General features: G+C 41.2%; 1 long non-coding RNA gene across 1 annotated transcript; it reads right to left on the bottom strand.

The window, feature by feature from the left end:
• Positions 1 to 12,209: 12,209 nt before the first annotated feature.
• On the bottom strand, positions 12,210 to 45,921 carry LOC308610877. The gene is made up of 3 exons (XR_014014683.1): positions 45,688 to 45,921; positions 27,577 to 27,641; positions 12,210 to 12,283 (listed from the first exon to the last, which is right to left on the bottom strand). It is a non-coding gene; the product is annotated as an uncharacterized lncRNA (long non-coding RNA).
• Between the last annotated feature and the right edge of the window lie 26,168 nt (positions 45,922 to 72,089).

The raw sequence follows: 72,089 nt of genomic DNA, 5'->3' as shown, positions 1-72,089 counted from the left end.
TGAACTTCTTCAGACCCACGGTTTTATTTCCTTCTCACTCACTGTGTACTGTCCACACTGGCTTTGGGGTCTAGGAAGGAAATTTTGACACAGGCTACCACACAGATGACACGCGAAGACATTAAGCTAAGTGGATAAGTCAGATACAAATGGACAAATGTTACATGATTCCACTTCTGTGAGGTCCCCAGATGGGTCAAATTCATAGAGACAGAAAGTGGAGTGGTGGGTGTCAGGGGCTGGGAGGGGGGTGGGGAGTCAGTGTTTAATGGGGACAGAGTTTCACTTGGACAGGATGAAAACATTCTGGAGATGGATGGTCGGGATGGTTGCACAACAATGAGAATTCTTGTTTTCCTTCCTTAAGATTTTTGTTTTACTTATTTTTGGCTGCGTTGGGTCTTCGTTGCTGGGCGCAGGCTTTCTCTAGTCGCGGCGAGCGGGGGCTACTCTTCGGTGCAGTGTGCAGGCTTCTCATTGAGGTGGCTTCTTTTTGCGGCAGAGCATGGGGCCTAGGCGCGTGGGCTCAGTAGTTGTGGCTCGCGGGCTGAGGAGTTATGGCTTGCAGGCTCAGTAGTTGTGGCGCACGGGCGTTAGGTGCTCCGCGGTATGTGGGATCTTCCCGGACCAGGGCTCGAACCTGTGTCCCCTGCATCGGCAGGCGGATTCTTGACCACTGTGCCACCAGGGAAACCCAAGAAAAAAAGCAAGACTCAGACCCCAAGGGGAGGAGTGGAAGTACGAGTTGGGAGGTTCAGAAGAAGCTTCCAGTGACACTGCATGACCCTGAGTTGGCTATTTTCTTCTCTGCATCTCGGCTACCATATACTTCCTACCCTCATAGAAAAATAACCTGTCTGGAATTGGAAATTTTTCCATTTAGTCTTTTTGTGCATGTGACATTTTTATTCAGAAAAATAATCTGTGTTGAACTGGAGTTTTTTCCATTTAGTATTTTGTACATGTGACGTTTTTATTCAGGTAGTGAAATCTCTGGGTCAACAGTGATACCACATTCTCAAGATTTTGATAAGTAGACTAGAACTTCTTAACAGGAATCAAGGGGCAGGCTTTGGACAATCCATGGACTTTGTGACATCCAAAGGTGCCCTTTTTGTGTGTGTGTGTGTGTGTGTGTGTGTATGTGTTTGTAGACACCCTTTGAAGGGTGCGTGAGCACCTGTAGTTTTCTATGATTTTAGCTTCTCCAAATGGCTCTTGGACTCAAAGGTGCCTGAGGGAAGCGGACGTGTACTCCCCCAGTACAGAATTCTGAACGCAGTGTCAGTAAACATTCAGCCAAAGAGCTTTGCCAAATTGCGTGTTTTAACGTAACTTTTTAATCCACTGAGTCGATGTACCTGGGATCTTTTTTTACATACTTAACTCACTCTTTATTTATTTTTTTTGGGGGGGGTACGCGGGCCTCTCACGGTTGTGGCCTCTCCCGTTGCGGAGCACAGGCTCCGGACGCGCAGGCTCAGCGGCCATGGCTCATGGGCCCAGCCACTCCGCGGCTTGTGGGATCTTCCCGAACCGGGGTACCAACCCGTGTCCCCTGCATCGGCAGGTGGACTCTCAACCACTGCACCACCACGGAAGCCATTATCTCACTCTTATAAGGCTGAAACGTTGCTGCTTCCCCTAAGTTTCCTTGTCCCTCTCCCCACTCTCCCACCAGGCCGTGGAAGAGGAATGGGAGGGAGAGGGAGAGTCCAGCAGGGAGAGGACCGTACACCTGCTGGGAAGCGGTAAAGAGGGGTCCAGGGTGGGAGGGAGGGAGACACAAGAGGGAGGGGATATGGGAACAGGTGTATATGTATAACTGATTCGTTTTGTTATAAAGCAGAAACTAATACGCCATTGTGAATCAATTGTACTCCAATAAACTTGTAAAAAAAATTAGAACTACCATATGACACAGCATTTTCATTCCTGGATATATATCGAAAAAAATAAAACCAAAAAACATTAATTTGAAAAGATATATGCACCCTAATGTTCATGGCAGCATTATTTACAATTGACAACATATGGAAGCAAGCTAAGTGTTTATTATGAGATGAATGGATAAGGAAGATGTGAAATATATATATATATAATGGAATACTACTTAGCTAAAAAAAAATTTTGTTTGAATTGAAATTGTATCAAGTATCTTTTCCGACCACAATGCTATGAGACTAGACACCAATTACAGGAAAAGAGCTGTAAAAAAATACAAACACATGGAGGCTAAAGAATACACTACTCAATAACGAAGTGATCACTGAAGAAATCAAAGAGGAAATTAAAAAATACCTAGAAACAAATGACAATGGAGACACGACGACCCAAAACCTATGGGATGCAGCAAAAGCAGTTCTAAGAGGGAAGTTTATGGCAATACAATCCCACCTTAAGAAACAGGAAACATCTCGAATAAACAACCTAACCTTGCACCTAAAGCAATTAGAGAAAGAAGAACAAAAACATCCCAAAGTTAGCAGAAGGAAAGAAATCATAAAAATCAGATCAGAAATAAATGAAAAAGAAATGAAGGAAACGATAGCAAAGATCAATAAAACTAAAAGCTGGTTCTTTGAGAAGATAAACAAAATTGATAAACCATTAGCCAGACTCATCAAGAAAAAAAGGGAGAAGACTCAAATCAATAGAACTAGAAATGAAAAAGGAGAAGTAACAACTGACACTGCAGAAATACAAAAGATCAGGAGAGATTACTACAAGCAACTCTATGCCAATAAAATGGACAACCTGGAAGAAATGGACAAATTCTTAGAAATGCACAACCTGCCAAGACTGAATCAGGAAGAAATAGAAAATATGAACAGACCAATCACAAGCACTGAAATTGAAACTGTGATAAAAAATCTTCCAACAAACAAAAGCCCAGGACCAGATGGCTTCACAGGCGAATTCTATCAAGCATTTAGAGAAGAGCTAACACCTATCCTTCTCAAACTCTTCCAAAATATAGCAGAGGGAGGAACACTCCCAAACTCATTCTACGAGGCCACCATCACCTTGATACCAAAACCAGACAAGGATGTCACAAAGAAAGAAAACTACAGGCCAATATCACTGATGAACATAGATGCAAAAATCCTCAACAAAATACTAGCAAACAGAATCCAACAGCACATTAAAAGGATCATACACCATGATCAAGTGGGGTTTATTCCAGGAATGCAAGGATTCTTCAATATATGCAAATCAATCAACGTGATACACCATATTAACAAATTGAAGGAGAAAAACCATATGATCATCTCAATAGATGCAGAGAAAGCTTTCGACAAAATTCAACACCCATTTATGATAAAAACCCTGCATAAAGTAGGCATAGAGGGAACTTTCCTCAACATAATAAAGGCCATATATGACAAACCCACAGCCAGCATCGTCCTCAATGGTGAAAAACTGAAACCATTTCCACTAAGATCAGGAACAAGACAAGGTTGCCCACTCTCACCACTCTTATTCAACAAAGTTTTGGAAGTTTTAGCCACAGCAATCAGAGAAGAAAAGGAAATAAAAGGAATCCAGATCGGAAAAGAAGAAGTAAAGCTGTCACTGTTTGCAGATGACATGATACTATACATAGAGAATCCTAAAGATGCTACCAGAAAACTACTAGAGCTAATCAATGAATTTGGTAAAGTTGCAGGATACAAAATTAATGCAAAGAAATCTCTGGCATTCCTATATACTAATGATGAAAAATCTGAAAGTGAAATCAAGGAAACACTCCCATTTACCATTGCAACAAAAAGAATAAAATATCTAGGAATAAACCTACCTAAGGAGACAAAAGACCTGTATGCAGAAAATTATAAGACATTGATGAAAGAAATTAAAGATGATACAAATAGATGGAGAGATGTACCATGTTCTTGGATTGGAAGAATCAACGTTGTGAAAATGACTCTACTACCCAAAGCAATCTACAGATTCAATGCAATCCCTATCAAACTACCACTGGCATTTTTCACAGAACTAGAACAAAAAATTTCACAATTTGTATGGAAACACAAAAGACCCCGAATAGCCAAAGCAATCTTGAGAATGAAAAATGGAGCTGGAGGAATCAGGCTCCCTGACTTCAGACTATACTACAAAGCTACAGTAATCAAGACAGCATGGTACTGGCACAAAAACAGAAAGATCAATGGAACAGGATAGAAAGCCCAGAGATAAACCCATGCACATATGGTCACCTTATCTTTGATAAAGGAGGCAGGAATGTACAGTGGAGAAAGGACAGTCTCTTCAATAAGTGGTGCTGGGAAAACTGGATAGGGACATGTAAAAGTATGAGATTTGATCACTCCCTAACACCATACACAAAAATAAGCTCAAAATGGATTAAAGACCTAAGGCCAGAAACTATCAAACTCTTAGAGGAAAACATAGGCAGAACACTCTATGACATAAATCACAGCAAGATCCTTTTTGACCCACCTCCTAGAGAAATGGAAATCAAAACAAAAATAAACAAATGGGACCTAATGAAACTTCAAAGCTTTTGCACAGCAAAGGAAACCATAAACAAGACCAAAAGACGACCCTCAGAATGGGAGAAAATATTTGCAAATGAAGCAACTGACAAAGGATTAATCTCCCAAATGTATAAGCAGCTCATGCAGCTCAATAATAAAAAAACAAATAACCCAATCCAAAAATGGGCAGAAGACCTAAATAGACATTTCTCCACAGAAGATATACAGACTGCCAACAAACACATGAAAGGATGCTCAACATCTTTACTCAGTAGAGAAATGCAAATCAAAACTACAATGAGATATCATCTCACACCAGTCAGAATGGCCATCATCAAAAAATCTAGAAACAATAAATGCTGGAGAGGGTGTGGAAAAAAGGGAACACTCTTGCACTGCTGGTGGGAATGTGAATTGGTACAGCCACTATGGAGAACGGTATGGAGGTTCGTTAAAAAACTACAAATAGAACTACCATATGACCCAGCAATCCCACTACTGGGCATATACCCTGAGAAAACCATAATTCAAAAAGAGACATGTACCAAAATGTTCATAGCAGCCCTATTTACAATAGCCCGGAGATGGAAACAACCTAAGTGTCCATCATCGGATGAATGGGTAAAGAAGATGTGGCACATATATACAATGGAATATTACTCAGCCATAAAAAGAAACGAAATTGAGCTATTTGTAATGAGGTGGATGGACCTAGAGCCTGTCATACAGAGCGAAGTAAGTCAGAAAGAGAAAGACAAATACTGTATGCAGACACATATATATGGAATTTAAGAAAAAAAAATGTCATGAAGAACATAGGGGTAAGACAGGAATAAAGACACAGACCTACTAGAGAATGGACTTGAAGATATGGGGAGGCGGAAGGGTAAGCTGTGACAAAGTGAAAGAGCGGCATGGACATATATACACTACCAAACGTAAGGTAGATAGCTAGTGGGAAGCAGCCGCATAGCACAGGGAGATCAGCTCGGTGCTTTGTGACCGCCTGGAGGGGTGGGATAGGGAGGGTGGGAGGGAGACGCAAAAGGGAGGGGATATGGGAACATATGTATATGTATAACTGATTAAATTTGTTATAAAGCAAAAAAAAAAATAAAGATGAAGAAAAAAAAATAAAATTTTGCCATTTATGACAAAAAAAAAGAGGGGTCCGGATACCTTGAGGGGGGTTTTGGAGGACGGGCAGAGGTTGGGTCAGTGGCAGGAGATACCATTTACCCCTGATCTCTGGGACAAGTGCACGCATAGGTCTGACAGTTACTTGTGTTTTCCTTCAAACTGGTTTCCTTCAAACTCCGATGATGACATCAGAGGCTTCCGACCTTCCCGATTGGATGGACCAGACTCCTTGGTGCTTGGCAGCAGTAGTAGACAACAGAATCTTGCCAGAGCTTCTCTCCACTGACAGTTGCCCCGCAGCTTGGAGAAGGGACGACCACTTGTGTTTAGCCCAAGTCCAGAAAAAGAGTTGGGACAAAGCAGAGTCTAGGCTTCGAGGAAGGGAAGAGTCTGGGAGACATCAGGGACAATCGTCAACCGACTTCCCAGGCTGAGGAGCTGAATTCCCAGTCCAGCTCTTCAGGGTACCCCATGGAGTTGACTGTCTATGAAGAAAGCCCAGGACCATCAGGTGAGGGAACTGGCATGAGAAGGAATTTCAGAGATTTGACCAGTAAGGAGGAAAGGGTACAGAGGTCGGGAAGGAGCACCTGCATAAGGTGCCTATGAAAGAAAGGAGACATTCAGAGAGCCAGGGATTGAGGGAGGAGAGCACAGGAGCTGGGGACACGGAACACCTGGGGAGCAAGAAACAGGGTTAGGAGATGAGATCCAAGGATGAGAGAAGAGGAGAGAGGAAACAAGGGGAGGGTTCTTTTTTTTTATTCCTGGTGGGAGAAATTATCTACCATGAGAAAGAGTTTCGAGAACGGGAAGCTGGACAAATGACAAAAAGAGTCAGGGGAGGGATAGGTAGATATGGACAGAGAAAGATGGAAAGATGACTTGGGGCAAGGTCAGCGGTCTGTGAGACTGGAAAGCACGGGGGTGCTTCGGGGGGGGAGGCGGAGTCGGGGTGGGGTTGGGTGGTCACCAGTGGCTGGATTCCCAAGACGAGAGCGTCATACTGCAGTCTCTTCTCCTTCGTCAGCTCCCTGGGCTGGTTGCAGCCCCCCGCCTCAGCACCCCGGCTGTAAGAGGAAGAGGTCAGTGGCGTTCAGAGCGGAGGTGGAGGGCAACACGGCCGCTGAGGCCCAGGACACCTGGGTCGTGGAGTCGCTGAGTGGGCTCAAGATGAAGCTCAAGCGACAGCGGGTGTCTTCAGTGCTGCCTGAGCACCACGAGGCCGACACCTGGGTCGTGGAGTCGTTCAGTGGGCTCAAGATGAAGCTCAAGCGACAACGGGTGTCTTCAGTGCTGCCTGAGCACCACGAGGCCGACACCTGGGTCGTGGAGTCGTTCAGTGAGCTCAAGATGAAGCTCAAGCGACAGCGGGTGTCTTCAGTGCTGCCTGAGCACCACGAGGTCTTCAAGTAGATGCTTGGTAAGGACCCACCGCCCTGCCCAGCAACCTCCAATCCTATACTTGAAAAACAAACAAACCAAAACTTCCCATGACTACACTTTCCCAGTGGAAAAGAATTCCCTGCTACTTGGTGCGCTCTCCGTCCCTGGCGGACTGTCTACGGATAAAGGATATGGGGGGCACATAAAAGATACAGGATGAGGTTAGACTTAGAAATGATACAAGACTAGGTTAGATTTAGAAATGATACAGGATTAGGTTCCCTTGGTTTCAACTGTACCCGAGACTCTAGCTCTTACTGGCCTTTTGAATCTTACTGGCATGTTCGGGGTGGAGGGAGGAGGGGCTGACAAGCCATCTTCACCCCCTGACATGACTGTCAATTGAGACATTGGCTGAGAGTATCTTGATGCCCTCTGCAGGTACGTGAATGCATGATGAAGGGGCATCACTCCCTGTCACTCGGCCCCCCCAGAAGGGGAGTCACCCCCTTTCCTCCCACAGTGAATGGTCTTCCCTCCCCTCTTTCCGTCAGCTTCACCCTGGGCCACATCTTGGCATTTCCCCAGGGGGGCGCGGTTCACCCTCTTGGCTCTGGAATGCTCCCACGACAGCCCTGTTCCCACTGGCAACATCTGCCCTTTTTTCACAGAGGATCCCGTCGTTAAGAAATTCCTCGCCTGGGACAAAAACCTGGAAGTATCTGACAAGGTAAGTCACCCACTGAGATGGATTCCTGCTCCAGCGCCTGTTCTAGGTGGGCGCGCTGGGTGCTTTCTACACCCACGTTTCCACTCCCCTCCTAACCTCATGCCTTGTCAACACTTCCCTCCAGGGGCCTCGAGGTCCCCTCTGGGATCTGAGCCCCAGGAGTGCCCCTTTGGTGGTTGCTGCCTAAGTCCCCTCTCCTCTCAGATCCTGGGGACTCGCCTTGGCTCCGGTTCATCGAACACCGTCCTGTGCCCGCGGCCCTAAGTCCACGCCCTCAATCCCACAGCCTCCCATCCTTGGAGCGCCGCCAACTCTGACCTTCTGTCCTCTCCCCTTCCCCAAATAATCAGGCTCACCCCACACGGGGGTCTCTCCTCCAAGTGGCACCACCCATTCCTCGTCCCCTGCTCCCTTCTCCCTCCCACTCTTTCTCCTCTTCCAGGATGTGACCTCTCTCCTACGTTTTTTCCCCTCTTTCCATCAGTATCTCCTGTCGATGGTGATAGCGTATGTCAGCCGGGCCGGCCTCTTCTCCTGGCAATTCCAGATAATCCATTTCTTCATAGCTCTGTGAGTACCTTGCTCCATCCCCGCCATCAATATTCAACACCCTGGGAGGGCAGAGGGAGAGATGTGGGGCTCTGACCTTTCATCTATTTTTTTAAACCCCTTTGTACTGACTCTAGGTGTGAAAATGACAGGATTACGGTACCGTGGTTTCTTTTTCAAACCATGTTCTGTTTTTTATAGCATTCATTGTCAAAACAAACTACCCTAATGTCAATTAAAACACTGAAAGAAACAAAGCAAAACGCGAAACTTTCCTAAGAGGAGAGGAAGAAAGAACTGACACCATCCTGCCCCCGAGTAACAGACTTGAGACATTTCCGGTTCGAATTCTCCGGTCTCAGGTCTTCCGACATCAGCACCAAGTGTGATTATCTTCCGTTTCTGCATTCCCACGACAAATGCCACAATCGGGGCCCGTATCACATAGCGCGGATTTGGTGTCAAATGCTCCCCACTGATGTTTCTTCCAAGTCTCCCAAGCCAGTTGGCTCTATTTGCCTGAACATCCTTCCAAAACACAGGTCTGACCGCTTCACACAATTTCATTGGCTAATGACATGCCAAATCAAGGCCAGAGTTCTGCGTTGGGATTTAACTCTCTCTGCAATCTCCAGCACACCGTCCTGATACTTTACTCCTGTGTTTCACTGCTCCTTCCAAATACCCTGCCCTCTAAGTTTCTATTGAGCTTTCTATCCAGGTATCTTTGCCATACATTTATCTGAAGAAAACGACCCTATCCTTAAAGTGGGTTCAAACACCAAAACCTTCACGATGCCCGATCTCCCTAACTTCTGAATCCCAGAGGCACTTTAGTTCAAATTGTATTATAATGTGATGCTTTGCATTATAGTCATTTCTTATCTCCCCCTTTCCCCTTCCCCGGTCCCACTAGACTAGACACCACGTGGAAGGCAGGTCTCGTCAAAATGTCAATGCATTCCCAAAACACTCAGCACAATTCTTTTCATTGGGCAAATGTTTGTTATTGTGAGACTTCTAGGTAATCAGTATTGCATTTGGCCATGAGATAAAATGTTCATTCATTCATTCATTCATTCATCTAACAAACCTTATAAAGTACACCCTACATGCTGGGGAATATGAGGTGGTGGGAACAGAGATTCACAAAAGGCTGTTGAATTCATGCATCAATATGAACCAAGCCCTAAATGTGTCATTTGCTAGGAGAGGGATGAATGCAGAAACAGATCAGATCAGCTCCTGCCCTCAGGAACTGTACATGTACCTACAACATAGGAAGAGAGGTGTGTGCACATAAAACAAGTTGAAGGGAACGGGGGGTTTGGATCGTGTCCTCATCATCAAGGTGTGAGAGGCACCCTTCTGAAGGTCCTGCCTGGCAGTGGCTCCTTGATGACTGGGCAGCTCCCGGTGACGCTGGGCAGGGCTGGGTGGGTCGTGTGAGGATGCTCAGCCTGCCTCTTTTCTGGGAAGCTGATCTCAAGTGGAGGCCCTTCCTGTCCTGATGACAGCGACCTGATGTCTTTCCCCAGCTATGTGGCCAGCGACATGGAAGAGAACAACCAGGCCCCCAAGCAGGCCATCGTTTCGTTCCTCTATGGAAAGAACAGCTCCCAGCATGCCTTGTTCCACAAACTGCGTTCCCAGTTCATCCGTTCCATGGGCTGGAAGACATGGGTCACTCGGGAAGAGTGCGAGCAGGTGGGTGGGCTGTGGCGGTCTCGGGGAGGGGGAGGGACGGAGAGGAGGTGGGGATCATGGGGGACTCGGTTTGGGACTTGGGGACAGACGAGAAAGAACCGGAGGCGGGGCAATGGGAGGCAGCGGCATCCTCATTGCCAGGGGCTGTTTGTCTTTCCAGATCCAGGCTTTTGATCCAGAGCTCTGGGTGTGGGGAAGAGATCGCGCCCTCTTGCCCCAGAGGCCCCAGGACCACGCAGGCCTGAGGTCATCGGCCTGCGCAAAGGTAGGTCTGCGTGCGCAAAGGTGCAGGTGGAATGACGTGTTGTCTACTGAGGAAATCGGAGGAATCCCACTGCTGGACCCACATCACCTCTCACGCTGTGAAGGGGGCCAGCCAGGCACACAGCCACGTGCCGACTCTGCGCCAGCCACGGACTGACAGCCACACACAGACACCAGCACCGCGAGGCCCGTGGGCACCAGACCTCGGGGAAACCAGTTTGTCCCAGACGCATGGGTCTCACTGAAGTTATTTCACCCAAAGCAATTGGGTCCAAATAACAGCTTTGACGAGATGGTGATTCTTTTCCATATACTGTGTTTCCAGTTTCTCTTTTTCATTCATTTTTGGCCTTACATCCCTCAGGGTTATGGGTTCTAGCATTTATCTACAACAAAGAAAATGTCCACAAACAGGATATTAGATAGAACAGCCCACACGTTCAATAAGAAAAGATGAATTATGACCAGCTTTATATTCATCCAAATTTACTTTCAAATTGCCTATGGCCAGATCACCTGTGACTCTTTATTCCCCCTGACTCACCACTTCTGGACCAATGATTCCTCTAGTACAATTCACCTTTTCCCCCTCACGTTTATGGTCAAGGGGGTTTATCACAACGACTGAAGGTTAAGGAATGCCATCTTCAGCATGGCTTATTACAATTGACACATTAGAGTTCTAGATGTGAGCAGAGGATTGAGCAAACATTTGGTTTAAATCTTGCAAGCTAGCTGTCTTAGTCCATTCAACCTGCCCTACTACAGACCGCGTCGCTTAGAAACAACACAGCACGGTCTCTTTTACAAGGGCAATAATCTCATTCATGAGGGCTCTACCCCATGACCTAATAACCTCCCAAAGACCCCACCTCCTAAGACCAGCACCCTAGGGGTTAAGATTTTAAGATTTCAACATAAGAATTTTGGGGGACACAAACATTCAGCACATAACACTAACCAAGTTTAGGGCTGAGTATTATTTAAACATTAGGATCCAGGGACTTCCCTGTTGGCACAGTGGTTAAGAAACCGCCTGCCAATGCAGGGCACACAGGTTTGAGCGCTGGTCTGGGAAGACCCCACATGCCGCGGAGCAACTAAGCCCGTGCACCACAACTACTGCGCCTGCGCTCTAGAGCCCACGAGCCACAACTACTGAGCCTGCGTTCTAGAGCCCGCAAGTCGCAACTACTCAGCCTGTGCGCCTAGAGCCCGTGCTCCGCAACAAGAGAAGCCGTCAGGAGAAGCAACGGAGAGTAGTCCTCGCTCACCACAACTAGAGAAAGCCCACACACAGCAACAGAGACCCAATGCAGCCAAAAATAAAAGAAAGAAAATAAGTAAATAAATGAAAACTTAATAATAACATAGACATTAGGATGCAGGGTTAGGGTTAGGGATCCGGCCTCAGGTCTCCTGGTCCACGATGTTGACTTGTCAGTGATGTCTGTAGTGTGCTTCCAAGTTCAGAATTTAAGTGGTGCCAAAGGACCAAGGTGAGTTAAGACTAAAGCAGCATTCTCCAAATGCCAGCTCCCTGAGCAGAATCACCTGGAGTCTGGGCTATAAAGCAGATTACTGGGCCTGACCTTGGGTGTATTCAGTAGTTTTTGGAGTCAGGGTCACCAAAGTCCAAGAATCACACTTGAAAACAATGAATGGTTCAGGACTGGGGTTCAGAATGGAGAATTTGAGATAAAACTCCAATCATAAATGAGTCTCAATTCTGGTTAGAATTGACTAAGAATGTGAAAACCTTTATATCTGGACAGTTGCCACTTTGAAATCTGACATCCTTGCTCCTTCTCTTACTTCCAGATCACAGAGCCCAGGAGAGATGAGGATGTTCAACAAGAGGTCAATCCAGACACTGACGACAGCCGTGAAGAAGGAAGGGAGAAGCCTCTTGTGCAGATCATCGAGAAGCCGCCAGCATCTTCTAGAATGAGCGGAGGCCAGTTTTCGTGTTATACTCCTAGGAGCGGGGCGTGCTTCTAGGAGTCTGTGGCAGGACAATAAGAAAACAGGGTTGATTCAGATTCCACCCTTTTGGAAGGCACCACCTCAATTTTCAGATCATTTCATTTCCATCTCCCCTGAGACGAACATTGGAGGTCCCATTTTTTATACACTTGTTTGCCCCAGTCTAGAAGCATTTGAAGGTGGAGTGTAGCGGCTCAGAATAGGAGGGAACAACATTAAAATATATAATTAGAAAAAAAAATATATATATATATAATTACAGCCACAGGGTCATGACTCATGACTTAAGTTTCACTGGCTTATTTTGAAAATGTCACCTATAAAATTATTGTATTTTTATATTTTATATTTATATATTTATTTTAAATAGTTTTGAAATAGTCTTCATTTTGAAACATCTTATTACTACAAACTTTTGTGATGAGAACTGTAGCTGTTGTATATTTACACATATATACAATTTTACTCACATTTTCAAGAGAGATTGTTGATTTTATCTATTACATAATATTTCCATTCTACTTATAGCATAGTGGGTATTTCCTCCCAATTCTTGTAAGCATAAATTTGTATTTTTTTAGTTCTCATTATTGAAATTGTGGGAATTCAGTCCTAATTTTTTAACTTGCCTCAGCATGTTTGTATGTTATTTTAGATTGTTCAAGAGTACCGTGCGATGCAGCTTTTGGGGAACTACAATAAAGATGAAAGTCTTCTCACAGTCAGGATGTGTGTGGTCATTACCAGTCGGCTTCGCCTCTTTGCTGTCCAACGAGGTGTTGCTTAATGGCGTTGTGATTATCCAACCACATTTCTTAACTCTGAAAAATAGTCCTCAATTATTTTTCATGTAGAGAAAACTACAGAAGATGAGGCAGGTCTTGCATCATTCAGGACTCCAATACTGAGAGACAACTTTTGGGTAAAAGGAAAGATAGCTTTATTGAGGAAGCCGGCAGTCCAGAAGAGAGGTGGACTCATGTCCCGAAGAACCAACTCTCCCCTCCTGAAGTTTTGCTTGAGGACTATACAGGGAAAAGAGAAAGGGGCTACATGTTGAAGAGAGGGTTACAGGGTGCGTGATCAGCTCACGGTCATTCTTCTGATTGGTCAGTGGTGAGGTAACGGGGACTCAACATCATCAGCCTTCTGGTTCCAACTGGTCTGGGGTCTACGTGCTTGTGGGCAACATGCAGTTAACTTCTTCCACCTGCTGGGGGTTTCAGTCTCTGCCAAATAGCTCTAAGGACGTGGCTCAGAATATTACCCAATAGCCCTTGAGGAGGAACTAAAGGTCCTTGACTTTAACAGCCAAGAGATGATTATTTTGTCTTGGCTGTTTCTTCGGCCTCGCCACGCAGCTTGCAGGATCTTAGTTCCCTGATCAGGGATCGAAAACAGGCCTCTAGCAGTGGAAGCGCAGAATCCTAACCGCTGAAGTGCCAGGGAGTTCCTGACAGTAGACTTTAAAAAAAAAAAAAAAAACAGACCAAAAGGAACACAGTTTTAAGGAAGCTTAACTTTCTCAGAAATGCAGAAATTTTGTTGTGCATTTATTTTCTTTCTTTTTTTCCCCCAATACATTTATTTATATATTTATTTATTTTGTCTGCGTTGGGTCTTCGTTGTTGCACGTGGGCTTTCTCTAGTTGCAGTGGAGCGGGGGCGACTCTTCATTGCGGTGTGTCGGCGTCTCCATGCGGTGGCTTCTCTTCTTCCGGAGCATGGGATCTAGGCACATCGATTCCAGTAGTTGTGGCTCACGGGCTCTAGAGGTTTTTTATGTTTTGCAAGTATTCATCAAATGTTTATTGCTTGAATGAATGACAAATAATTTCTTCCAACAATCTTCAAACTGCTTAACACTATGACAATATTTAGCGTTTCAAATTTCACATGACCTTAGTCTTTCCGTGCTCTAGTTTCTAAAAGCACGTGGGATCTTCCCGGACCAGGGCTTGAACCAGTGTGCCCTGCACTGGCGGGCGGATTCTTCACCAAGGAGCCACCAGGGAAGTCCCTGTGCATTTATTTTCAAAAAAATAATAAGGCCGGATGAATTCAGAACTAGGTGCAGAAACCTCTTCCAGTGAGATACAGAATCTCTGCTGTTTAGGCAGATTTAGAGAACAACTTTTCCAACCACTTATTAAAGAGACCAATACTCCATGAAAAAAATTTATCATTTGTACAGAGAGAAAACCAAACTCCAGCTTTGCATCAATATAATATTTGCTACTAAGAGAACCATAAGCTCTTTTTTGAAAATCTCTGGAATAAACATCAAAACTGAGCTGCCTTCGGCTCAGACAAATAAAATTCCCTTTCTACCCGTCTCCTACAACTTTCTATACTCATTCAGGTTGTGTCCTTCACTATCCTCTTTCTGGTGCTGGAACAATCAGTCATTTTACTTTAGGACCAAACTATTTTTGTTCCTGTTAATAAACAAAACTACATCGCATTATCTTGCATACAAAGTTGTACCTCTCGGTTGCTGGAACCAAGGAGGACCATGCAGGGCCCTTCCATGTCCCCTGCCTCTTGTTTGTAAAATAGCTGCAGTCTCCCAGGCCTCCCCTGAGTCACCAAAGAACAGGTTCAAGCAGTTACTGATTAGGACAACAGCAGTCACAGAATCTTTAGTTCCTCCCGAAGGACGTAAGTAACAGTGTCAGACACACACTCCTAACTTGTTTTGCAGATACTAAAACCACTACAAGAGGAGAAAGCTAACTGTATGATGACCAGACTGGAGCTATGACACAAGCTGCTCCATCTTGAGCAGACCTGAACCAATGGCTTACACAATTCCAGGAACTGGCCTCAAGGAAATGGGAACAAACCAACACTGGAATTGAAGATTAACTGTGCCTGAAACAATCAACATGACACTGACCACACCGCTGCATGACCAATTTCAAGAGGATGGTCAGAGCTGACTGTGCTACTCTGCATGGAGCCCCCACCGGCACAGCCCAGAGACTTCCCGTCTTTTCCCTATCAACCCCTTTTCCCTCTCATTGGCAACTGGGAGATGGTATTGGGGACACTAGCCCACCATCTTCCCAGGTTGCCAGCTTCCTGAATAAAGCATCTTTCTTCTTCCACCAACCCTTGTCTCTGGAACACTGACTTCTGAGCGATGAGCAGCTGAACCTGAGTTCTGTTCCAGCCGATAACATCACTATGGGTCAAGTCTCATTCATAGTATATTAATACTAACTTTGAACCAAAGTTACTTCCATTTCACAAAGAAAACTAGGAGTGAATGATTGACAACTGCCCATCACACATCAGCATTTCAGGCTAGCAGAGCTCATGAACACACATAACACAACTTTACACAGCCACAAACATCCCTTACACAACTTATTCAAGTGGCAGAGACAAACACATTCATTAACACACCCACAGACAGAGCCTCTAGGTAACAAGTAAACATATGCAGCAAGAGCATATAACTTGAGATTATGCTTAGTAATCAATGCCTCAGGTTTCTGTCTTGCTTACAAATGACCTCGGTATCCAATGATTATCCAGTAAGTAACACAACTTAGTACCAGTTCAAGGGTTTACGTAAACTGAAGATCTGGGAATTTATCGACAAGCTAACACAGTAGAAAACATAGTTACTGTTGAAAGAAAGTTTGTCAGAATAAAAACTAAATGTGGTTAAACACAAACTTACATTTTTCATAACCTTAAACATTAAGTAGAAGTAATATGAGCTTAGTTGATGGGCACACCTATATAAATTTAGGAAGAACACACCCAAGTAGAATTGTTTTAAATGTATGCCTAATACTGATAAATAAGATACGAATAACTTTTTATTAAACCAAAAATATTAAACTAGCTTCATGTGTCAAAGATTTACCTAAATTATGTAAACTTGAAGTCTTTAAATTTCTGAGTTGATTTTTTTTTTTGGCTGCACCGAGGGGCTTGCTGGATCTTAGGTTCCTGACCAGGGACTGAACCTGGACCCTGGCAGTGAAAGCACCGAGTCCTAACCACTGGACCGCTGGGGAATTCCCTGACTTGATTTCAATAAGAATATTTTTCTAGCACATTTAAAGTATTAGAAGTTCTAATTCCTTTCTCTCTGAGAATTTTAGGGATATATAATTTTTATAAGCACATTTGTATCTTTGTAAGCCAATCAGGACAGAAACCCTTTAATTTAACAGACTCTACAATCTACTTTAATAGATCCAGAAGTAGGAAAACATTACATACTCGCACTGTCAGAGGTAAAGACCTTTTTGAATTATAGACACACAGACATACAGAGAAATGGAACTTTTACCTGCAGCTTTAAGTCTTAGACTTGGGTCAGGAATAAACACTCACCAGTCTAGATACTAAAGAGCCATTCTCATCCCATTGGGCAAGAGATTCTTAATTGATTTGAGCTTGTCAAAGTAGACAAATAGACAAACAGAAAAGACTAAGAAAAGACTAACAAACTAGATCCTCTGTTACCTCTCACCTAACTGAGATCAGTTCTGTAGAAACTTAATCCCTTTAGAGACCATCAAGTCTTCAAACGACAGAGCCAAACTCAGAACCACTGCTGCCACCAATGGGGAACCACTTAGCTGGAATCTGAGAACAAAGGAGAAACACAAAAGTAATAGAAGGGGAAACTAAAGAAACAGAAAGTGAGCCAAGTTCAAAGGCTGCTTGGGTTCACCCCTGGGAGAGGAGACAAGATGTACCTGGGCTTCACTGGCTCATGAAATACACCACTTGTTGCTGGGCTTTTACGGCTTTATTTACGTAGAACTGATATACAAAATCTAGCCCATGTTTAATGTATATAACTTGATGAGTTTGGACATATGCACACACCTGTGATACCATCACCACCATCACGATAATATACTCATCACTTCCAAAAGATTCCTTCTATCCCTCTGTGTGTGTGTATGTGTGTTAGAAAGACGTAACACAGCACCAGGTACATGAAAAGGTGCTCAACGTCACTAATCATCTGGGAAATGCAAATCAAAATCATCATGAGATACTACCTCACATCTCTTAGAATGCCTACAATTTTTTATTTTTTTTTAAAGATAAGAGTTGTCAAGGTGGTAGAGAAATCGTAACCCTTGCATATTGTACGCAGGAATGTAACATTGTGCAGGCACTGTGGAAAACAGTATGTAGTTTTCTCAAAATCTTTTAAATAAAATTTCCATATGATCCAGCAATCCCACTTCTGGGTGTACAGGCCCAGCTCAGAGACACTGCAGCTTCAGTTCCAGAACACTGCAATGAAGCCAATACCGCCATAAAGCGAGTCACATGAAATTTCTGGTGTACCCGTGCATGAAAAGCTTCTGTTTACACTATACTGTAGTCTGTTAAGTGTGTGACAGCCTTGTGTCTAAACAAACAATGTACATACCTTTATTGAAATATACTTTGGGGAAGAGAAATATAGATCAATGGAACAGGATAGAAAGCCCAGAGATAAGCCCACGCACATATGGTCACCTTAGCTTTGATGAAGGAGGCAAGAATATACAATGGAGAAAAGACAGCCTCTTCAATAAGTGGCGCTGGGAAAACCGGACAGCTACCTGTAAAAGAATGAAATGAGAACACTACTAACACCATAACACAAAAATAAACTCAAAATGGATTGAAGACCTAAAGGTAAGGCCAGACACTGTCTAACTCATAGAGGAAAACACAGGCAGAACACTCTATGACATAAATCACAGCAAGATCCTTTTTGACCCACCTCCTAGAGAAATGGAAATAAAAACAAAAATAAACAAATGGGACCTATTCAAACTTAAAAGCTTTTCCACAGGAAAGGAAACCATAAATAAGACAAAAAAACAACTCTCAGAGTGGGAGAAAATAGTTGTAAATGAAGCAACTGACAAAGGATTAATCTCCAAAATATACAAGCGGCTCACGCAGCTCAATATCAAAAAAACAAACAACTCAATCCAAAAGTGGACACAAGACCTAAATGGACATTTCTCCAAAGAAGATATAAGATTGCCAACAAACACATGAAAGGATGCTCAATGACACTAACCATTAGAGAAAGGCAAATCACAACTACGGTGAGGTATCAGCTCACACCACTCAGCATGGCCATCACCAAAAAATCTACAAACAATAAATGCTGGAGAGGGTGTGGAGAAAAGGGAACCCTCCCCCTGCACTGTTGGTGGGAATGTACATTGATACAGCCACTACGGAGAACAGTATGGAGGTTCCTTAAAAAACTGAAAATAGGGCTTCCCTGGTGGTACAGTGTTTAACAATCCTCCTCCCAATGCATGGGACATGGGTTCAAGTCCTGGTCCGGGAAGATCCCACATGCCGCAGGGCAACTAAGCCCGTGTGCCACAACTACTGAGTCTGCACTCTAGAGCCCGCGAGACACACCCACTGAGCCCGCATGTCACAACTACTGAAGCCCGCATGCCTAGAGCCCGTGCTCCACAACAAGAGAAGCCACCGCAATGAGAAGCCCGCGCACCACAACACTGAAGCACCTGCTCGCTGCAATTAGAGAAAGCCCGCGTACAGCAACAAAGACCCAACACAGCCAAAAATAATGAATAGATAAAAATACATAAATTTATACAAAAAAAACCCAACTAACAATAGAACTACCATATGATCCAGCAATGCCACTCCTGGGCATATACGCTGAGAAGTCCATAATTCAAAAAGAGACACGTACCACAATGTTCACTGCAGCACTATTTACAATAGCCAGGACATGGAAGCAACTTAAGCGTCCACTGACAGATGAATGGATAAGGAAGATGGGGCACATATATACCATGGAATTTGACTGAGCCATAAAAACAAACGAAATTGAACTATTTGTAGTGAGGTGGATGGACCTAGAGTCTGTGAAACAGAGTGAAGTAACTCAGAAAGAGATAAACAAATACCGTATGCTAACACATATTTATGGAATCCAAAGGAAAAAAAGTGGTTCTGATGAACCTAGTGGCAGGACAGGAATAAAGATGCAGACGTAGAGAATGCACTTGAGGACACAGGGAGGGGGAAGGGTAAGCTGGGACGAAGCGAGATGGAAACCAAAGGAAAAAAAAAGTGGTTCTGATGAACCTAGTGGCAGGACAGGAATAAAGACGCAGACATAGAGAATTCACTTGAGGACACGGGGAGGGGGAAGGGTAAGCTGGGACGAAGCGAGACAGTGGCATGGACACGTGTACACTACCAAATCTAAAACCGATAGCTAGTGGGAAGCAGCCGCATAGCACAGGGAGATCAGCTCAGTGCTTTGTGTCCACTTAGAGGGGTGGGAAAGGGAGGGTGGGAGGGAGACGCAAGATGGAGGGGATATGGGGATACAGGTATACATACAACTGATTCACTTTGTTATACAGCAGAAAGTAACACAACGCTGTAAAGCAATTATACTCCAATAAAGATGTTAAAAAAATACTTTAGGGACTTCCCTGGTGGTCCAGTGGTTAAGAATCCGCCTTCCTACAGGGGGCGCAGGTTTGATCCCTGGTCGGGGAACTGAGATCCCACGTGATGTGGTGTGCAGCACAGCCGAAACAAAAAGAAAATTAAAAATACTTTACTGCTAAAAAATGCTAACCATCATCTGAGCCTTCGGCGAGCAGTAACCTTTTTGCTGATGGAGGGTTTGAAATAGTGTGAGAATTACTAAAATATGACCCAAAGACAAGAAGTGAGCAACTACTGTTGGAAATACAGTGCCAACAGACTTGCTCAACAAAGAGTTGCCGCAAACCTTCAATTTGTGAAAAACACAAGATCCGGGAAGCACAATAACTGTAATAGAATATAATGTAATAGAATATAATACAATATAATATAGCCTGTATATTCAAAGAAAAGGAAATCAATATCTAGAAGAGATACATGCACCTCTATAGTCATTACAGCATTATTCACCAGAGCCAAGGTAGGAAAAAAATGCAAATTTTCATCCACAGAGAAATGGATAAAGAAAATGGGGTATATACATAGGATATTATTCAGACTTTCCTATTAGAAGGAAATCCTACCAGTTGTGACAACGGGGATATAAACAGAACACATTATGATAGGTGAAATAAGTCAGTCACAGAAGGACAAAACTGTGTGTTTCCACTTACATGAGGTGAGGTATCTAAAAGAGTCACCCATAAATTGTCAGGGGTGGGGGAGGAGAGAATGGGGAGTTGTTCAACGGGTATAAAGTTACAGTTACACAGGATGAATACGTTCTAGAGAACTGCTGTATGACTAAGCATCTCTAGTTAACGAGGCACACTATTGTTTTCGTTTGAATTAAAAAAGTTTAATTCAAGTGTAACTGACCTACAATACTACGTTAGTTCCAGGTGCATAATATCAATATTTCTGTACATTAAAAAATGATCACCAAGATTAACTCTAGTTATGGTCTAGTTACCATCCGTCACCGTACAAAGTTATAATGCTATTGACTGTATTGCCCATGCTGTATAGTTCATTCCCATGACTCATTTATTTTCTAACTGCTTATCTGTTCCTCTTAATCTCCCTCACCTATTTCACTCATCCACCTACCCTCTTCTGGTAACCACCTGTTTGTTCTCTGTATCTATGAGTCTGTTTCTGTTTAGTGACATTAGTTCATTTGTTTTGTTTTTTAGAGTCCACATACAAATGAGATCATATGGTATTTGTCTTTCTCTGTCTGACATATTGCACTTAGCATAATACACTCTAGCTCCATCCACGTTGCCACAAAATGGCAAGATTTCATTTTTTTTAATTTTTAAAAATTTATTTATTTTACTTTTGGCTGCATTGGGTTTTTGTTGCTGCATGCAGCCTCTTTTCTAGTTACGGTGAGCAGGGATTTCTCTTCCTTGCGGTGCATGGGCTTCTAATTGCGGTGGCTTAGCTTGTTGCAGAGCATGGGCTCTAGGTGAGCGGGCTTCAGTAGCTGTGGTACGTGGGTTCAGTAGTTGTGGCTCACAGGCTCTAGAGCATGGCTCAATAGTTGTGGCACACGGGCTTAGCTGCTCCGTGGCATGTGGGATCTTCCCGGACCAGGGCTTGAACCCATTTCCCCTGCACTGGCAGGCGGATTCTTAACCACTGCATCCACAGGGAAGCCCCTCATTCTTCTTCTTCTTTTCTTTTTTTCTGGCTAATAGTCCATTATGTGTGTGTGTGTACAGTTATATATATATACATATATATATATATATGTGTATATATATATATATATGTAGACATATAAATATATATGTATATATGACACATCTTCTTTATCCATTCATCTATGGATAGACACTTAGGTTGCTGCTATACACTGGCTATTATAAATAATGCTCAATGAACATAGGGGTGCATGTGTCTTTTTGAACTAGTGTTTTTGTTTTCTTCCGAAAAAATACACAGAAGTGGAATTTCTGGATCTTATAATAGTTCTACTTTAAAAGTTTTGAGGAATGAGGTGCACTACTTTTGAAACGAAGTTTACCTGGTGATGTTAGGTGAATCCATCCAAGATCTCTGTGAAGACCTCCAAAACTGTTAAAACATAAGGGTAGGGACTTCCCTGGTGGTCCAGGGTTAAAGAATCTGCCTTACAATGCAGGGTACCTGGGTTCAATCCCTGGTCAGGACACTGAGACCCCACGTGCCACAGTGTAACTAAGGAATGGTGTGGAGGAGGTTAAGGAAAAGACCATGCCAAGCTCAGAGGCCGTTTCAGATGGCAACAAACTCCTGACATTGACTGCAAATCAAAGTTCTTCATGTGGAACAATCGAAGAGGCAGGATGGGTCCTGTTAGCAAGGTCCCCTGAGATGCCAGGTCACCTGACCCCCAGCTCCAGATGCAGAGATGTCTGGGACCCAGGCTTTGCTGGCCTGGTTAGGCTGAGGGTGCCCAGCTGCTGATAGGACACACGAGGTGGGGGGATGAGGGGGGCCGGGGGAAAGAGTTGGTTGCCGCCCAAGGCAGACAAGCGTCTGTGCAGAACTGCCTCGGCTCAGCCTCGAGAAGCCTAGCTCAGAAATCGACAGCAAGTCTTCCAGAAGCTCTGCGCATATTCCATTCAGGTGTCGCTGGTCACATCTGTGGCTGCCCGGATGAAGACTGGGGGCCCACTCGTTCACACACTGGAAGTTACTACCAAATGCAAGAGAGTGAGGGATCAGACCATGAACTACTCTAATTTTAATGCCTAAGTAGAATCACGCGCACCTTATTCTACTTTCCGGTTTTGCATTTGTAATTTCACAAAATGTGTGATTTGTGGGGCTTTTCTAATTGCTTGTCATTTTGCCTGATGCGAAAAAAACAGCACAATAAGAAAACATTATAGTTTTCACTGGTAATGGGCATAAAAATATACGCACTGTTCCTGCTTGAAAAGAGCATTAATGTGAACGTTCCAGATGATTTTCTATTTGGTGATGGGTTAAGTGGCTTGACCACATTCACTTTTATGTAAAGGGAAGATGAGAAAATTGCACTCTTCTCGCACTTTCAACTTTAAGAAAATGGATTTCGGGAAACCTGGATAACAAATTAAGAAAGCAATCAGAACTGCAAATATTTAGGGGTTTTAGGTTAGTTTCAAAACACAAGGGAACAACCCATGATGTATGTGTCTTAAAAGACCCCTTGGTACAGTAAGATTCCACAGACAGCCTTGTAATCACAGAACTCAGAACTGGTTACACATTTCCCACAAGCCACTTTCTCACTGTTAGGTTAACAGTGTCGGCTCACTCCCCTGCTTGGGGGCAGAGAGGACCGGTCTCCTTTCCTTTCTGAGATTCCTTTCATGAGTGACTAGAAAGCTTAAGCACTGGAATTTCATTAAAGAAAAGGAGTATTCCTCAGAGGATTGTAAATGACACAACCCCAAGAGGACTTTAACAGCTGCGTCCCTGTGTCAGAGATCTCCCACGCATGGCTGGGGCCCAAATGACACAGAACAGTGGGGGCCCAAGGGCCGCAGTCCTAGGACGCCGCTCCCCAACCAAAAGAGTCCTCTTGCTCCTCAGGGAAAAACAAAGGTGTTCTCAGACACACACAACTTCTGGAGCCAGGAAGTGAGGACCCCACCTGCCTGGCCTATCCCAGGAGAGTGGCTGATGCAGTGCCCAGAACCAGCAAGGGGAACTGAGACCCAACAGAAAGGGAACCAGGAGACCAATGCATTCCTCCCCCCGCAAAGAAGCTGCACCCCAGTACTGACCAAGGAGGGTGCTCTTCAACTAGGAATCTTATCCACACAAATGTGCTGATTTTGAGAAACTTTTGAAATGCATGGTATTCAACCTCTCAAAGTAAAAAAAAGTAATGAATTATATAGCAATGCGGGAAAATACAGGAAAATGACAATAAACCTTGGAAAACAATGTTTACTAACAGGACCCCAACTGGAAAAATTTAGAAACATTTAAGACGACTCTGAAAGGCAGTAAGACAAGGAAAACAAAACAGAACAAAACAAAACAAAACAAGACAGTATTGGGGCAGGAAGACAGGCAGTGGACATGAACAGGCCCTTCATATAAAAACAGAAAGACACCAGTCTGAAAAGACCACAGAATGAAGGACTCCAACTACGTGACATTCTCAAAAGGGCAAAAAAACACAGACAGTAACAAGACCAGCAGCTGTCAGGGGCTTGGGGGCACTGGTAGGATGTTCTGGTAGGGCACTGGTAGGGAAGGTGGCCCCCAGGGATGTTTCGGGCAGTGAAATGGTTCTGGGTGGCACTGCAGTGGTGGCTGCAGGTCATCACACCTGTCCAAACCTGAACAGTAGGACACAGAGAGTGAGCCTTAATATAAACTACAGACTCCAGGGGAGAATTAGGTGTCAATGCCGATCCATCACTGAGAGGACGCACCACACAGGCCAGAGACGTTACCAAGGGAGGGAACCCAGAGGAACGGGTATAGGAAAGTGCTGTCTGCTTGATTCTGATTCTCCTATAACCCTAAAACTGCTCTAAAGACTGTCTACCAATTAAAAAGAAGAAACGGCTTCTAAGCACGTGAAAATACTCTCAACCTCATTCACGATTCAGAAAAACCCCGAGGGAACGTCCATACTGCTTACCGGGGCCTAGGATGAGCGGGAACACGCCGCGGCCTCGCCCCTTCCTGCCGGGCATCGCGCTGGAGCCCAGAGTCCCCCTGACTTGACCCACCGCACCCCACCCCGCGTTTCATGCCGTCCACAGTCTCTACACATGACATCTTTTGATCAGATGACTCACTGTCCCAATTACAAGGTTTCAGTTTCTGCACAGGAAGAAACCAAAACCAGCACAGAGGGGAGGCTCTTCAGTCAAACTCAGGGTCTGCCTGCCTTCACGTCCCGCTCTTCCTGACGGGAGACCCACATCCTAAGGAGGGAGGTCCTTACCAGCACCTCAGGAGCCTCATCCAGTCCACCTCACGCTGCTCTGAGAGCCTCGCCAACCTCTGCAGCTACCCAAGTCCTGGGCACTTGAGGGCCGTCCCCCTTTCCCAAGTCACTGAGCCACGTGCTCTGACAATGCATTTAAAACCAGGCTCTCGGACTTCCCTGGTGGCACACTGGTTGAGAATCCGCCTGCCAATGGTGGGCACACGGGTTGGAACCCTGGTCCGGGAAGATCCCACGTGCTGCGGAGCAACTAAGCTCGTGCACCACAACTACTGAGCCTGCGCACCACAACTACTGAGCCCGGGACCCGCAACTACTGAAGCCCGCATGCCTAGAAGCCATGCTCCGCAATAAGAGAAGCCACCGCAATGAGAAGCCCACGCACCGCCATGAAGAGTAGCGCCCACTCGCCACAACTAGAGAACAAAGCCCACGCGCAGCAACAGAGACCCAACGCAGCCAAAACTGAATAAGTTAAATAGTAAACAAATAAAAAATTTAAATGAATAAATAAATAAATAAATAAAATAAATAAAAGCAGGCTCTGCTTTGTCAGCACTCTGGAGTTCCCTACGTATCGACGGGCAGGATTCCCGTCCTCTCCTGTAATTACGTCTGTGAAGTGCCTTTCCCGAGGAGAACAGAAGCTCCTGGAAGCAGGGAATTGCTTCTTAAGATCACATGCACAACCTGAAGACATTTGATATTTATGTCAAAGATAAAAGACACAACACTAGATGGTGTGAAGGGTCCTCGAGGCCAAGAGCCAGGCAAGCAGGACACTTCCTCTGGGGACCCTTCCATCAGCAGAGAAGAAAATGTCCGTGGCCAGAACTGGCACTCAATTCGTTTTGAGCTGAGAAGCACCCATGTAATTACATAGGCTCCCCAAAGAGTAATTACTCCCACATTTAAGAAAGGAGATGGCTTTTCAGGCAGGGAAGGCAAGTACAGTCTTCCCAGCTGGCTGGACTGTGTGTGCTGATGGTCACGATGGAGCTGGGCCCCAGAGCTCTGCTCTCCCCTCAAAGAGAAGGCCCCTGCAAGCCTTCTGTTTCAGCTGCTTCCCTGAGAACAGAGAAGCCATCGGAGGGCTTCCCCAACTGCAACCCTGCTCAGCCATCCCCTCCCCACTCCAGGACCACAGGCAGCAGCTCTCCCCTCCCCCACACGCATCTACTGGATCATTCCCACTGTTATTTCTCCCATCACAATACAACACAACACAACACAACATCCTCCCCGGACCTCAGCTCCTACCCCAGCTACTGTCCAGTTGCTATTTTCCCCGTCACAGCAAAATGTCTTGAAAAAGTTGGGACCAGAACAAACCCAGTTCTCCCACTCCTCTCTCCTAAGCCTCTCCGATCAGGATTTTACCCCACAGATCCATCCAAACGCATCATCAGCGAGGTACGACCTCCGCCCAGTGCTGGGCTCGATGGCTAATGGCTCCGCGGAACGGCAACCTCGTTTGTCCAGTCACCCAGGGAACCTCTAAAGTGCTTCCCACATGCAGACAAAACGCTGTGATTAATATTTTAGGAGAAATACTCAGCGTGGAGAATACACTTGAGCTGCTGGAGGAAAGAGGTAGCGGCACAGAAAAGAAGTTTCTGTAACTACAGAAATGAACAGATAAGCTGTTTTAATGGTAGCAAGTATGGGATGAAGGAGAACGAATAAAAACCATCCAGAAGACGACATTAACAAGCCTCACACTACAACGTGGTAACAGAGGATGGAGAAGGACTTTAGAATGAACTCATTTTTCTGGGCAGGTGACAGGCTGGATGATGCAACGATGAGCCGCCAGAGACAACAGGACAAGGCAAGGGGCAGGGGAGCTGTAAATAATCATTTCTGGATCTACTGGATCTAGTCATCCGAGGTGCCCTTTGGACAAACTCCATAGAGATGCTGGCAAGTGGCTGGACGGAGGCATCTGTCTGGTCCAGGTGGGAGAACTGACAGAGCTGGAGGTGAAAAGCACCAGAGGGTGAGATCAGACGGGGTGGAGAGTCATGGACCAAGGGTGAAACGACAACACACACAGAGGGCGGAAGACAGAGTCAGTCAGGAAGACAGCAAGGAGAGATCTGTCACAGAAACCAACAGAGCAGACTCTGCAGGTGGCAAGGCGACAGTGGTCTGAGGTGACGACTGGCAAATCTCCACTGCTTTGTACGCTGGATGCCAGGTCACCTCAACCGGATCAGGTTCCGTGGAGGGGCAGAACCAAGACCGCAGGCTGCACGATACAATTCAGCTGGGAAACAAGAATCTTTGCCAGAGACCTCACTGCATGGTGTGTAGCGCGACCCTCTGAGATTGTAAGAGACAAAGAGCGCAATTTACTGGAAGGGTGACAAGGCTGTTCTTCCAGATGATCCTCATTGCATCCCTCGACTGAGCACTGAAAACAATGTACCTATGTGACAACGGTGTTCTACTGAACAGACAACTTATATGCACTGAGTGCTCCCTGGACAGCACGCTCTCGGCTTACAGGAAGCACAAGGAAGGCACCAATGTCAACACGTTAGGGGCTGTCTCTCAGGAAGGCTCACGGCCTACAGCGGGATCCTCAAGGAAACCTTTTAACGCTCGAGAACAAAAGTGATTTGGCAGGACCATATAAGTCAAGCAAGGGATGGTGTTCTGCCACAAATGTCAAGAACACGAGGCTTGTACTGTGGCTCTAAGAGGATCGTGGGATCTACACGTAGAACTTGCCAGAAACACTTGGTGCTGACCTGCTCCTCTACGCTTTGTCTAACCACATCTTTTACCGACTCCTACTTTCCCATTTTAACTTTTGAACTATGCGCCTCCCAAGGTGTTATCACAAAAGAACAGCAGCAGGTAAATACGTAAACAGCAAAACTCACCAGAGGCTGATTCATTTTCCGCTGCTCTTGGAACAACGTGCAGGACTGTGACAGTGGAGGCGGACCTGGAGAAGGAAAACGCAGGCAGTGAAGCTACGACTGAAGCGGCTCGGGGTGCACGAGCACCCGCCCCGCGCTCCACAAGAGACACCTGTGGGAGACCCGTCCTTTCACCTTCAGAAGGGCCTGTGAGAATAAGAAGGGAGCAACCACCCTCAGGTCTGTAACTCCCACGTGACTCTGGTACCTGAGGGGATACTTTATTTTTCCGTAGCGAGTGTACATTGAATCCTATTAAAATAAACCTCCGTCATTAAATATGAAATTAAAAAACGCTTATAGTTTACCTCTTCTCAGTCTGTTAACAACTTAGATCAGAACATCCACAGGATACCCAGAATAAAGGGACACACTCAGGTGCGTTTCAGTCTTGCAATGATTTGTACAAACTTTACAAACTTAAGTGCGACGCTCGAAAACATCTTTTATTAAAGCTGACTTTAAGTGGACAGAACACCTGCCCTAGGAGTTTGGAGTCCTGTGAGCGACCCCATGTGCACACCCGGTGAGGATCCAGGACAAGTCAGTTCCCTTCTCAGGCCCCATCGCTTCCTTCCTCACCTGAGGCAGCAGGACAGAAGCCCTGCAGACTCATCCTGCACCGATTACACTGTGCGACTCCACAGGGCACAACCCAGGGGGGCGGTGGACGCTTACAGTAGACAACCAAGGTGCTGACGCGCCTTGAGACACACGTGCGAGATGCAGAGACGGCGACAGGAGGGGGAGGACTAGGAGGAGGAGGATGGGGGTTGGACGGAGGGGAAGACGCGGCACGTCCCGGCCGAGCCTGTGGACCCTGCTCCCCCAGGACACCCAGAGCTCACAAGTCCCAGGGGAGCCCCATCCGGAGCAGCCAGCCCTGTCCTCCAGCCCGGCCCCTCCACCTCCGGGAAGCGGTCAAACCCTCCAGGTGGCTCTACTGCGGGCCCTGGGGCGGGCAAAGCCAAGCCCCCGCTCTGCAAGCCGCGGTCTCCCAAGCCCTGCTCTCCAAGGGCCGCAGGCTCCACAACCGCCTGCAGGCCTGCAGACGCAACACCTACCCTGTGGGGACTCACTCACCAGCCCCGGGCTCCCGAGGCTCCGTTCCGGGGGCTGCTCCTCGGGCGCGCTCCTCTCTCGGGGTCTCTATTTTTAAAATATTTATAAGTAACCCATTTTGTAGAAAACACCTATCTTTCATCATAAGAATTATGACACTTTATACTTTCATTCCGGCCTAACTTTTATACTCTATTTTCTACCATTTGGCAACTTATACCCTACGCTCTAGTCAAGAAGAATCTCATTTACAGTCACTTAAATATATTGTGTTGGCTCTCAAGTCCAGGATGTTCCTTCTGCCTGGTATGCCCCTGACCTTCTCTCCACGTGGAACATTCCTACTGACGTTCAAAACCTAATTCCAAGACCCCCTCATTGTTGGCATTCTCTTTAATATCCCCTAGAAAGGTTACTGACTCCAAGTTCTGTTTTACAAATTTATATTTTTATGATCTATTTATTTAATAGGCTATCCCTATTCGATTGTAATGAGTTGTTCATGCATCTCTCACACTCTCTTTTGAGTTCCTCTGGCCTTTATTTTTTCTTTTATCTCTTACCCATAAGCACAGTGCTTGCCCCATAGTACGTGCTCAACGTGTTGGCTGAGTGAAAAGACACCTTTTAGCTCTAATCATTTGTGAAATTTCATTTAAAATGACATCAGATTACCCTTTGTTTCCTAACTTAATTTCTAGTACTATAGAATGTACACTCAGAACATCGTCAGTGGCCTACAGAAACAGTGTTCTCACTGGACTTCACGCATATAGTCAACCCCCTTATAACTTTCTCTGGCATACAACTGCCAGACATGTTATTAAGAAAAAAAAAAAAAGATGTACCAACACCTCACCTATTAGAAAACTTCCAGAAGCTCTCCATTCCTTATGGTATCTTTTCTACTTGATTTTTCAAATACCTCTGTCTTACTTCATCTATTCAGAACTGCCTTTTCCACCTTTGGCTTTCATTTTCAATTTCATTCATATCATTATCTGCACTTACCCATAGAACCTAAGCATATTTCAGTTTCTTAGGCAAGTTTCCTCACTAGAGGTCAAAGGGGCAAGGACTATTGTGATAAAATATTAAATAAATAGACGATAGGACTTTGTTCTATTGGTCTGGGAAAATTACTACCTGAAACAAAATAATTCTGGAAACTGAAGGGATCAGACCAGTCAGCTTTGTTTACTTCAGACTCAAATCAATGTCTTGTCTTTACCTGAGCTCTGGTTACATTTAGAAAAAAGTACTGTAAATACAGTGAATGAGCAAGGCCACTATCTGAGACGTGTCTGGGTCCTTAGTATAGTAACTGGGGGAATGGTAAGCGTTGGTCAATGTTTGCTGATTGATGACTCAATACATCTGGTTAAGCCTCACCATCAGAATTCCAGACTTTTTAACAAGCTTCTCAGTCTTTTCAACCCAAAGAAAAAACTAAAGAAAACCAGATGACAAGAATTTCAAATTGTAAAATATCCTGGTTGTCAAATTTAAATAGGGATATCCTGTGCAATGGAGAGGCTGGCTGGTGCCAATTTCACATTTTGTTCTCTAGTGTCCGGACGAAGCCTGCTCTGCCAGTGAGCTGACAGGTCGAGAGCACTCCAGCTTCCACAGACACCCGAGAACTTTCTATTTTTCATGGTCTTCCTGCCTTACCTAAGGGAAGGACTATATTCACAATGAAAAGAGTTATGATTAATCACCAATAGAGAGATTCTTCCACTTTCTGGGTGCCCACGTTGAAAGTCTGGTATAGTCAACACTCCCTCTAACGTAGATCGTGTATTGAAATGAGAAAACTATCACCTAATATGGCCAGAGAGATGAAGGGACTTGGCCCAGCTGAGTCCAGGAGACACCTCTAATTCAAAACCTCAACCATTAACATAGTGATTGTGATCAAGGAGACTTACAGCACATAAGAGATTCAAAAAGCATATTAATCCACCTCCGGCAACACTGCCAGTTTCAAAGAATGATTAACCTTCTCTCCCACTTGATTCAACCTGGCTATGTATTATACCACTCTAAATGCTAGCAGACTCTATGCTTATGGCTTCCATTAGGTAGCACTTAGTATACACGAAAACTTTCTTCAAGAAGTAATTACTTTTGAAACCATAAACCTTTCAGTTGGGAAAAAGAAAGGAGGTGCAAGTAAAGGGAACTAGGAAAAAATAAGAAAATACCCTCAAATATAAACATGTTGATTCAAAAAATAATTTAAAGGGGATTTAAACGATACTAGGTGAGCATTTATTCTGTTTCTGCTTTAAATAAAGCATTCTGTTCTATTTGTTAGGTGTTGTACTTGTTTAGTATCTAATGTCTGTTAAAAACCTCTCGAAAGAGATGTATTCATTCTGGTATCCTAAGCACCTATCTGGATGAACAGCACAAGCAATGGGAAGTCATGGGGCATAATGGACCTTGCAAAGGCTCTGGAATCCCTCTCTTACTTATGGTCTTTGAGACTCAGGCTCCTCCTCTATGTAGTGTTCATAAAACTTAGTGGAGATAGAACACTAGGGACACAGAAGGTCAAAGCAGGTATTTACTACGACTTTTCAAATATCTTCCTTTAGGAAAACAAATATATTTTATTTGCAATGAGGCTTTCTTGTGAATTTTATTCTTCTGAAGAAAAATATTTTTAGTGAACAATTGATTCGTTTGCCTCCCTGTGCTACTTTATTGACAATACTCAGGTAGGGGTGGTTTTCTCTCAAGCAGTTACCTCCATGTGATTTGTATTTCAGACCTTCCTAAAAGCATGTTTTCCTGCTCTTTCTTTCCACCCCATCCCAGCTCTACTTAAAATATTGTGATCCTCTATTAAAATGCACAGAACCCTATAAGGAGAAGCAAAATATTTGTCACTGCCAGCTCTGGTATGCATATATCAGAGGCTAAATTATAACTGATGAAGACAGAAATGGGACCCATATCTGTCTCACTTCAGAAACCAGAAGTGTAGCTACTACAAGCTGATGAATTGGAACTCAGATCAAGGCCTAGAGTGGAGAGGAGTCTTCTGATCAGAAGGGGAAAGTAAACAAAGGGCAGCGTTTAATTATTTAATAAGAAGTAAGAGAATGACTATGGTGTTTTTACAGAACAGGATATAATATTGAAATAAAACCCCCCCAAAGTGACACAGAAACATAATGCAATCCTCTTAAGCTACAACCCTTCCTAAACCAAACCATACCATTCTCTTCACACAACCTGGAAAGTCAAAAGAAAGGGGATACTGATCTGCATCACACTGGCATTAGAAGCAGATCTAGTTTTAATGAAGTTTTACTTCATGGACTGAAGTTTCCCCCCAAAAAGGGTAAGCTTTTTTCTCAAGAAACATCACTGTGTAATAATCAAGGAGCCAGGGATGGTGGTATTAATTGTTCTAAGTACAGGGATTTGTTTTGCAGAAAGAAGTACCAATCAGAAAGAGAACTGACCAATAATTAATTAACAAAACTGCTTCAGAAGTAGATTTCTAAATCTACTTTTAGATTAACTGATAGTTAGAAAAATCTTACTAAGTTTATTCATTTAGAGGAAATCTGTGCAAGCCTCTGAAACCAAGAGGTATTGTATCAAAAGAGATATGGTCACTAGACACTTATGTAAGAGCTACTTCTTCCTCAAATGGCCACCTTATAGTCATTTCTGACTATTACATTACCAAGAAGTAACAATGCACCTTTAGGAAACTAGTATGAAAGAAAAACATAATAAAATTTTTTGCAGGTGACTCTTTGATCTCATAGGTGTGTGTTAATTTTCCAAAGTTCGGACTGGATCCCGCCTTTACAAAATGCTCCTTGAAATATCGCATTGAAAATCTTCTCTTTTACTCCTTATTGTAAACACTGTATATGTTTTTAAGAAGACCAATAAAAAATATGGACTATGGGGCTTCCCTGGTGGCGCAGTGGTTGAGAGTCCGCCTGCCGATGCAGGGGACATGGGTTCGTGCCCCAGTCCAGGAAGATCCCACATGCCACGGAGCGGCTGGGCCCGTGAGCCAGGGCCGCTGAGCCTGCGCGTGCGGAGCCTGTGCTCTGCAACAGGAAGTGCCACAGCAGTGACAGGCACGCGTACCGCAAAAAAAAAAAAAATATATATATATATATATATATATATATATATGTGTGTATATATATATATGTATATATATATATATACATATATATATATATACACACACACATATATATATGGACTATGAAATTATTTTTCCAGTAGTGAAATTATGGAGAATATGACTTGCATTTCTACTGTATTCCCGCAAAAAGAGGAAGACCTTTTCCACAAAGACTGTCATCAATGTTAACTCTGGGAGAAAAGTATTTGTAGTTGTCTCATGCTTTGTGGTGAGAGACTTGCACTTTTCCCCGTCTCTATTGTGGGAAACAGGGCACACTTTGGGCTGAGAATTCATGCTGTGGTCGGAAAAGAAAGAAACGAAAAATACCCTCATTAACACTGCTCTTTAACAAGTTCAGCAAATGGGCTTCAGGCATTCTAAACAGCAGCAATTAAAAAATAACTTTAGATTTCATACATTTCTTCCAGTAGGATGAAAAGCTGAGGTATGTTAACTTTAATTTTATGGTTTGGGTGAATACAGAGTTCGATTACTCCCTGTCAAAGCAGAAATCAGCCTTTTACAAGGAATAAGTGCTAATTAAGCAAAACAGAGTAAGCATGTTATATGAAGTATATTTGTTTCTTTCCTGTGCACTGTGGCTGCACAAGCTCTAACCACAGTTTCCGTAGGGACCATCAGTGCTCCCTAAGAATGCCAATGCAGTGTTCCGTCCAGTTAGTGGGGTGCAGAGACCACTCAGAATGCTGATGCTTTCCACAAAGGAGATGGGGCTAGGGAGGCAAATGCAATCAGGGAGTATTACCTCTGTCTTGTGTGCCTGCTACAAAACAGTGTCCTCTCAAGACTACTCTATCCCTTCTTTGCTTTATACGTGTATGTGTAAGTTTGTGTAGGTAAGCTTTACAAGTCTCTCATAAGAGAAAACTAAAAATGCCCAGGAAAAAGACAAAACTGCTTCAACAGAGAAAGGTCTCTCTGTTCCAGTTGAAGAGGATATAGAGTTAATAACAGGAAATATCCATCCCCTGAAACTGTAGGAAACATGGATGCTTCCACAATTTACTCAAGGTCTCACTGACCAGGCTGTAATTTTAATTATTATTTCTTATGATTATGGTAGATAAAAAGTCTCAGTAGTATGCTAAAACTCTTTAACACTTGTTGACCTTTTTTCTTGAGAGCTTTCCTCCTGCCAGGCTCCAGCCAACAGTAGCAGTAACAGATATCCAGATCTTAAGAGGATAGAAGTATAATGGTGCACTGAATATGGAAAGGAAGAACCAGTAATGGTTCCTATACATTCATAACACGAATCAGCATCAAACTAAGGAAAAAAGCTTCCACAAGAAGAAGTTGACAGCAAATAGTTTCGCCTCTTAATGCATTGAGGAAACAACTTTGAAGTTATCCGTAGCCACCACTTCTGAAGCGACCAGTAGCTTTGCAACTATTAGTTTACTTGTATTAGATTAATTTATATTAGAGTTTATTTAATGCAATTGCTCACAAATTTTAAACCATTTTGTAGAGTAGTGTTCTGTATCTGTTTAAATGAAATGCTTTCCTAAGCTCAAGATCAGTGTTTTTATGTTGTGTAAATTATGAAATTACTGTGGAATATCTGGTAAACTTGATAGGAAACCCCAGATGTCAGCACTTTGCTGGGCAAGATTTAAAGTGGCCCACACCATTAGCCCTCATCAGGAGCAGTAGCAGTAGGCTAAGTCATAAGGGCACGCCCATCCATTACATTCACCCAGGATACCGTGAGTGAGAATCAAAGGGCAGTGAGACAGAGACCTCTATGCTCAGATTCCACTGCCAAGAAATGGCCTAAGTCAGCTCTTGTTGTTGAAGAAAATAACCCTTTAGGAATCAGACTGAATCCTATTTTAAGTTTTAGAGGAGGAAGGATACTATTTAAACATTGATGAAATGTGCCTCTCTTTTTTTATCAGCATAGAAATTTATTTCAATTCAAAAGAATATGGTTATATTTAGCATAGTGTAATAATTATCTAAAGCACATATCATCGCTGGCTCTGAAACAGTTCTAAAGATGTCATTCTTTTGAAGTAAAAAATATGCAGTAAAAATGGACAAGGAAGCAAAAATATGAAAAAAACAGTTTGCTGAGTATGGGAAGTTGTTACAAGAGGGGCACACCAAGATAATTGTAACAGAGTCCAAATTACATAACATGCAGCAAGGAGTTCTCTTGCTTTAACAACTAGAAAATAAACCAGTAATCTCAATGCAAGAATATCACCACTGGGGTAACAGGACAAATTTTCTGAGGCACACAGGTAGTAATTCACTATACTTCCCCTTTCTCTAATACCTTTTCTCACACCAATTTCTTTTCTTTCCTCGAGGATAGATTTTATCCTGTTGAAAACAATTTTAGTTTTATTTGTAAAGTGGAGTAAATAATATCCTGAGTGAAATAGGCAGCGTTTTAGCTGAAGATGCTCAGGAATCAAACTTTTGAAAAAGGCCAATCAGCTAGCTAGCTAGCAGTTACCATCTGTGGCTTGCAGAAAAAAAAAATTACAGATGATATGTTTGTTAAATAGATAAAAAGAATAAGCAGTTTAAAATGGGTGAAAAATCCCAGGATCTATTGTGACCTAGACCAGAGGTCCCTAACCTTTTTGGAACCAGGGACCGGTTTCCTGGAAGCAAATTTTTCCAGGGAGGGGAGGCGGGGTGTGTGGGGTTCAGGCGGTAATGTGAGCCATAGGGAGCGGCAGATGAAGCTTATAGCTGGCTTGCTTGCGACTCACCTCCTGCTGTGCAGACCATTTCCTAAGAGGCTGTGGACTGGTACCCGTCCAAGGCCAAGGGGTTGGGGACCCCTGACCTAGACACTCAAAAGCAGACAGTTGACCTTTGATTAAGCCCATTTTCCTGTGGAGTGAGCCATAAGGGGCTCCAAGACACAGTTTGGTTTCAATGTTTCAGTGTTCACAGCCAGAGGGCAAACTCAGAATGTCTCCTCCTCTTGCAAAAACTGGACCACGAATGAGAAGTCTTTTTTAGAGTAGCCCTTCACGCACAACACCCCTGCAGATCTGATGGGCTTGACTGCCCAGAAGGACTGGGCTCTTCGTGCTGGTAGCAGAGCCTCATGCTAATCCCAGATCCTTAGCCATGAGTGTTGCTCAGAATCCGCCCTGATAGTAATTAGCCAGGTGAACTCCATCCATCACCCCAGGTACAGGATTGTAAGTGTCACTTGACCAACATTGTCCTGAGCTCGTATTTAGGATTTTAGCCAAGAGTTTTGGGTCAAGCCCTAACCTGAGTCCCAGATTCATAGCTTCAGCAGTTCCGATCCTACTAACACCTAACAGCAAGTGTTTGCAGATCTGCGAAGCCTGGCCAGTCCCGACAGCTCCACGATGCACCACATGGGAGCCCATGCACCACAGCAGCTCAACCCCTCCCATCCTAAGTGTGAGGTTGCCAGATCGAGCCATTCCCACACTACCAGAAACAGGGGCATCCGAGAAAACTGCTCCCATTTTCTCAACTTCTTTGGCCAATTCTCTCAAAACCATAGGATCAAAAGTACTAGAATCTATTAATAGTCTTCCTTCACTTTTTTTTGAATTCCATTTGCTCCAGTATAAGCTTCTAGCGCATTGATGCACTGTAATAATTCTGTCACCTTTTTCGGCTACATCCGCTGCAGAAGACACTACCGGGTTCACCTGCATCTAGCAGCTCTTTGCATGCATCAGGGAACACATCAGCAATAGTGAGTGGCTGGCCATGTTTCAAGAGCTCTTTTGCCACTGGATTCCCCACGTTGCCTACTCCAATGAATCCAACTGGAGTCTTGGAAGCTACTGACCTAGAACACAGCGCTGCAAGGCTGGCCACCGACGGCTGCTGTGGACGACTCCCTGTACCAGAGGCACGAGGTGGCTCCACGGAGATGGAAGGAGGCTGACACGTTGCCCGCGCCCCTCCTTCCCACGGTGACCTCCTCGACTCCCGGCTCACCCACTGGCTGCTACAGGGTGTGTGGTGCGGAGGGCCGGCTCGGCTGTGGCGATTCTTAATACCTCTTTGGTACTAGGTTACACATACAATTTCACCTAGTGAGCGATTTAACAGAAGGAATTTTTTTCTACGGCATTTTTGTGGCACAGCAGATAGAAGCGAGGTCACTATTTCTTTGAAAAACTGAACTAAAAATTTATAGAAAGTCATGATTCATTCTACAAATATGCTGAGTCAAAGAAATGTGGAAATTGATGCAATGGAGGAAGAGCGCTAGATTTCCCTGATGCTCAACTGGGACCTTTCTTCTGGTGTCAGAACATGGTTGTGTAACTCCTGTAATCCCAGTGGATTTTCCAAAAATTCCAGAATCTTCAGATTTTGGTAGCCCCTGCTTACTGCCTTTTCCCCCCCATGCCAAACCCCCACCCCACACCGCACACATTTATTTTTTGCCAGTTGTCCTCCGGGGGGCTTTTCTTTATATAGTTATTGCAGCAGTTTGTTAGACTACTGACCCCCAGTGAAAATGACCCTCCCCCCCGTTTTCTCACCCTGTGTAGTTTTGTTCCACCTTGACCTGGGTTTGGTCACATGACTTGCTTTGGCCCAATGGCATATCAAGAGCTGAAGCTTGGAGAGTACTCGTGCTTTAGGGCTTGTCCTCATGGAAACCTGACATGTTAGGAAGCCTGGCTAACCTAGTGGAGAATAGGCCCAGGCCACAGCCAGCATCAATGGCCAGACATGTGAAAGCAACCAGCCCCAGTCCAGCAACCAGATGATGGCAGCCTCAGTAGTCACCTCAGGAGAAAGCAAGATAGATCCACCCAGGGGATCCCAGCCCATTCTGCTGATTCACAAATTGTGAGGAGATAAAGTGCCTGTTGTTTTAAACCACCAAGCTTAGGAGTAGTTCATCACACAGGAAGAGATATAACTATCTTCACTGTTAGATTATCTTCCCATTTTATACCATGTTTCCCCTCAAACGACTGTTCCTTTATCCAAGATTCTAGAAAAGAAATAACAACTGATGAGCCTGACAGAGCCTTAACATTTTTTAAAAGCTTTATAAACTTTTAAAATAACTATGTTAATAAAATCAATATTTATTTGATCACAAAATTATTTTCTTCAGTTGCCTTAAGGAGTAATGCAGAATTGTACTAAGTTTATAAATCTGGAGGCTCTAAAAATGTGTTATTCCTTGGATTCAAGTCCTAGTGTACTTTATGTGGGCATTCACGTTTGCAAAATGATTCCAGGAAATTTGCGATTTCATTTTACAACTTTGGCCTAAGGAGTCTTATGATATTTTACCTGAGAAAAATAACACATTAATTCCACTTTCAGCTATTAAACCCATGGCTTCCTGTATTTTCTAAATTCCCTATCAGTAAAGAAGACTACGTATAGCATACAAGACTGTCATGATTAGGAGGAAGGTAGTACAGAAAGAACCTGTCAAATTAGGCATTGCCCAGTCATGTCAGTATACTAACGTGGCGAGCCACAGGCAGCTTGAAGCCTGCAAAAAAGACAGATACAATGTAATGATTATCCTAAGGATCCGGATAATGATTCCTATGATTTTCTTTTAAATATTAATGGCAGAGGATTCTGGGGAAATGATGGTGGCTACAGAGAAGATTTTTATCCCTGAATATGCCACCCCTCCCCTAAATACACAAGCCCCCACCCCCACAAAGAAGAAAGAAAAGCATCTAGAATAGCAAGATCAAAAACCCACAGACAACATCTACAACAAGGTGTCCACATTAACTGCAACATACAGCCAGGTAGGAACAAATCAACAACAGGAAAAAGACCTACATATGTGTATCCCAAGGTGTGTGGGAGGAAGACGAGGGAAGGACTCTCTCTCTCTTTCAGGAGAGCCAAAGGTTACTATGGTTCAAGAACTCACTGAGACAAAAACTCATTGAGAACAGCGACAGAAACCGGGAGTGAACGTTGCAGGCTCCACCTTGCAGCTGAGTGCAAGAACTTTGAAATGTTCTGAGGATGCCAAGTGTTCTGGGGTCTGTGAAACCTTGACACCTATCATACCAAAGCACCATTCCAGAACAAATCCCCATACTCAACAAGGACAAGAAAGAGGAGCCCTGGGTAAATGGGCAGAGGAGGGCCGAGGAGGAAGATTTTAGAAATTTTAAGGTCATTTTTAAAAATTATGTTGTGAAAATAATAGAAGATAGTGAGCCCTGGAGTTCTGAAGCTAGAAATTATATTCTGATCTATGATTCCCTCCTAAAGTGGAAACTTATTTCATTTAAAAATGAGTGACAGAAGAGTATTCCATTCACATCCTGTAGAAAATCAGTGAGGAAAAAAAAGAAAAAAGAAGGGTGAAAAGAAAGTTCCAGCAAATCCTGAAAACGTGACAGAAAGACACGTCCACAGAACAAATGAAATTTATTGCCTGATATTGCGGAAAAAGTAAAAGAAATTTTAAAAGGAATAGAAACTGGTTTTAAGAAAAACATAAAAGAAATTAGAAAAAATCAGAAATGAAGTGATTGGAGAATAGCAAGATTTGAAAAGGTGAAAAAATTCAGTAAGTAGTTTGTTTAAAAAAATCATGTCTCGAGAGAAGGTTAAACTAGAAGGAACACAAGTTTGAATAAACACAGTGGATAATGCCTCCTTGGAGAAATAGCTGATTTCAAATCCAGCATAAGAAACGAACTAGATGTTCCTGTTACACCTTGTCGTACAAGAGAGCTGGGAAGACTTCAAAGACTACTGTGGTTGTGTGGAAAGGACTCAGGAGCCAACTTGAACAGGATCCGTGAACCTAAGAGGGGACAATCTCTGCATCGATATTTATAACAACCTCACTGAAAACAACAACAAAGAAAGAAAATGCCTCATTAGTCATCTTCGGAAGCTACTTTGCAGTCAACCTTTCTCTCTCCTGTTTTTTTCCTTTTTTTGTAAAACTGGTAAATAAAATAAAAGAAACATTTATTCTTCCTTTCCTAATTAAACTGTAACTCAGGGCAACCAAGTATTTGATGAAATAATGTTCTAGCTAATAAATGAATAATAATCTAATTAGTAGACTATCACCATTTGGTACCCTTAATAAATTAATGGAGCTAGACATTGATCATTAATGGCTGCAACATCACAGTAAGACAGACACTTTATAGTTCCTTTTGGAATTCATCAATATTATCTATGAAGTAAACTTGACAAAAAATCACACCTGAATTATGTCAGTGCTCTAGATCTATCTACCAACTGACAGTAAATACATGGGCCAAAGGAGCATGATAAATGTATAAGCATAAAGGGGATGCAATCAGCATAATCCAGACAGTTGGGAACCCTACTGGATGAATGCTTTGAATTCAATGACAAACACTTGCAAGAAAAATGAGCAAATTGAGTTCTTTTAAACCTATACTTTAAAAGAAATTGTGTTTGGATCAGCAATCAAATAAATAATGGTTATTAAAATAAAAATACATGTATAGGACAATCAAGGAAACATGAACTGACTGGCTATTTCTTGATATTAAGGAATTATTATTATTTGCGGATGTGTGATAATGACATAGTTGAGCTTACAAAGGGCAGTTCTTGCATTTTAGAAATATGTATACTGACGTTTTCACTGAGAAAAAGAAATCTGGGATTTGCTTTAAAATTGCTGGGGATTATGGCGGTAGTAGTCAGAGAGGGTGTAGAGAAAATGTATTGGCCTGAAATGGACATTTGATGAGAACAATTGATGAACGTTTCTACTTCTTTCTTTTTACTTCTGTAGATGTTTGAAATTTTCCATACTAAAACATGTTTTATAAATGTAGATGGCTTGCAATTTGCTCTTCTGAGCTCTCAGAAGGCAAAAAGCCATTCTTAAATTAGGAGCTTTCTTCTCTAGCCAAAAATTCTAATGATAATTGTGTCCCAACTGGCCAGTGCACTCAGATTGCTCTGAGATCTGTTGGTGGAAAAAAATAAAGAGGCTCTTTAGTCTTAGAAGAAAACAACAAAGAGTAAAGGCTGCTGCTAGGTCTAGGGCAATAGTGTAGTATCAGTATAAGACAAAATGTTAGTTTCTTCCAAAATCCACTTGTTACTACTGTGTATACTTTTGCAGCAAAATATCTTTTCTACATTGTCAGCATTAAAGTAAATTTACTATTTAGGTGGCATTTAAATTATCATATGCTCAAAGCCTAGAAAGAATCCCCTAGGCTGAAATGACATGAAATCTTATTTTGGCCATTGTAGTGTATTCTCCAGTCCTACTTGCTTTGTCTATAACTGTCCTAAAAAGGTGTGAGGAGATCTGCCAATATGAATGCCAGGATTCAAAATGAGTTCTTTGCAGCTTGCTTCCTTCAGGATCTTCTGCCCTCAGACCCATGTATTTACTTAATGCCTCAGATTATTGTATATGTCACATCTTTCCAACCAGAAGACAAGCTCCTTTAAGGGCAGTGACGAGTCTCATCAACATCGAATTTACTCCAACACCAGTGCTTTCAAAATGTGTGTTGCTTAGTATATGTCTGACCGTAAGAAGTTATAGAAACAATTCTACTCTAACTAAATAATAATGATATTACTACTACTATTTCTACTACTACTGCTAATAAAATGTATGAAATAGAGTATACATGGGAAAATAAAGATAACACTGGAAATCCCAGACTATAAAATGAATGATCCCAAAGCCACTTGCCAATCCATTGACTGTAAACAGTTACTTGTGAATTGGTCAACATTTAAATGCATAATTGAGAGAAGGGTTAAAACAAATTTTATTACCAAAAAACACAATTTTTAAACCTACAATTTTTGAGCTCAACTAACCTGTAGTTTTAACAGAAATAGATGAGATTCAAAGTATTCATTCAGGTTCCTAAATGATCCATTCCCTATCTTTCCTTATGAAACAATCAGTTATAACTCTAATAATTTGTCAAGGATTCACCAATCTCTACTTCCTTTATTTTCCAAGGTTTGGTATCATTACAAAATCAAGTCCTTTGGCGGAATGTAATAGTTTCAAAATCCCTCATCAGTATTATTCACTGGGATAAAATAATATGAAAATTTAACAAACACTGACTATGTGCTGAGAAATGATCCTTCAGTGATTCACTCCAGGTGGAGACTAGCATTCAGGCTGCACCTGAGGTAGAACTGTTGCCTGACCTCTGAGATTCTGCAAAGAGACCATATTTACATCTTTTGTCTCTTTTAACTTCCCTAGTCCCCTTCTCTACTTTCAGAATAGTGATGCCCAGATAAGGACAAAGAGTTCAAACAGTGTGGTTAAAGGCGTCATTAGTCTGCTCTGCAGCCAAGTTACTCACAGAAGAAATAAGTTGGCTTTCACAGTTGTTAGTTTCTTCCTGGGCTTTGTTTAGAGGGGTCTCAGCTCAAGCAAGCAGCCTGTCAGCAGCCTGAAATAACTCTGTGGAAATCTAATGGCATATATGTAAAATATGTCTATGAAACCTTTTATTCAATCTTAGATCCATAATTTTACTACTTCTTTAGGCCTGGAAAAGGATATTCAGCTACAAAAGGACAGAAAAGAAAATGTGTATAATACCTCATGCCCTCCTCACACCCTAGAACCTTATTTTACCCGTTTCATCAGAAAATGATGTATGCTGTAAGAAACATTTTTAAAATTAGTTGATCAAATATTTAAGTGCACCAAGTCTCTGTATTTATTAAAGCAAATATAGTTACCTTTCTGTCCCTTTCTAAAAGAAAGCAAAAGATACAGTTCTTTTTTTCTTAAGACTCAGGGTTTATGGATATTAATTATTACACTGTATTGACACCCAGACATGTTTATAGGAGGCTTTTGAGACATACAGAGCTAGTTATTCCCATACCAAATGGCACTTCTTTTTCCTCTGCCTTCTGCTTGTATTTTTTCTGTTGTGATTATATCCTACTGAGGCTGCTACATGTCTTTCTTTGATTTGAGATTCTAAAGGTAAGACTGTATAGTCTCCTTTTTACAGAATAATAATGGGTTTTATGACTGTTTGCCTTCAGAAGCCTCCTTTTCCACTCATTCTCATTTCATATCTATGGTGAGGTGTCTAAAACAGATGAGTTAGTTCTGAACTGGTGATATATAAATCAATTATTATTTGATTCATATTCAAAGCAGCTCCTCCTAAAATAGTGGTCTTCCTGCCTGTGGGATGTAGTCTAACCTACTGCCTGGATTTACACCCACCAACATCCATATTTTGTCTATTGTTACCTTGGACACTTGTAGGAACTGAGTGAGTTTCTGTTTCTATAGTGTCCATTGACAGACAAATGAATAAAGAAAATATGGCACATATGTAGAATGGAATGTTATTCAGCCTTAAAAAATAAGGGAATCTTGCCATTTGCAACAACTTCGATGAACCTTGAGGGCATTATGCTAAGTGAAATGCGTCAGAGAGAGAAAGACAAACACTGCATAATCTCACTTTTACGTGTAATCTAAAAACGCTGCTCTCACAGAAACCGAGTAGAATGGTGGCCGTCAAGGGCTGGGGAGTGGAGGAGATGGGGAGTTGTTGGTCAAAGGGTATAACCTTCCAGTTGTAAGATGAATAAATCCTGGGAGTCTGATGTACAGCATGGTGACTATAGTTAACAACACTCTATTGCATACTCAAAAGTTTCTGAGATAGTAGATCTTACATGTTCTCATCACACACACACACACACACACACACACAAAAGGTAATTAATTGTGTAAGGTCATGGGTGTGTTAATTAACCTTATTGTGGTATAATCATTTTGCAATATATACATGTATCAAATTATGATGTTGTACACCTTAAACTTATACAGTGTTACATGTCAATTATATCTCAATAAAACTGGAAAGAAGAAAAAGATTTACATGGAGAAGGGTGAGGCTGGTAGAAAAAAGCCACTGCTTTGAGCAGTACCGAGGTGGGCGGAAAGCCATGGGGCTCTATTAGCACTGCTGGGAAGGCTCTGCTCCCACGTGTGGGGAGGGGGTAGGACAGCACAGCTGTGATCCTTATTGCAGACCCTAGGCAGCCTCAGGCAACTTTTCAAAGTTAGATGCTGAAAACCAATAAATGAAATTATAAGGAAGAATTACATAAATGTCTTTATTCTACTTCTGGTCCTCTTGGCAACTTTTTCCATCTAAAAGCTGCGCCCTGCAGTTCTCAAAGCAGGAACATTAACATGGATCAGAAGTTTCCAAACTTTTCATCATCAACCCCTACACCAAAAGAAAAGTTGAAATTTTATGACCCCTAGTATATGAAGTATCTTGTGTGTTTTTAATATTTATCAAGAGAACATTTAACAGTTACCTACTATGTGCCAAGAGAAAATAAAAATAAGACGTAGACGTTAAATGCAGATTTTGTTCCGGTATTATTCTTCCTTTTGACTTCAGTATAAGAACTATTGAGCTATTTGCTGTCCCAGTAAGGGGGTAAACAAACAATTACAGAATCCTGTGAGCTCTTCCCAAGTTTGCAACTATAGGGTTGGTCCTAGAATTGCTCAATAACTTTGTATTTTGATTTAAGGGGAAACTAAAAGAACTTCCTGTCCCAAAGTAACTCTGCTTTGTGGAGACTGGAGGTGCCGTGCAACTGACTCAAGATACTGTTTATTTGTTTAAACAGTTAAATGAGTAGTTTCTATTTAACAAGTGAGCACAAATTTTCACAACAGTACCTACCCCATGACATAGCTCAGACGAAAACTCTGAGGGAAAGGAAAACTATATGGGCAAAAAGTCCAGGTTCCATCCACTGTACATGGGATATTGATAGGCTTGTAAAACTTACAGAGGTACCTGGGGGTACCCAGGAACCCTGGGTATTTAGTACACAGATCAGCAAAGGATGGTGGAAAATAAGACGACACCAGGTCAGGGGACAAATTAAGCAGGTGAAGCTGGTCCTTTATACTCTTTATACTCTTTTCCCTTCTGATATACCACGGCTCTGTGCAGAATATGTTCTGTATCCTCAGTAGACCTACACACACACACACACACACACACACACACACGTGTAACACACAAACATGCATGCATGCATGAATGTACACATACATGGAGTCCCCAGTCTTCTCAGTTAAAGTTCAGCTTGTAGTAACTAAAGAAAATGTATAATGCCCTATATTTTATAGATTTTAAAAATATTTGCACTTTAAGAGAAAACTTTTAATGTCTGAAAATCCCTTCTGACGAAGGAAGTTATTTCTGATATTGGAGGTTGACAGTTTCACAGAGAAAACTTCAGGAGCACAGAGACATGCCTGACCCTCTCCCCACGCACCATCTGGGGAGAATTCACCAACACAGAGGCTCAATCCCTCTGCTAAGTCAAAATCAAGTATACCAACATCATTATTTCACAGAGAATACCCTACCTCATGTTAGGCATTCATATGTATTTTATTTGTTGAAGAGAGGAAGAAGATATAAAGGAGGGAATCATCCGAAATTACAGAGGACAGCACTTAAGTCAATATAGATATTTAAATTTAAGGTAAAATTCAATGATAATTTGAAATTATATGTGGAGTTTTATTTACTAAAGAGTATTTTGCAAAAGTTCAACTCCTATTTTAACTTATATTTTCAGAGAAGGTATTTGGTCCAAATGAAGAATACCTTCAATTATTGTTCTTTTATTGCAAGCAAAAAAGGATTTATACTTCTTTTCATGAAATATGCTTGTTTGACAACAGAAGGATAAATAGTTTATATTTTTAGAAACAACAGTCAGGCTACTGATATTCTTAATTAGTTTTAATAAATATGAATGCTTCTTATCATCTACTCTTTAGCTTGTACCTGAGGAGTTGAATACCTCCGGGAAGATATGTGCTCCAGACCCGTAAATATGCAGTTCACAGAGCCCACTACCAGAGGGCAATAAAGAAGTCAAATCTTGAAACCATGGAGTGAAAATAGTGGGAGTTTAAATAAAAGCAACATTTCACAGTATGCTTTTCTGACCAACGTTATATCTAATAACTTAATGGATTGTATGTACATGGATTCTGAAAAGTCAGCAGCACACTTCACTGGTCAATTTCTATGATAAGGGGAACGTAATTGGAGTATAGAAAAACAGTATACTTACATCTTAAAATTCCACCCCTACAGAATCTACTACTCACTATTGAAAAATGGTAAGAAGAATAGCTTTCTGTGTCTCAGTCACCAGTTAACATTTTCAAGAGTAGAATTTATCTTCCTATGATGCTCAAATACACAGGAAAAATGCAATGGATAAACTCTATATGACATGTGAAAATAATTCTTCAAATGGAAAAAGTAAAAGATCTACAAGGAACAGCTTTATATGCATTAGTGTGGATATATACATAAAGAGGCTCTAAGAAACATAAGAATCACTTCCAGGAAGTAATTTTAGGTAGAAGAGAATTAACATGGATGAGGAAGAAAAGAGAGTTGGTTTTAAGATAGTTTCATTTACTTGTTTTTTTGTGTTTATTTGTTTTATTTATTTGGTCTTTGGAATATAAGGCAACAGTGGCTTTCACATCCGTATCCCAGTGGAACAAAGGGACCGAGGTCTATACTGGAGCCCAGCCATTGTTTGACTAGCTTGTAATAATACTGGTGAAATACAGCCAAATCATTTGAACTACAAGCATCCTCTCTGACAATAATCTTAAGACATCAACATTATAAATTAAAGAAAGGAAAGAGAGAATACTGTTTTCTTTAGAGAGAAAATACAGATTCTGGATCAAATCAATAATGTCAGCAAACCTCATGGCTATAAAATATTCTGCTGCCTATCATTTAGATCATGCCTCTAGAAGAGGGAAACTGGGTGACAATTTCCCCAGATTTTATTTTTAATTCAAATATTTTAGATAAGAGGCATCTCTAGTAAAACACGGTATCATTGATTTTTTTCCAAAATGATAGCTCACAGGAGTTCCTCTTTCCTTCTCAAATACATATGGGGAAATGGAGGTGGGTGGGTTAGAGGAACTATCTAAATAGAGCATAGTAATCAACAGTTTGTTTTTTTAAAATACAAATTTCTATTTAAATTGTTTCCAGAGACAGAAACACACAGAGACAATTCCATGTGACAACAGTGGAAGAGACCAGAGTGATGCAGCTGCAAATCAAAAAATGCCAACACCAGTGATTGATGGCCACCACCAGAATCTGGTTAGGACAAAGAAGGATCCTCCCCTTGAGGTGTCAGAAAGAACATGGCCCTCTCAACACTCTGAGTTTGATCTTCTGGCCTCTAGAGCTGTGATAAAATAAATTTCTGTTCTTTTAAGCTAACAAGTTTGTGGTATCTTGTTATGGTAGCCCTAGAGATAACAGTATTTGATTCCTGAGATGGCAACTGTATTCTGACTATGTAATGACTATTCCAAGATGATCAACAGACACAAAGATAAAGAAAGGCAAAACTGAGACTAAGCCCAGTTCTTTTTATTCCCAGAATAATAAATGATTTTTTAATTAATTTAGGTCTCTTTGTCTAACCCCTCTGCTTTTCAAAAGACTATGTGCGACCAATCAAGTAGTAATATGTTATACTTTCATTTTAATTCATCTCAAATTATTTCTAATTCCCCTTATGAGTTCTTACTTGACCCATGAATTATTTAGGAATATATTGTATAATTTCCATTTGTGATTTTCAACAAATTTCTTTCTGTTAACGATTTCTTATTGCATTCTGTTGTCATCTGAGAGCACTCTTTGTATTGTTTATATCCTTTAAAATGTACTGAAATTTGTTTTATGGCCTAGCATATAGTATATCCATGTGCATTTGAAAACAATGTATATTCTGATGCTGTTGGGTGGAATGTTTTATAGATGGCTGTTAGGTCTAGTTGATTGATAATGTTGTGCAAGTTTTTTTATTTTCTTGTTGATCTTCTGTCTGTTCTGCTATTGAAAGAAAGGTATTAAAGTATCCAACTATTATTGTAGAACTGTCTGTTTCTCTTTTCCGTTGTGCCAATTTTGCTTCATTGTATTTTGAAGTTCTGTTGTTAGGTGCACATAAGTTTATAATTATTATACATTCTAGATGGTATAATCCTTTTATCATTTTAAAATATCTTTGTCTCTAGTAAAAATTTTCATCTTAAAATATATTTTTTTCTGATATTTTCTTAGCCACTCCAGTTTTTTTGTTGTTGTCTTGTTTTGTTTTGTTGTTACTGTTATGGTATATCTATTCCAACCCTTTTACACTTCACCTATATATTTTCTTGACTCTAAAGTGGGTCACTTTCTTGTTGATGTTATATACATATATAACTGTATATTACTTTCAAAAATTACATATATAATAACAAATTATGGCAGACTTTGAACTGGACCTTTTATTTTTTTCGGTACGCGGGCCTCTCACTGTTGTGGCCTCTCCCGTTGCAGAGCACAGGCTCCGGACACGCAGGCTCAGCGGCCATGGCTCACGGGTCTAGCCGCTCCGCGGCATGTGGGATCTTCCCAAACCGGGGCACGAACCCGTATCCTCTGCATTGGCAGGCGGACTCTCAACCACTGCGCCACCAGGGAAGCCCTGAACTTCACCTTTAAATGAGTATGATTTAGACAGTAGAGCTTCCCTACCAAATGCAAATAACTCACTTGAACTCTCTTTTTTGTAAAGGACAGACCAATTCTTCCAAGGGGAATTCTTGAACTCATTAGATATGTGATATTCATTATAATTCGTTGCATTTAACACCACAGAAAGGACTTGATCAAAGGCTATTTTACTCTTTTCTTCCTCACTGGATGATTAGCTAGGTTCATTTTTAAATGGAAGATATACTCTAGATATTTAAATGTAGGGCATCTCTTCCTTTCAAATCTCAGAAAGAAAGGTGTGCTTCAGTTTCCCTGCAGAAAGCTCTAGTATCTTACCCCCTTTTGAAAGAGGAACTAATCCTTCATTCTCTATTCTTCTTTGTCTTCTTCCCTTCATCAGCAATGAGCCTCTTTATCATTTTTGTCAGCCCAAAGAATAATTTTTCTCTTTCCAGGCCAGTCAAAAATTGTACACTACAAAGTAAATGGAAAGAGCTTTATTTATAAAAATAAAACAGCTATGGCATTAGTTCTTAAAGAGTATAAAATGTTGATCCCTCATTCCAACAAAAAGTCTTGTTAGCATTTAGGGTTCAATGAGAGGCAATAAACAAAAATGTTTTGGTGACTCATTTGACATCTTTACTAAAAGGTTTGAACTCATAATGGTGAATATCAGACATATTTGTGTTAGGCAATTAAAATTAAATTATATCTAGACGTATTTTAAATTGCCATATTAACATTAACAAGTAATCTTAGAACTCATCTTGAAAGTAAAAGGTACTTTTATACTTTATAATGAAAAAATCAATAAAATGTGCCTTTATGAAGAGAAAATGTAATTATAATACCAATTAATGTTAACTGGTCACTTTTTATTGAAGTAGAGTTGACATACAATATTATGTTAGTTTCAAGTGTTCAACATAGTGATCCAACATCTGAATACATTTGAATTGGTCACCATGATAAGTCTAGTAACCATATATCACCATACAAAATTATTACAGTATTATTGACTATATTCCTTATGCAGTAGATTGCATCCCCAAGACATTTATTTTATAACTGGAAATTTGTACCACTTAATACCCTTCACTTATTTCTCTCAGTCCCCATCCCCCTTCCCCTCTAGTAATCACCAGTTTGTTCTCTGTATCTACAAGTTTGTTTCTCTTTTGTTTTCTTTTTTAGATTTCACATATAAGTGAAATCATACAGTATTTGTTCTTCTCTGTCTGACTTATTTCACTTAGCACACCTAGTACTCTAGGTCAATCCATGTTGTTGCAAGTGAAGATATTTCATTCTTTTTTAGGACTAAGTAATATTTCATTATATATGTGTGTATATATACACCACATCTTCTTTATCCATTCATCTATTTATGGACACTAGTTTCTTCCATATCTTGGCTAGTATAAGTAATGCTCCAATGAACAGAGGGGTGCATACATCCTTTCTTATTAGTGTTTTTGTTTTCTTTGGATAGATACTCAGAAGTTGAATTGTTGCATCATATGGTAATTCTATTTTTAACATTTGGGGGAACCTCTGTACTGTTTTCCATAGTGGCTGCACCAATTTACATTCCCACTAACAGTGCACAAGGGTTCCCTTTTGGATGATGGCCATTCTGACAGGTGTAAGGTGATATCTCACTGTGGTTTTGATTTGCATTTCCCAGATGATTAGTGATATTGAGCATCTTTTCATGTGTCTTTTGGTCATTTGTATGTATTCCCAAAGCAATGTAACCCCTATCAAAATACCAATGGTATTTTTCACAGAATTAGAACAAATAATGCTAAAATTTGTATAGAATCATCCAAACAAACAAACAACCTCCAATAACCAAAGCTATATTGAGAAAGAAAAACAAACCTGGTGGTATGACATGCACTGATCTCAGACTATACTACAAAGCTATAGTAATCAAAACAGTATGGTATTAGCATAACAACAGACACATAGGTCAGTGGAATAGAGAGCCCAGAAATGAACCCACAGTTATGTGATCAATTAATCTACAACAAAGGAGGCAAGAACATACAATGAAATAAAGACAATAAATGGTGTTAGGAAAATTGGACAACTACCTGCAAAAGAGTGAAACTGAATTATTTCCTTATACCATATATAAAAATAAATTTAAAATGGATTAAAGACTCACATTTAAGACCTGAAACCATAAAACCCCTAGGAAAAATACATTGACATCGATCTTAGCAATATTTTTGGGGGGTCTATCTCCTCAGGCATGGCCAACAGAAGTAAAATTAAACAAGTGTCATTATATCAAACTGAAAAGCTTTTGCAGAGAGGAGAAAACCATCACAAAATGAAAAGGTAACTTACTGAATGAAAGATTTTTTCAAATGATATATCTGATAAGGAGTTAATATCCAAATTATCTAAAGAAATCATACAATTTAATATCAAAAAACCCCAGATATTCCAATTTAAAAATGGGCAGAGAACCTGAACTGGTTACTTTTTAAAGTGTTTGATACAGTACTTAGATGCATTCTTTTTTCATTAGCCTTGAATATCAATACTCTTAACATCTCCGTTTATAAATGAAGAAATTGAGGAATGGAGAGATAAATGACTTGTCTAAGGTACAAAGCTTATTACAAAAAAGATTATACTAAACCAGACCTCTGATTCAGATTCCTATACTTTAATCATTATGGCTTACTGCAGAAGATTAGAGACAGAATTTGACATTGAAAGCTTAGATTCCAGTTTTTAATGAGACTTCTTCACCATGCCTTTATGTCTAAGGGAAAAAATTCTGGTCTGTACTGCCATTAATGATAATACTGCTTTAGAGAAATGTTCTGGAGGGAAAGGATATTATTCAAATTTATTTTTAAAGTGTTTTTTTTGGTTTGACTTTGTTTCTTAATTTTCTCATGCTAGGATGGGAGGGCAAACAAAACCTAAACTAACAATACCAACTATACGTGTGTGTGTGTGTGAGAATGTGCCTGTACTTATAAGTATGAAAATACAACTTACAAGAAAAGGCAAGGCCAGAATCTATAAGGCTAAGGATTTTGACTTTATCTTAGATGCAAGAGAAAGCAATTAAATGAAAAGATAGTTGTGTAGATACTAGGCTGTTCAAGTAGAGCAAAGGAGAAATGGTAGTGGCTAAGACGGTGGCAATGAAGATGAAGAGAAACATTATATATGTGATGAGAGAGAGAGAGATGAGATTCCAGAGGACCTAATGATGCAGTCTATGCAGAAAGTGAACAAAAGGAAGGAACTGAGGATCATTCCCAGGTTTTTGCATGGAGTTACTTTTTGTGTGAATCATGGCACCATTCACTGAGGAAGAAAAGATTTGCAGGATGGAAAAGTTTGGAAGAAGGAATCATTGAAGTTTCATTTTAGACATCTTAGTTGTAGAGACGTCAAGCAGTGTTCCTCATATTTCTCCAATGAAAAGAATCACTTGGGGATCTTATTGCACATATGGATTATCACCTTTTCTGCTAGAACTTCTGGTTTGGTAGTCTGAGTTGAACACAAAGTACTAGATTTTCTCACACTGCAGAAGAAAAAAAACACACTGAAGGAGGTGGGAAAGAGCTAACCTAAGTAACTTTGGAAAACAGTATTTTAATATACTGTAATTAACCATGCACAGTATATACTGAAAAGCTAAAGACAAAAAGAAATGTACACAAATATTGAACTTGTTAGTAAATTTATTTTTCACACGTGTACAGGTTAATGATTTTTAAATATTTTATGTGTATTCCAGAATTGAGCAAATGAATAGACTACAAATAATGAGAATCAGGTTTCTAATTGTTAAAGAGTGACAAATAAGGAAAGGGTAAGGGAGGCTAGAATAAACCCTGTGCTGTTGGATTGGAATCAAGGTATCAATTTGAATTCATATATCAATTTGAAGTTATATATATATGTAGATAGACAGATGATAATGTGTGTGCATGCACATGTGTGTGTATATACACACACACCCAGGTAGATAATATGAAAATAGAGATATTGTATATTTTTATGTATTCGTATATATGTTTTTAGCTCTCTCTGCTGAAAACACAATGAGGTAGCTTGGATAGTGATAAATCCACCTCATACCAAGATTCTGGTTTCTGAATACCATTATTAATGCAAGGAACAAGAACTCCATGGAGAAGTGACTGATTCAAGGCTGAGACAGAGGAAAGTAAAAGATGGGTCTGGAGCATTTTGTGGTGTCAGAAAGTAAGATATTACTCCAACAATTGTATGGCCATGTAGGAAAAATATAGGAGACAGCTGGAAGGAGTACCAGTGACCAAATATGGAACACTTTGAGAAACAAAACAATTAATGATAGTAATAAATTTTAACCTGTAGAATAAAATAATTATCCACAAGTTCACACTGATGTATGTATATATATGAACAAATAACCAGATAAATACATAAATGAAGGAGAAGAACAGCTCTTTCTTATACTCAAATTATAGTTAATAAATGTAGAGGGAATGATGGGAATAGAAAATGAACAATCATCAAACACCACAGTAATTGGTGGAGTCAAAAATTATTGATGGATGCTAAAATTAGTATGGGAAAATTAAACAAGAAGCAGAATATTTCAACAATCTCAAATAATTACAAAGGGAAAAATAGTGATTTTGCAGCTATCATTATAACTAAGTCATCAAAGTTAGCATCCCCAGTAGTGAGACATACAGATTTGTTTGTACCTCTAATATGTACTGAAAATGGCATAATATCTCTCCTGAAGTGTTCTTGTCAAGAAATACATATCCTCAGTCTAACCATGAGAAAATATCAAACAAACCCTATTTGAGAAAAATTCTACAAAATGACTGGCTAAGATTTTCCATTAGTTCAAGGTCATAACAGACAAAAAAAGACTGAGGAACTATCCTAGATTAGAGAAGAATGGGGAGATATGACAAGCAAATGCAATAAGGGATCCTAGATTTGAATCTGGACCGCAAGACAATAGGCAATATTTGAATACGAGTCTATAAATCATTAGTAGCATTGTGACAATGTGAACTTTTTGCTTTTAATAATTATACTCTAGTAATATAAAATGTTAACATTTGGGGAAGCTGAGTAAAGGGTATATAGGAACTCATACTGCTAAGTTTGAAGTTTTTTGATAAATAAGATTTGATAACACAGTTTTATAAAAACTTAGGTTTGGACATTTCTGAACCTCTTTTTTGTTTCCTTATGGAAGAAAGTTGCTTGTTTAGGGATAATACTAAATCAATGGGGGTAAGATTTACACAGGACCAACCCTAACATTCATAGTGTGTGGCACAGGAAACAACTCTGAATGGCCATTTCAAGGAACAATATACTTAAGTGTATACAATGAGTAAAATGGATGAACTACACAAATTAATGAGTTGAAAAACCATAGAATCATAGAATTTTCTCACTGTAAAGGCTCTTACTTTCATAACTTTTCAGTTCCTATGGGTAAATACCAAAGAGCAGGATTACTAGATCACTGTATGGTAAAAGTGCGTTTATTTTGTAAGAAACTGCCAAGTATCCCGCTAGCCACAAATGAGAATTCCAATTGTTCTGCATCATCACCAACTTCGGTATTTCAGTTTGGGGATTTTAGCCATTTAAATAGGTGTGTAGTGGTATCTCATTATCGTTCTAATTCAAAATTCACTGATGACATGGAATGTGTAGCATCTTTTCATATGCTTATTTGCCATGTGTCTATTTTCTTTGTTTAACCATAGTAGTTTTGTTGTTTTTTTTTTTAACCAAGGCCTGCTAACTCTTGTCCTCCTATGTCTATTTATGTTGTCTTTTTTCTTTCTTTCTTTTTTTGAACTTTTGATCATTTAGTCTTTTTCCTGGTTATGTCCAATTATTTTTTATACTAAAATTGGGCTTAACTTATTTTAGGAAACTATAAAGATACCTCCACATTCTGGATGTTGTTATCTTTCTCTTCAGAAGATTTACTTTGGCCCATGGCAGACAGTTACTATAGGGACTGGTAACCTTAGTCCATTCTCAGTTTGAGCTCATTCAAAGCCGTTTTTCAGTCTGTGTGAAGGTTGGTCTATTCCTGTCTTGTCCTTCCTCTACGGGTGTTGCCCTTTGGGATTACCATGTGAAAGTTTGGATTCTCCCTATTCCCAACTACCCTTGTATTTGTTAGGCTTTAAATGTAATGTTTCCCACAGCCCTGTGAGACTAAAGATACACTTAGCTTGTCATTCCATTAGTTGTTGCCTTTAGCTTGAGCTGTTGCCCATTGGCTTCTGTGGTTAGAGTCTTTTGAACTCCTTGGCTTTTCAGTTCGTAGGCTGTAAGATTTGAATCAGCAAATGCCCAAAGGAGAAAAGCTGCACCAAATGTCAAGCTTGTGTATGTGTTTCCCTTCTCTCCACAACTTGGCCCACGTCTTGGTGTCTCTCTAACATTCAGATGGCAGCGAACAGATGTTTTCTTACTTGATCCAGCTTTTCTAAAATTTCTTTAGACTTCCCCTCATCTTATGTTATTATTGAACTACCATCTCAATTACCCCTAGGAAGAAAATTGACAATTTTATGTTTTATTTTTTTATTTTCTATATTACCTCAGTTTCTGTAGAGACCTTTTACCTCACTGTTCGGTCTAGTTCCTGTGTTAGCAGTAAGATGAAGATAAGCTGGAGGCTAAGAATACTGGGGGGAAATCACTGATGAATCATATGTCTCGTTCTTTTTGTTTTTCCTCTCCTTATTTATTACTCTGGCAGCCTACACCTGCCTTTCTTCATTTGACCCAGCTGCCCAAATAAGAAACCCACTCTGGTAAAGACCAGACTTTACTCTCATAAATGTCTGCATGTTAGGATTAGCTAGATGATGAACACCATGCCAGAGTCCTTTGTGTGAGACTTTTGCAGACTTTTGTTAGCCCTTTAGTTTGCCTCTTGCAAACGCTGCTCAGATTGTTGAGGTTTTCTAAGATTCTGTAGGTCAAACCTCTCTACCTGCATACCAGATGAGCCCTTCTCTCTTTCCTGACTTCACTTGTGGGAGGTTAGCCCTCGGTTCTTCTTTTTCCTCATCCAATCATAATTGTTCATGAATTCCAAAAGGCCCTCAAAGTATCTGTCGTCCCTTTCTCTCTTCTCTTTCTTATCAACACTGTTAAATATTAACCATATATTTGCATACCTCTTTCTTACTTACAGTGGAATATTGGAAGGCTCGATCATTAAGTGTGAGCCCCACCAAACTAGGACTCATACAACACTCTCCTCCAGGCCAAAACTTTTGATATCCACTGGGTTTTTTTAATACTATCTTATATGTAGCTAAATTTGTAAGGATTTAGTTAATGCCTGAGTTATGTGACAATAAGAAATCAGTCAAATTAGCACTACAGAAGTGCAGCTTAGACCTAGGGACCAGAACCAAGGACCACAAAAACCTGTTAACCAATAAGTTTCACTTGTACTTCATGTTTAACAACTGCTGAGGGTGAATGGGAAGTGAGGGAAAAAGAGTTTAACTTCATATCACAGAAACTTGCACTAAAATGAAGAGGAAAATGACCCAGTTCCTGGTTCAAGTCACTGTAATCTGCTTCAGTAAATAATAACAGCACACAAGGAAAACAAACACTATATGATAGGAACAATGGATAATTAATTACCAGATCAGGGAGGACAGATTACACTTGCTATGGGATTTCATTAAAGAAGGATTCCAAAAAGTACTGGCTCCTTCTGAGAAGACTTCTCAGAACAGGTAGCATTTAAACTGAGTCTTGAACAAGTATATAGAGGGTAGGGAACAGGCCTTCCGGGCAGGGAACAGGCACAGTGTCAGGAATGGCACAAAGGGCTTATGGAATAGGGGACAAAAAAAAAAAAAAAAGCTGAACACAGGAGTGCTACGTGTTGGGGAATATGGAGGAAGGCTGGCTGAGGTTGGTTAAATGAAACATAATTAGACGGAAGAGAAAGTAGGTGCAAAGACACATGGAAGACTGTAGAAAGCCCCTGAAGATGGAGGTCAGCAAAATAATATGAAGAACTCAGTGGTACTTTGACACTGTATGAATGTCTAGGTTTAAAAAAATCAGGAAAACACAATAAAAGAATAAACTACTGATACAATGATATGTAACCAGAGGCCAGATACCAAAGAATACACACTGTGTGTTTCCACGTATGTCATATATGGTGATAGAGGTCAGCTTAGGTGTTGCCCTGGGAGAGTATGGAACAGAAAGAAGTAACAGAGAACCGTGTAGGGTGTTAGAAATATTTTATAATATCTTGATCTGGTGTTGGATACATGGGTGCATAGAGATGTAAAAATTCAGTTATTAGCAATGCAGTTAACCTACTAGAGTTTTTTTAATATATGCGTACATTAAAAAAAAAACTCTAGTAGGTTAATTAGGCTGTCAGTTGTATGAAGTAAATTTTGGTCAAGGAATAGCCAAGGTAGTAATGCAGTAATAAGTTATAAATGTACTCACTGTGCTCTAGAATGTCACAATTGGAATATAAGAAATATGTGTAAGAAAAAAGACAAATATTCAACTTTGATGGTTGGATGAGCTGAATAAGTTAGATCACTCTACTTTCAATTTAAGAAGTTGGCCAGTGTTTGGATACCTTTGAACAAAGAAAAAAAAGAAATACAATTTTTATTACGCATATGCTATGTATCAATCCCTGACTTCTATTTTGACACATATAAACATGGGAAATATTGCACCTTGTAACTGAGACAATGAAGATGAGTGAGGTAGCTGGTTTTGACACTAGAGGCTGAGAAAACCATCAGCTCATAATTGTAAGAAGTCTGAAGTCGGAGGAAAAGAATCAAGAGGAAATAGTGGTAAGTGCCAGGAGCTTCTGGAAACTACATCAGAGATGAAGACTCCAGGACTGCTGAGCTTTCTAAGAGTCCCAATAACTCAGATAAAAACAGAGGGCTTAAAACTGAATCCTGGGGATATATGTATGCATATAGCTGATTCACTGTGTTACACAGCAGAAACTAACACAAAACTGTAAAGCAATTATACTCTAATAAAGATGTAAAAAAAAACAACAAAAAAACTGACGCCTGCAAAGTAACAGTTGTTAGGACAAACAGTAAAGAATTATAAGAAAAATAATCACATGCCTGTCCCAACAGAGAAATAGCCTAAGCTCCATCTCACCATTTCTCCGATTGGCCTTTCACAAAATACAGTCCCATCAGCTGAATATAGGTTTGTCAAGTAACTGTGAGTAAGACTGAATTAAACAAAAATAAATCAATTCCTTCCTCCAAAACTTTTCAGAGTATGTAATGAAACAAAGTGAAACTTGAATTTCATGTCGGGATGTAGAGTACAGTTCTTCCCAAATGCTTCTGTCCTGTAACTGCATTAACATCATCTAAAACCAGTGTTCTGCAGGACAGAGATTGTGAAACGCTGCTCTCATCATGTAAGATATCAAGTCTTTCTGAAAATCCATTCTTCCTTCTGCCCTTTCTCCTGTTGTCCTTGTCACCTGGAATGTCTGTCCTAAGCTCCACCTGCCAAAACCCTACTCATTTTTAGGATCCAAGAGATAATAAAAGGCTTACATTACTGAAAGGCAGAGAAAGAAATCCCTTCCTAGGGATCTACATTTCCTTCCTAGGGAAAAGAAAAATTGTAAAGTATACCACAGTGACCTTAAGTCTATGAATGTAACTATGTTGTGTTACTTTGAGTTCTGTAAAAGTCAATGTGCTACAATATACATGGATATGAATGTTTGATCTCTTACAAGTAGAACTTGCTGATAACTTTCATCATGAGCGAGGTTAATGATTAAGGGAGCCATTGTATTTGGCTCAGCCCTTATAACTAGGGAATATTAAAATTGGAAAGGTCCCTAGATATTAGCAAATCTATCCACCTCATATTCTAAGTAAGGAAACTGAGACCTTCATAGATTGGATACTTATGTTAACAAAGGAAAAGGATATAAGATTGGCAGACCTACCTTTTAGATTAAGAATTTTGAGATTTTTATAGACTACTAGGACATTATGTCCACTGATATTGAGACAATGTGTTTCTTGGTCATCATTTCCTATTGCACTGACCAAGCGAGGTGGCAGTCAGTAGTTGTACAAAGGGAAAAAGAAAACTTTAGAAACTCCCGATTTATATACACAGGGAAATTCATCATTCATGTTATTTAAGCTAACTGGATGCAGTTTATCAGCTACATTGAGGAATGGTGAAGTGAAGTGTCTTTACAATTAACATGTTAGTTTGTGTCATGACCTCCCTGGTGTTCAAGTGAGTTAACGGTTAGCACTCAACTAGGCACTTACGAGTCCATTATAAATCTGGACTAAACATTTATTTGTGGCATCTTTATTCTTCTTTGGTGCCCTTAGGCAGAATTAGCCCTCTTATGTTTTGATAAATTCAAGTATTAAACAGGGCTAAGGTTTCACAAGTTCTTTGGCCTAAACATGGGGGTAAGGGAGACCAATGAGCTGGAGTACTTCTAGATTTAAGAATGGTCAGATTGAGGAAGAAGAGTCTTATGCCAGAGGTGAAAGAAGACTGATTATAATTACCTATTTTTAAAAATCCCAACCCTTTTCAATGTTCTAAAGTGACCAGGAAGTACATGGGTATGCTAGGAAGTAAGGGAGTCAAGCAAGAATATTCTCTAAGAGTTTGTGGATGGCAATGAAGAGGAAAGGAAGATAGAGACAATCCTGGAAAAGGTTTTGGTTGGCCATAATAATGAAGTCAGAAGGAGAAGAAAAAGAAGAAGAAGAAGAATGACACATGCAATGGGAAAGAGAAAGCAAGAATAGAGAAGCAAAAGGGAGAGTAGAAAAATGAGACAAATTTGGAGAAGGAAATGAGGAAGAAAACTGGGTGAAAGAAGGAAGCACTGATGGTAGACCACCTGACACTCAAACATTAACACGATGCACATTTAAGATGTGTCATCAATGGCCATGGTCATTACCCTCAAATAGTTTACAGTATGTGTTTCAGAGACATTTATAAATTGAAAATGACATTAAAATAAGTGCCAGGGTATAAGTATTCATGGAATTGTATGGGAGAATAAAAAGTCCCCCGTCAAAGAGCCTTCTGAGACATCGGGAAAAAAGGAAAAACTTAAAAAGCATAAGACTCTTCCTATTTTCATTTCCAATGATACATCCCAATCTTGATGATCAATCAGCGATTTAAATATCAACTATAAACACAGTATTTTATGAGCTGCTATGAAGTATACTATACTAGAGCAATAGAACAGAGAGGACCTCAAACCCTCTGTTCCCTCAAATTGAAAGGCAGGCTTCCTGACCTCTCCAGACCACTACTGGACACAGGGAACACACACTAATGTTTCAGGACCCCAACCAGCAGTCACCTGCTTAGTGATTACTTCCATGACACACCCTCACTAACACCACTGACTTTCCTGCTCCTACGGGACATGACATATATTTCCTATTTTAACACATACCACAGTGCATTATGATTGCAGGTAGATGTTCTAACAACTTAAAAGAGAATGATGACTTTTTTGCTCTTTACATCTTGTTATTTCCCTACTCATAATATTTCTTGAAGAGAAACCATAAAAATATAAACAAACACAAAAAACAGATAATATACAAAACGTGTGCTTTGCACCTTAACACAAACTTAAGTAAAATTAGTTCTGACAGTATCCGGCATGACAAACTTCCATGGTACAAATGAGAATGGACCAAGGTTTGAGCAGGTACAGGAGATAATCCAGGCATGAACACCACCAAGGAAAGGTAGACAGGAAGTAACATGGTGTGTAGGAAATCACGAGACCAGTCTGATGGGAAGAGACTGAAACAAGACTGAAACTCACTTTCTAAACCTCCATCTCCAATTGGACAATTCACAAGACACAGGTGCACCAAAGTGGCCAAATATTCAACCCCTTTAATGGGGAGGAACAGTTTAAAATTTTATTGCTTTAGTTTGCCCAAAAGCAACTATCAAATGTTGGCAGGACACAATGAAGGCTTACCTTTGTTAACATAGTTAAGTCTCTCTCTCTCACAACTAGCCCACTTGGCTCCACGTTCCTTAGCGCACCCGATGCACTTACACAGCATTGATGGGCTTTACACAACTGGAAGGTCACATCTTTATTTCTTATTGCAGGAACACAACATCTGGAAACTTTATTTCTATCGGAAGCTAAAGCAAAATTATTGTAAAATGAGTCATTTAAACCATACATTTTATCACCGTCAAAAAGCATCTGCTCTGTGCTAAGGATTAGAAATGACTCCTGTCCTTAAAGCCTCATTAAGGAGGAAGATCTATAAACTCAAAATTTCAATCACATGAGATAAAGAACCATAACCTTTAAGCACAGAAGTGCCTATGGAGGCCAAAAGTTATATCTAAGTGACGGCTTCATGATAACCCTGAAGTACAGTCTAGAAAGATGAGGCTATGCAGAGTTAGAGTAGGAGGTGCATTAACTGCACAGGGAGCACCTGTGCAAAGACACTCAAGCCTGACACCTGCTGGGCACTGTAAATACTGCAGGTGGGGATGACTAAAGACCAGGGGTCCAAGTGTGAGAAGAGACAGAAATAAAAATAGAGATGTTGGCCCAAGCAAGCCTGGGAGAGAGCATGGCTTGTATCCCACAGGTGATGAGGCCTGGGGCTACCACTGGCTGAGTAAGGGTGCCTCCGCTGATTAGAAAAAGGCGCCCCGCTGCTGAAGGACCAATTAGATAAAGGGAGTGATCACAAAAAGCTCCCCTTCCTCAAGGCCAAAGAGCCCCAGGAGGCTTGGCAAAGCACAGTTCAGACTACAGGCCTCTGTGCAGAGCACACGCTGGGCGGCTAGTATGCACTAACTCTGTGTGGGCAAGCCATTAGCAGCATTATTTTAGGCATATCTTGTCGTGTTAGAAGATCACTCAACCCGAGTAGGCAGATGAACTTAGAGGAACTGAGACCAGGGGCCGTGAAACCACCCAGGAGTTTCTGCCATAGTCTGGGCAAAATGTAATATGGATGAAGAAGCAAATTTAGGAGGAGGCCAAAATTTACAAGATAGACCCACTGGATGCAAGACATAAAGAAAGTTCAGTGAAGGAACTCTGAAGAGAATGGGCTCTACAATAAATTTTTCTTACATTCAATGTCAAATATCAGGCAAAATTAAGTACAGTGGCCTCTAAGGTCCCTTCCAGCTCTAATTTCTTTTGATTTCTAACTTATTACTCTGGTTAAGTAAAGTCCCTTCAGAGGTACAGAACAGTTCTTATACCTGAATGGGACGCAAAGAATAATCTGACTTCTCTTCACCAGGGGAGGAGTTGAACTATCCTTGCAGAAGAGATAACAGATGGTGTGAACCCCAGATCCTAGAAAAGGGCCAGGCACACGATAAGTATTCAGCTTTTCAAAATCAAATGAACAATCATTTCCTGTCCTAGATCTTTACACCCTTCCTCTGCTGGCTACTTTCTCACAGCTTATAAACATCCTCAAATATACCCACTTAAAAATCTCTCAGACCTATGATTCTTTGGATCTTCTTGTGGATAACCTAAGTCTCTACCATGCCTTCAAACACCTCTCCTCCCCAAAAGCCCAGATCTGAACCTTGGGCCCAGACCTGTCTACCAGGCCCCTCTAAAGCAATGAAGATGAACTAAAATCCTCTCCCCACCCCCAATACCTCCCTACTGTGCTCTGTATCTCTCAAAAAGATGCAGCTGTAAACTGTCACCCACGCTTGCTGCCCTCTCTTTTCTAACTGGTCACCAGGCCCCACCCATCCTCTCTCAGATCTGCAAATTCCAGTCCAACCTTTTATAACTTAAGTGGGAAGCTTAGATTACAATTCACCCTGCACCCAATCAAGTGCCTTGCACATGGAGGTCCGAGTAAGTCTCTAAACCAGAAGTCCATCTCACTGTTCTTTAGGGTTTCCCACAGCCTTCAGGATAAACATCTAAACTTCTGACAGGACAAACAAGGCCCCGTTCTGTTGGGCCCCACTAGGTTTCCAGTATCAACTCTCATTTCTTTCCCAAACCCTGAGTTCCAGTCCTATACCTTAGTTTTGCCATATTTTCTTATATTTCTCAAACTTTGACACACACTGCTCCCTCCTGCCACCCCAGTAGCTTCTACATATCCTTAGAAAGGATGGCACCTCCTCCAAGAAGCCTACCCTGAACTTTCCCTTCCAAGATTCTGTGCTCTGCAAAGGGGAAAGGTGGGGGGGGATACATTAGGACTTTGGCATTAACATAGACACACGACTCTATATCAAATAGATCATCAACAAGGACCTACTGCACAGCACAGGGAACTCTACTCCATAGCCTGGAACAAACTGTACGGGAAAAGAATCTGAAAAGGAATGGATACATGTATAACGGAATCACTTTACTGTACGCCTGAAACTAACACAATATTGTACATCAACTATCCTCCAATATAAAATAAAAATTAAATTAAAGAAAAAAGAGATTCTGTGCTCTATAGCACCAGAACTCACTTCTTCCAGAGCACTGACTACTGTGCTTGTGTTTACTTGCTGCCCAGTAGAAGGGAAGATTACCTAGGGCAGAAGCATCGTCTCCAGCAGCCCTTGGTTCTGACAACTCATTCAAGTGCCAGGCTACTTTACACACATAACCTGCTTAATTCATTCTAAGAACCCACAGAAAAAGTGGTTATTAATGTCATTTTACAAGTGTGGGGATTGTAGTGCAAAAGAAACCTGCCCAGGCCGCAGACAGCATAAGCCCTGGAATTCAAACCCTAGGCTGCCTTCACACCAGTGCTCTTTCCACTATATGATACGACTACTGAAAAACAGATTTTTTTCTTTCCTGAGCCCTGTTTTAATGGAAAGGAAATGAAGCTGGGATATATCCATTTCCTAATCGCTTTGGTGTGTACCAGGCAAAGTCATTCAACAGACCAGGTAACATCTGTGCAACAATTAACGATGCTCCAAACTGTGCTAAGTGTTCTACTTTGTAGAGTCTAGAAGCATTAACACAGTGCATCCTTGTAACCGCCACAGAGACTGGGTCCTGTTAAGCCCACACTACAGATGAGAACACTGAGACCTTGAAGCCTTAAGGCACTCGGCCGGGGTCACCGAGCTGGCAGGAGTCCTAGGCCACACGCCCTGTCTAGTGCACGCACACCCGGTCACTGGGCACTGGTTCTAGTGCCCACCCTCCACCTTGCACCATTTAAAACCCCGCTTCTCAGCGCCCACACGAGGGGCCCTGGAAGCGGGAAGTACAAACCTGTCTCGACACGCCGTGGCTGGAAGAAGCTCTGGATACAGATCAGGGGCAGCGGGTGCTCAGGAGCGGCGCCCAGTGCACCCCGCGGAGGCGGTCAGCCTTAAGTCCAGCAGGCCCTCCTGTAGGGAAGCGCGCACGGAGGGCAGAGGCACCGAGTCCTGCAGCGTGCACAGGTCCTCAGAGCGCGGAAAGATATCGGCCATGCCGTCCCGGCGCAGCTTCACCAAGGGATCATGGCCCGAGCGCGGCCTTGGGGACGCTGGCTGCGGACATGATGCCCACACCCGCCTGGGGGCCCCGGCTCGCCTCCCGGCCCCTCGGGCGCCCACCGCCCGGCGGCTGCGGCCCCGCAGCGTGCGCAGGACCGGCGTCACAGCCAGAAGACATAGGGCCACGGGCCCCAGCTACGCCAACCCCCCCATGCCGCGCTCCGGAGACCCCGCAGGGCCTGGTGTTGGCGCACGCATCTACGCCCTCCACGCCGCGGGGCTGCCGTTTATAAGTCAGCGGGCGGGACCGTGAGGGCGGGGCTCGAGGACGTCAGCACGCTCGCCGTGCGTCACGTCCGCATGCAGCCCTGTCTCCCATGGTGACGCGGCCTGAAGAGTAGGGGCTTGAGCTCTGAGACTAAGGCAGCGCGAAACGTTGGAGGTGTGGAGACTTTGGGGCTTCCAAAAAGCGTTTGCTGACTCATCCAAACAAAAGTGAGACCTGGTTGTATCAACGCATTTGAAAAGTAAACTCCCGTAAGTGTCTGTGCTCCCCCCGCCCAGGAGAGAGCGTGTATTCCGTGAGGGACACACGAAAGGCTGAGTGAACGTCTGCCTGTGGTCCCTTACCTGGTGCACGGGTGTGTGAATTTATGCGGAGAGCTCTTAATTTCCGTAGTTTCTGCTAACTTGACACGGTAGTTGGCAAATGGTGACGTGTTCCATGCATTCAGGACATGATCGTGGTTACTAATAATCACTTTGTTTTGTACTGACAACTCCACAGAGAATTTACTACTGAATATCCACTTTACAGAAGAGAAATTGAGGCGTAGGAAGTGAAGTGGCCGAGTAAGAGTAAGGACTCAGACAACTGGTGTTAGTAAATGAACCCTGCAAGGAGGCCGTTAGCCTGCGGTGGCTCTAGTGATGCGGCCGCCTACGTAAAGCAACCGAAATCTAAGCCTGTCAACGCCTCAGGGTGACGCACAGCGCTGAGGACAGCTAGTCAGAAACCACCAACTAGGCTTTAAAGCGATAGCAAGTCAGTCATTTCCTTGCTTTGCTTCTGCCCTTTGAAACTAAAAATCTCTGCAGCTCCTGTGGCTGGAGTGCTCCTCACCACTTCCGCTTTGGCGGTGCCTGAATTGAATCTATTTTTGCTCACGTAAAGTCTTCTTTTAAACATGCCTCAGTTTGTCTTTTAACATTGGCCGTAGAAGTTGGATTTGTGTCCAGTTTCTAGAACAGTGGTCGTCCTCTGGTCAGGCCTTAGGCGTTATGCATACAACGTTCCTCTTCTACCACCACCTTCTGGATGCCTCCACCCACTACCAGCTCCCGCGTATCAGATCCCCTAGATGTGGTCAGCAATGGCTTTCACATGCAGCGTGCTCACATTATAACACTGCAGACACTCCTCCGTCCTCCAGCCAGCATGTGAAGTGAAACATTACCATTCCTGTTGAAGAGCCTGCTGTGACCACTTTCCCAAACACAGGCACTCCCCAGCTGACTCTGGGTGACCACTCTTCTGAACTTGGTCTCCATCACTGCATGGATGTCTTTCTATTTAGGCTACATTTTTAAGTATTCTTAAACCTCATATAGTATTCTACTATGTTTTCTCTTCTTACTTGCTTTTTTTAGTGTTATCTTTGCTAGGTTCATCCATGCTGACACGTAAAGATCTGTCTAGTTCATGTAGTTTCCTCACTATGTAGGATTCCCATGTAGGGAAATGCAATAATTTATATGTGCATTTTCCTGTTGATGGACATTTAAATTGTTTCCAATTTTCAGTATGATTTCTGTTGTAAAAAATTTTGTATACTTTTTAAAGGATACTTTACATTTACAGTTATTACAAAATATTGGCTATATTCCCTGTGTTGTACAATACATCTTTGAGCCTATCGTACACCCAGTAGTTGACATCTCTCACTTCCCCACCCCGTATTGCCCCCTCCTCCCCCTCCGCACTGGCAACCATTAGTTTGTTCTCTATATCTGTGACTCCCCTTCTTTTTTGTTATATTCGGTAGATTGCTGTATTTTTTAGATTCCATATATAGGTGATATCCTACAGTGTTTGTTTTTGTTTGACTTATTTCACTTACCACAATGCCCTCCAAGTCCATCTATGTTGCTGCAAATGGCAACATTTCTTTCTTTTTTAAGGCTGAGTAGTATGCCATTGGTTATATGTACCACATCTTCTTTATCCATTCATCACTTGATGACACTTAGGTTGCTTCCATATCTTGGTAATTGTAAATACTGATGCTCCGAACATTGGGGTGCATGTATCTTTTCAAATACATGTTTTTGAAAACACATGTTTTTGTTCTTTTTGGATTTATACCCAGCACTGGAGTTGCGAGGTCATATGGTAGTTCTAGTTTTAGTTTTTGAGAACCCTCCATACTGTTGTCCACAGTGGCTGCACCAGTTGACATTCCTACCAACGGTGTACCAGGGTTCTGTTTTCTCTAAAAATGGTAGATTTGCTTCCTAGGGTTAATTGAGATGATAGTTGAATAATAACAGAAGATCAGGCGAAGTCTAAAGAAATGTTAGAGAAGCTGGATAGAGTAGGAGAACTTCTGTTCGCTGGCGTCTGAGTGTTAGAGAGACACCAAGACATGTGGGCCAAGTTCTGGAGAGAAGGGAAACACAGACGCAAGCTTCACATTTGGTGCAGCTTTTCTCCTTGGGGCATTTGCTGATTGAAATGTTACAGCCTAGGAGCTGAAAAGCCAAAGAGTTCAAAGGACTCTAACGACAGAAGCCAAACGGCAAGAACCGTTTTCCATTGATAAACAGCATTTTAACTATGTAGAAGCAGAAAATGAAAAGAAAGAACTTTGCATTACATTTAATACAAGTTTAGGGAGATCTTTGTGGTATATTAGTGAACTTATTTGTGGAAATTTAGCCATGTACATTGTGTTGGAGAGGCACCAAGGGTTCAAGATTTCTCACAATTTGAGGACACAGTTGCCTTAAATGTAGGCATGGTGGCATCCATTTACATAACAATGATTTGGAGGATGTTGTGTTAGTCAGCTCTTGCTGTGATAATGCTTTGGAACAAATCACCCCAAACTCAGTTACATAAACAAGAATTTATTTTTCTTGGACCTATGGGCTAGCTGCAGTGGCTCTCTTTTAGACCTCTAGATGGCTAGTTTTGCTCCGTGTTTTGGGTCAGTTTGAGGTCTGTCACACGCCTCTTCGTCTGGAGCCCAACTGTGAGGCCGCAGCTCCCAGGCCCTGTCTTCTCTAAAAGTTCACTGAAACATAGGTGAGCCCAACCGCACAAGCCCATTTAAGGCCTCTTCTGCTCATTTAAGGGCCATCATGTCTGCTCATACTTCAGTGACCAAAACATGTCACAGATCTAAGCTGTATTTAGAATATGTGTATTTGTTTAAAGTTGGGTGCTCTCACAGAAGAATATTGCATTTTGGACAGTGTTAGCTTAGCATTTCCATCGGCATTTGCAAACGTGATAAACGTCGTGTGCACTTTTTCACCTTTGAGAACTTTTTGAAATTGTGGGACAATTTCTATGGGGAAAGAGGAAGGTAAGTTTTAGAACTCAACTCTAGTTATGGCAGTGTTGGGAGAAGAATTAATGAGATAAGGTCAATACAAATGAAAGATTTGGGATTCACATATTCATAATTAACATCAGCATTCTTCAGAACATTCCTGGAGAATTGTGATGCTTGCTTTACGTGATTTCTATCATAAATCATTATAATCTGACCAAGCCACTTCAGTAAAACATACATCATACAGTACATCGCATTTTAGTTTTTCCTACCACTGCACAACTTATCATCAGGCACAAAAGGCTACATATGGTATGGTTCCATTTCTACGAAATGTCCAGCAGTGGCACATCCATACACACGGCAAATATTATACATTAGTGGTTGCCAGGGGTTTGGAACAGAGGGAAATAGGGAATGAGTCCTTAAAATGGGTGTAGGTTTCCTCTTGGGGGGATGAAAATGTTTTGCAGCTGGACAGCGGTGATAGTTGCACAGCATTGTGACAGTACTAAATTCCACTGAATTGTAAAATGATCAAAATGGTGAATTTTGTGTTCTGTTCATTTTACTACACTAAAAAGGAGAAAGAATTAGGGAAAGACTTAGAGTTTGGGAAAGTAAGGTGAACTGGTCAAGAAAAAGACAGCTCTACTGTTCAGTTTTCTCTCAGCTCTCCCAGTGCATTAATCCTCAGCAAAAAGTAGCCTGAACTTGTAGATGATAGTCATTCAACAGAGTCCAGGGAAAAGTAAATAAAATAAAAGCCAACTCTTCTTCTTTAGCACATCTATGAAAGGTTAACTTCCTGCTCAGCCACATGGACATTCATGAAGACGTTTCACTTTAGGTGTCCTCTACTTCAGTACTTTACTCACAGCGCATTCACACATGTAGGCAACAGCATTCCTTAATTCGATGGACTCTGCAGTGCTGGTTGTGATCAGTCTCATGAAAAGAAAAGGGAAGGAGGAAAAAGCCTCCACATTGACTTGGTGGTCTTGACGAAATGGATGCAGAAGACAGCTTGAGTGTCAAACTGGAAACTTCTATTTTCCTTTTCCTTTGCTTTTTATCTTTCCTATCAGGTCTTCTGCCCACTTCCCACCCCCTTCTTTCAAACGGGAGAGACACTAATTAGCTGCTTTTTTGTGTTTGTGCTAAAACAACTATTGTTTTGGGTTTCTTGTTGTTCGGTGAACGTTATTGCTTTTACTGCCAAATGAGCTTTGGTGGTCGATGTAGGGGGTCTCTTGGGAACTTAACTTTTTCCAGTTTAAGTAGAAAAGCTTTTTTTTTTTTTTTTTTTTTTTTTTGCGGTATGCAGGCCTCCCACTGTTGTGGCGTCTCCCGTTGCGGAGCACAGGCTCTGGACATGCAGGCTCAGCGGCCATGGCTCACGGGCCCAGCCGCTCCGCGGCATGTGGGATCTTCCCGGACCGGGGCACGAACCCGCGTCCCCTGCATCGGCAGGCGGACTCCCAACCACTGCGCCACCAGGGAAGCCCGGAAAAGCTTTTTTGTTTGAATGGGCTTTTACTGGGTGCTTCAAGGTTTGCTCTTGGCTCTTTGATGGGGGACTGGATAGCACTGTGTTTCCTTTGAGGCTCCGATAAACAAAGGATCCAATGTCCTCCTGGGCACTTTGTGTTGATTTTGCTGTGTGTCCTCTCTAATAGCCAGATGCAGATTCCAGGAAAATGACATATAAATGAATAGAAGTAATCTAATATTTTTAGAATTTGCTTTGGCCATACTCCTGGTCTTATTCTACTTGTAGCAGAGCATTAGTTATGTATATATTAACTATAATATACCAATATTAAATATTATATTGATATATAAATGTAATATACTAATATTTATATTAATGTATAACAATTATGTATTATATTAATATATATTTTTGCCTAGCATATATTATATACAAAATATATGAGTAATGAAATGTATTTATATGGTTAATATGTTCATAATATTAATATGATATATCCTGTAATATTGATTATAAAACAATTATATCATAATATATAAATTATAAATATATATATTTATATATATATTATAAATATATAATTATTATTATCTGATATAATACACTATAGTTAATATATTCTATATAACACAATACATAATGTATTAGTATAAGACAATTATATTATGTAATATAAATATAATACATCTATGAAACTATATATATTTTAATTATACATTACACATACAAGTATGTATAGCTATTTATAATTTTACTTACATAGGAATCTGTTCATCATAACAATTGATGTAAAAATATGCAATATTTTCAATCAAATAGGCCTTAACCTCACTACCTACACATAACTACTTTTACAATCGTGAACCCTGTCTAACTCATGCTTCCATATCTCTCAACCTGCTTTTCTACACATGCACATAGACACACATTTATACACTATATATATGTATACTACCAGTTTTCAGTTCAATGTATATAACTATATAATATATATAATTATATTCCTGTGTATGTATACAAATATAAATCAAAGGTATGTGTATAGGTATGTATTTCATATGTTTATATAACTATATCATACAAATAATGTATGTGTATATAAATACATGACTATATACATACATACACAGAAATATACTTATTTACACAAAAGGGACCTAAATAAACATAGTTCTCTAAGAATAAAACTAGTTATGTCTCACTGTTTCAATAAGAGTGTATAGTTTTCTACTGTATGTGCTTCTATAATTGTTATGAACAATTCCCATTTGTTAAATGTTAAGTTGTTTTAATTTTTTGCCATTATTAATGAAGCTCTAAAGAATACGGTGGGCAAGATTACTTGAAAAACTCTCCTAAAGGAAAAGGGTTAGGTATGCTAGGTTAAATGTACACAACTTATTTTTAAGTGCGTGGTTGATTTTTGAAGTATGCAGTAGAAATTTCCAGGACCCATGAAAGAAGGGTGGTACATGCGTGAGAGTTATAGCTATATTAGGAGTGGATTGAAGATCTTGATAGCTTAGAACAGAAGCTGGAAATCCTGTTTTTATGGAGCCAAGTGGCAAATATTTTAGGCTTTGTAGACCAAAGAGGCAAAATTGAGGATATTATTTAGGTACTTAGGTAACCATTTAAAACGTTACCAGTTAAAATGTGTAAATTATTCATAGCTCATAGGCCATAAAAACAGGCCTCTGTCTGGATGCCTTAGTTTAATGACACACCTGACATAGAAACTTGTTTTTAAATGGCCATGACCACATGAGAGGCAGGAGGTAAGACTCCATTCCTACTAGATGGGAAGTTAGAACTAAACCTATCTATCCCTAGCTTCACCTTCAATGAAAGGGTGTGCCAGGAGAAAAAATATCTGCTGGCAAAGGGAGACTAAGACCAAATTCTCTTGGCCTCTGCTCTGGGTAGGAAACAGGTAGGAAATCTTCAGAATTCTGAACCCCAGATCTGTGTTCCCAGTGTTTGGGTTGCAAACTTATGTGCGGTCTTGCAAACAGAAGCTAAGAAATTAACTTAAAATGCTCCCAAATCGGTGGTATTCCAAACACAAAACTAAACCCTTTCTGGAGAGGTAGACCTTCAACACAGGCCTATAGCATTCCCACAGATAAAGTTTAGCTAAACATGAGCTCATGATCTAAATTTACACAATAATGAAGAAATCAGCTAGAAGTGAAGAGAATCAGCAAAAAGCAATCAATACCAGAATTAGATTCCCAAGGCCATCCATCTGATGTTGGAATAATCAGGTGCAAGGCAGAAAATATACATAAAACTAGAACTGAAACAAGGAACAAGGATGTTTTAAAAGACTGGGTAGGATCTTTAAAACATTTTCAAGTACATGTCATTGATAAAGCTAAAAACTCGAAGGTCGTGTAATACAGCAGATTAATCATGGAGAAGAGTGAATTTATGCTGTTTTTAAAAATATGGCAGATCAGATTTTCTGCCTAATTATATAAGTAGATCTATCTTTAAAAAATACACATTATTTTAAAGACTTATTGGCTGTAAAATAAGTTAAGGGTATTTCAAAGGGCTTCTCTCCAAAGAAAAGTGAGAAGTAGCAAAACACAGAAAGTCGAGGGTAAAAAATGTCAATATATACATTGCGATAGGGTGAACTAAGCCTTAGGCTAGCAACAATGTGGACGAGCTGACCCTTAGATACTTACAACTAAGCTGGAATCTTCAAAAAGTTCAACTATTTATAACTAAAAAGATTTCTAAAAATTAATAATCAAGTGTTTTAATTGATATCAGAAGAGTAAAACAATAAACCCTGAGAACATAGAAAAATAGATAATAAATACATGAGCAGAACTTAATAAAACAGAAAAAAGTATAAAATTGAGGTGATTTAGTAAGTCAAAGGAATATTCTTTGAAAAGATTTAAAAAACACACTTTGATTAAGCAAAACAAAAACATAAGTAAATAATATACAGAAAGAATCAGGACAATGTTATAGCAGAGAGTACAAACAGAGAATATATAAAATGCCAG

Source organism: Mesoplodon bidens, assembly GCF_964165515.1.
Source record: "Mesoplodon bidens genome assembly, contig: HAP1_SCAFFOLD_451, whole genome shotgun sequence".
Lineage (NCBI taxonomy): Eukaryota > Metazoa > Chordata > Mammalia > Artiodactyla > Ziphiidae > Mesoplodon > Mesoplodon bidens.
Note: the sequence above shows the minus strand (reverse complement) of the source record. Positions and strands in the feature narration are given on the sequence as shown.